We start from the raw sequence: 71,184 nt of genomic DNA, 5'->3' as shown, positions 1-71,184 counted from the left end.
GGGCGCCAAAAAGCAGTGACCCCAATTTTTTTTTTACAGCATTCCTCCCCGAGCATGCAGTTGCTGCTCCACTTCTCCTGTCTCCCAGGCTTGCAGTACCAATCAGCTGTTTGGCGCCACAAGCCTGGGAGGAGAATTAGAGCAGGGGCTGTGTGCTCGGGGAGGAGGCAGAGCAGAGGTGAGCTGGGGTGGGGAGGTGCCACACGGCTCGGGGGGGGGAGAGATGCCGCGGGGGGGGCACCTCAGGGCAGGGGGAGAACTGCCATGGGTGAGCACCTCAGAGCGGAAGGGGGGGCGGGGAGCTGCCCCAGGGCTGGGGGGGGGGCGCAAGGTGGAGATTTCACCTAGGGTGTGAAACTTCTTTACACCAACCCTGTCCATATAGCCCAGTATCTTGTCTTCCAACTGTGGTCAAGGCCAGGTGCTTCAGAGGAAATGAACAGAACAGGTAATCATCAAGTGATCCATCCCCTGTTGCCCATTCCCAGCTTCTGGCAAACAGATTAGGGACACTCAGAGCATGGTGTTGCATCCCTTCTCATCCTGGCTAATAGCCACTGATGGACCTATTCTTCAGGAATTTATCTAGTTCTTTTTAAAATAGCTAAGGGTTAATGTCTCTTTCACCTGGAAAGGAGTAACCTGAAATACCTGACCAGAGGACCAATCAGGAAACAAGACTTTTTCAAATCTGAGTGGAGGGAAGTTTGGGTGTGAGTTCTTTGTCTTGTGTCTGTGCCCTCTCGGCTATGAGAGTGATTTTTCTATCTCCTGGCTTTCTAATCTTCTGTTTCCAAGTTGTAAGTACAAAGATAGTAAGACCATAGGTTTATATTGTTTTCTTTTGTATTTACATGTGTGTAGTTGCTGGAATGTGTTAAATTGTATTCTTTTTGGATAAGGCTGTTTATTCATTTTTTTCTTTTAAGCAAATGACCCTGTATTTCTCACCTTAATACAGAGAGACCATTTTTATGTCCTTTTCTTTCTTTTTTATATAAAGCTTTCTTTTTAAGACTTGTTGGAGTTTTTCTTTAGTGGGAACTCCAGGGAATTGAGTCTGCAGCTCACCAGGGAATTGGTGGGAGGAAGAAGTCAGGGGGAAAATCTCTTTGTGTTAGATTTACTAGCCTGACTTTGCATACCCTGGAGGTGAGGAGGGAAGAGAGATTAGCTCTCTTGGTACTTGTGTTTTCCAAGACTGGAAACAGGGAGGGTGGAGTCCCTCTGTTTAGATTCACGGAGCTTGCTTCTGTATATCTCTCCAGGAACCCAGGGAGGTAACACCTGGAGGGGAGGAGGGGGAAGGGAAATGGTTTATTCCCCTTTGTTGTGAGACTCAAGGAATCTGAGTCTTGGGGTCCCCCAGGGAAGGTTTTGGGGAGACCACAGTGAGCTAGGCACTGTATAAATCCCTGGCTGGTGGCAGCGTTATCAGGTCCAAGCTGGTAACTAAGCTTGGAGGTTTTCATGCTAACACCCATATTTTGGACTCTAAGGTCCAGATCTGGGAAAAAATGTTATGACAATTAGGGACACTCAGAGCATGGTGTTGCATCCCTTCTCATCCTGGCTAATAGCCACTGATGGACCTATTCTTCAGGAATTTATCTAGTTCTTTTTTAAATCCTGTTATAGTTTTGGTCTTCACAGCATCCCCTGGCAAAGAGTTCCATGGGTTGAGTTTATATTGTGTGAAGAATTTGTTTTTTTAAAACCTGCTGCCTATTAATTTCATTGGGTGACTGCTAGTCCTTGTGCTATGTGAAGGAATTGTTGTGGAAAAGACCACCACCTATTCGATTTTGGTCAGACAGGTCGAGGCACCTTTATTGATAAACAAGAGTACAAGTATGCACACAGGGAGAGACAGAAAATCCCATGCAATGGGAAAAACTGCTCTGTCCGTTACAATTTTCACCAAGCTTATAAAGGCTAAAACCGCAAAACGTCATATTGATTACACAAGTTATTTGCTTATTTTTGGTAGTTAATATTGCAGATCAGCAGGTTATTTACTGTAAATTCAGCTTGGAGTATTTCCAGTTAGGGGCTTTTGCAATTATATTGTCTTATGACTTCTTGATTGCGAATATATATTGCACAAGCTATTAGCATATTGCATAGGTCACGCATTTTGGCAGTGATTAAGCTGGTCACTTGACAATGCCACCTGGCAATTTTCTATAAGCAAGCAGTCTTATTATGCTATATTTTGCTTAAAGCCAGACTGGCAGGAAAAGACCCCTGGTCCCTCTCTGCTTAGTTCCTCTTTTGTCAGTGTTCCATACCCATGTTTCTTAATACTTGGTTTCCTCTCCACCCTGTGGGTCAGACATTACTGATAAACAAGTTAGGCCTGGATATATGGGCCTATAAACCAATAAAGCTAAAAGCATTTATAATTATTACAATATTATGTATTAAAATTACAGAGGCTTATATCAATGTCAGGGATCTGCAGCCAGGACTGATTTGCCTTATTATTTCAATCAGGGTCCCGCTGCAGTATCCACGGCAGTGACAGCAAATTCTTAGGCACTGGTTAAACAAGATTTTATGAAAACAAAAGTTTACAAGTATTTAATTATATTTGAACCTGTAGATGCTCATATTACTGTTGGGGACCTACCACTAGGGTACTTGATCGTACATGGTCTTCAATCAGAACCCTAGGGCAGGAGCCACACCAGTGACAGCAAGATTCTAAAGGCAGTGGCTAAACAAGGGCAGAAAGCTACAAGTATTCAGTTATATATCAGGACCACAGATGCCTGTATTACTGTTGATAACCCTCCACAAGAGTACTGTTCGTGCATTATTTTCTGACCAGAACCCTAGGGCGGGGGACACACCAGCAACAGCAAACCTTTAGAGGCAGTGGCCGAAGATGGCCTGAGTTGGCCGGCACTAAAGCTACATATAAAGGGTGGGGGTTATGATTCCTTACATTCCCTCCTTTTAATGCCTTTTAATGGCATTAAATTTTAGACATCGGTATGTAATAAGTTGAGATCCTCCATGTGTAAGTGCTGACTATTAAAGTAAGGGAGATTATTATTTCTCTCTCTATAGAGTGATGAAACCAAGGCAAGCGATTGTGGTGAGGTCGGGGGGGGGGTGGACCTTAGGCATTGACAATATCTTTTATAGACGCAGGAACAAAGACAAAGTGAAAACAGCAGTCCTCCCCCAATTAGGCTCCATACAAGCTTTTTGTCCCCCAGGGATGGTTCGAGGATCTTTGTAAGTTGGCAGAGGACATCTGTATCCACACAGAGAGTGGTGAGTCTATGAGCAGTCTGAAAAGCATTAAGCTTGGCCTGGTACATATTTTCGAGGATATGGACCTGTTTTTGCATTTGGGAGATTTGTTGGATTTCTGGTAAAAGAGACAGTAATGAATGAAAGCAATCGGGTACTATAGATGTCCAATTAAAGGGAATCTGGAATTGTAAGGAAACCTGATATGATTTATCTGTGGGCCAATATATGGCATGAGTGCCTGAGGACGTGACTAGATTAAAGGCCACATCACGCAAATTCGAGGAATTAACAGAGACACAACTATTATTTGCCTGAATGAGGGTATGGTTGGAGGGGGTTGTTATACCCCCAGCACCCTCCCAACACACATGCTGATGCACTGTGACAATTTCGCCGGGCTTACGTTTTTGCATACATTGGAGCTGGGGAGGTTCTAAAGGCCAATACGTCCACAGATTACCTTGTCCTATCCAGAAGTCTGGTGTAATGGCTGGGGCACTGACCAGGAAGTGGTTAGGGCCGCGGGGGGGGGGGAGGGGGGAGGGGGTTATTTCCCAAACCTCTTGGTGGATCACCCAGTCCCACAAACAACCTGCCCAAGGGCCAGGGAGGATGCTGTAAGGGGGGGCCCACACCCCTTTCACAGGACCATAAGCCTGGAAAGAGCACAGAGACCGAATACACTGCCACCCCGAAAATTTCCAAGTGTACCTCCATGGCCACAAATTGGGCGGTATGCCAAAAGCATTTGTAAGGGCAATGAGCTAAGTTTGGTGTTTAAGGTCCTCTTGGATGGGGGCCAACACCACATTAAGGTAGTCCTGCACTTCCAAGCAGGCATGGTCCCACTGCAATGCCTTTCCTGCTCCCACAGTTTGCTGGACCATGTGCTTGAGCACCTCTTGGGTGATAGCACCAAGGGTGGACACCACAGGTAGCTCGCCCGCTCCTGCTTGTACCTCGGTTACTTGTGCCCCTGAAATTAAGCCCGCTGCTTGTTCCAACTGGCTTAATCTACCCTCATGTTGCTGGGTCTTATAAATGTTCCAAGCGGAGGCAGCACTACTGGCCCCCAGCCACAGGGTGTCAGTTATACTTTTAGTTTTCCTGGACTGGCTCCATACCCTTTGCTGCAACAATCTTATGGCTGCCCCTCGGGAACAATTAGGGTAAACGGCAGCAATTTGGAAGTGGGTTAAGGGAAGGGTAAACTTAATGGTTCCCAAAGTGGCATTTAAGATAGTCCATTTAAATCTGGTTAATGCGGATTTTTCTGCAGGTTTACACCACAGCTGCTGGTCGTACACTTGAATGTTTTCTTTTGATATGGAGACATTGGGAGTGTGACTTAGGGGTATATTGAATTAAGGTGCAAGTTATATTTTCGGTAAGGGGAAGTTCCTCCTCACAGCTAAAGGCAATAGTAGAGGAGCAAACTCTTTGTGTCTATACCATAGTCCTGGTTACCCAGGTGACTAAGAAACAGGAAGAACCCTGCATATCATGGGCGGAACAAAGACCTAGGATTAACATAGAGTCTACATTATCACGCCAGTTATCGACAAGGTAGATGGTGTTGCGGGGATACGAATTATTGCGTTTGGGCTGTAAAGTTATGTTAACAAAAGAAATATATACCGTGTCAGATGTTTCCCATTCCACCACTCGTTCATAAAGGAGATTTTGGTAGAAGAAAAATAACTTGAAAGCACAGTAGGAAAACAAATTACCAGAGGGGGATGGTCTGGGCCACTGCAAAATAGTTGAGGTTTCACCCTTTGTAAAATCAAACTGAGGGCGTGGTTTGCTACGGGCATTGTTTGGGGTGGGCGGGGAAAGGGTAGGCCGGGGAGGGGGAGGGGGTGGCATGGGAGGGGTTGGGCTTAACTAGCAATTCAGGGATGGTTTGACATGGCCAGGGGACTTGAACCGGCTTAGAGGCACTGGTTGAAGGAATAAAACCCAATATCCAGTCTATCCCGCATGACCAAGCCTGATTACCACAAGTTCCCCCTTGGTACCACATTATGTACCGCCTTTTATACCATGGCCAATTTTTAACATCCTCAATGATAAGAGGTTTCTTTTTCCCCGATACGGACCGGATGGTTCTTTTGTTGCTTGGGGCCAGGGGAAGGTTTAAGCCCTCCTTTGACCATGTTCTAGATGATTGCCATGTTTTGGTAGCAAAGGCAGTATCAGGTTTGTGATAAAAATGCAAAAGAATCCAAAGAGTCAGATTCGTAGCCAACACAAGGGCTATAATTGCAGCTATAAGCCAAAGGATCCATTTCAGTGTCCGGTGCCTCATGTCTGTTTGCGTGATTATAATTCTTTGTGCAGTCCTTGGAAAAGTCGCGTGGGATGTGTGGGCCAATCTTCTGATTTTAGCCCTCGGAGGGGTCATTGTAATGGCAAAGCGGCAGAGTTTATAACCTGGATTTCCTCAGTTTATTTTTCAAGTCCTCAGGTTATACTTGGATTTTTGTTTAGGTGTGTCTGATAGTACGGTAGGCTGGGGAGGTGTTCCTGTTGGTTGGGTTTGATCTGTTGGAACACTAGAAACACTGGCAGAGTCCAAAGGTGGTGAGACCTTCTTGCAGTGTGAAGCGTGGATCCAATTGGGAAGTCCCTGGCACTTTACCTCAGTATGCGTAGTCAGCAACACCTGGTACGGATCCTTCCACCAGGGTTCCAGGGACGACTTGCGCTGAAAGAGTTTACAGCAGACTCAATCTCCAGGCTGCAATGGATAGCATGCAGTCCCCGCAGGATCCGGCAGGGCACTTTGTACCTGTGAATGAACACACCTGACATGACGAATTAGTGCCCTACAATATGTTAGTACTGTATCATCATTTAACTGTAAGTCGGTTTGGCTGGGGAGCAGAGGTGGGGAAACAGACATTCTCATGGGCCATGCCATGAGAATCTCATGTGGAGACAAGCCGTTTTTTCTCATAGGGGTATTTCACATTTGCATTAAGACCAGGGGCAGGGCGTCTGGCCATTTAAGGCCTGTCTCAGCGCACAGTTTGGCCAGTTTGTTTTTTAGATCCCCATTTTTCCGTTCCACTGCTCCCGCACTCTGAGGATGGTGGGTGCAATGTAGATGTTGCTCAATGTTGAGTGCCTTACAAACCTGCTTCATGACTTGCCCCGTAAAATGGGTGCCTTCATCACTATTTATTGAGGCGGGAAGCCCAAACCGGGGAATGAAGTCCCTTAATAGTTTCTTTGCAACTGTTATTGCATCTGCTTTAGCACAAGGATAGGCTTCCACCCAGCCTAAAAACATACAGACACAAACCAAGACATACTCGTATGAACAGCATTTTGGCAGACTGATAAAATCAATTTGATTATTTACAAAGGGACCCCATGGTGGAGGATGCGCTGCCAGAGTGGTGCGCACCGCTTGCCCACTATTATGGACCATACAGATGGGGCAAGAATGACAGTATTGTTGGGCCACACTTGAAAATTTTGGAGCAAACCAAAATTGGGCCACAGAAGCAATCATTCCCTCCTTGCCGATATGGGCCAATCCATGGGCCACACGGGCCAGGTAGGGAAGTAGGGCCAGGGGCGCAACCATGCGACCATCTGGGGCACACCACAAGGCATCGTCTGGATGCAGATAGCAATTGCACTGTTCCCAGTTCTGTTTCTCCTCCTCAGATGCCGACTCCTGCATTTCCACAAGGTCTGACAGGGAGGCGGCTGCTGAGGGAGGCTGGAGCACACAGAGAGGAACCGCTTCAAAGGGGGCCGGAGACCTGGAAAGGGCCGCCTGTCTGGCAGCAGCATCTGCCAGGGCATTTCCGTGTGTAACATCATCACAGGGAGTTTGGTGAGCCAGACATTTCACAACAGCAATGGCTGAAGGTAGCTGAAGAGCAGATAATAAAGCACTAACATATGAGCCATTACGGATGGGTGTCCCGCTAGAAGTAAGGAAACCCCTATATTTCCATAGCTGCCCATAATCATGCACGACCCCGAAGGCATACCTAGAGTCAGTATAAATAGTAACAGAAGTTCAGGTTGCCAAATGGCAGGCTCTAGTAAGAGCGACTAACTCCACCACCTGGGTGGACTTAGCTGGTGGAAGAGAGAAGGCTTCTAAAACGCCATGCAGATCACACATAGCATATCCTGCTACAAGTTGGCCAGCCGAATTTCGAAGGCAAGAGCCATCAACAAAGAGGATTAATTCAGGGCTCTGTAGGAGAACATCTTGTAAATCAGGTCTAGGGGCAGAAAGTTCAGCAATTACAGAGAGACAATCATGCGGTTCACCATCTTTTGGTGTGGGCAAGAGGGAGGCGGGATTCAGTACCAAACACCTAGTTAAAGTAACATCAGCGGCATTCAAGAGGAGCATTTCATATTTAGTAAGTCGGGAATTTGAGAGATGCTGAGTTTTACCCTTGGTAAGGAGTGCAGTGACAGCATGGGGAACAGCCACAGATAAAGGGCTTCCTAATACCAGAGAGGCGGAAGCTTCCACAAGCATTGCAGCAGCAGCTACAGATCTGAGGCATGGGGGTAGACCCGCAGCCATGGGATCCAGCGTGGAGCTAAAATAAGCTACGGGACTGTGCTTATCTCCAGGTAGCTGCGTAAGGACCCCTTGAGCCATACCCTCCTTTTCATGACAAAAGAGAGTGAAAGGTTTTTTGTAATCAGGGAGGCCCAGAGTGGGAGCCTGGGCCAAGGCACTTTTGACCTGCAGAAATGCTTCTTCTGCACTGCTAGTCCAGGGAATGGGATCAGGGCTTTTATTCTGGGTCAAATTTTGTAAGGGGTGAACAAGGGAAGCATAGCCTGAAATCCACTGCCGGCAATAGCCAGCCATCCCAAGGAATCCTCGCAATTGCTTTTTGGTGATAGGTCTGGGCACTTTGAGGATAGCCTGGATGCGTGAGGATGACGAGCCTCGCTTGCCTGCTGAGATATCATGTCCAAGATAGTGAACTGCAGAAGAACAAAGTTGTAACTTAGCTTTTGATACCTTATGACCCTTTTGGGCTAAGGCTTGGAGCAAAATCAGTGTGTCAGTTTTTGAAGCTTCTAAAGAATTAGATGCTAGTAATAGGTCATCTACATACTGGATTAGGACGGACCCCATTGGGAACCGAATGTTATCCAGATCTTGTTTTAAGATGAGAGAGAAAATAGTAGGAGACTCAGTATAGCCTTGCAGTAGCCGGGTCCAGGTATACTTGAACCCCTGATAAGTAAAGGCAAATAAATATTGACTATTTTCATGGATTGGAATAGAGAAGAAAGCAGAGCACAAATCAATTACAGAAAAGTACTGAGTGGTGGGGGGAATGCAGGAGAGAATTGTAGCAGGATTTGGGACCACAGGGAAGGTGGGAAGTACCGCAGCATTTATAGCTCGGAGGTGTTGGACAAACCGCCAGGTTTGCTTACCAGGTTTACGCACAGGCAGAATCTGGGAGTTACATTTACTAACAGTGGGCACAATGACTCCTTGTTCAAGCAGGGCCGTAATTACAGGACGGATTCCATCCTCGGCTTGCTTAGACAACGGATACTGTTCAATTCTGGGAAGAGGCTTTGCTGGGTTCAAACGAATTTCAACCGGCTGGGCAGAGCCAATACGCCCAACCTGGTTGGCATGCTCAGCCCATAGTGTGGGGGAGACCTTGGCCAACAGTTCCTGTTGCAACAAGGGAGCGCTGGAATCGGTGTCCCCCACAGGTGCTGGCTCCTCTTGTAGGAGAGCCAGGACCTCGTTCTGAGCAGGTTCAGGTACTTCCAAAAAGACCCCATCGGGGGAGCAGAAAATGGTACAGTTTAATTTACACAGCAAATCCTTTCCCAGTAAGTTGACAGGGGAACACGGACTGAGGAGAAAGGCATGCTGAGCCGAAAGGCGGCCAATGGAGACAGAGAGTGGGGTCAAGACAGGGTGGGGTATAGGTGTGTTACCCACCTCTATTGCATTTACAACCTCCTGAGAGAGGGGTACAGATGGGAATTCCTGAGCCCTTAAAGTAGAAAGTGAAGCTCCAGTATCTATTAAGCAGGGGGTAGCAATACCATTTATTTGGCATGAGACCGTAGGACCGGTTTGATCAACGGACAGGAGTGGGGCGATGACGTTAGCAGTCTCCTGACCTAGTCAGTAGTCAGGTGGAGGCAGGGTTAGGTCGGGGTCTGACTGACAACTAAAGATAGGGGCTTGGGTTGGGACGCCTCCAGGACGCGGGAAGCGCTTAGGAGGGCGTGTAGGACAGTTTCTTATGAGGTGGCCTTCCTGTTTACAGTAGGCGCAGCTCTTTTTCTGAGGGCAGTCGATTTTCCAGTGCCCTTCTTGGCCACATGAAAAACAGGCACCGGGTTTTGGGGGGGCACCCATCCCAGGCAGGGGTCCTCCTTCTGCCGTCCCTGGTGCCGGGTTACGTTTGGGAAGCCTTTTACCAGTGTCCTGCATGGTTTGAAGTTGCAGGGCCATAAGCCTGGATTCTGTTTCATCCTTTTTTCTTTCTAATTGTCTGTAAAAGTGTTGTGCCACAGCTAGAATACTTTCTAAGTCCTTTCCTTCCCAATCAACAAGGGTAACTTTTAATTGCTCGCTAATTTTAGGCAGAAGGCCCTGCACAAAAGCGGCCACCACTGCTTGTCTGGCAGTGTTTTCAGCATTGTCTATCCCCGAGTACCGTTCAAATACTTGTTTTAGACGTTCTATATAATCTGCTGGGTTTTCTCCCTTAGCTTGTTTACAGGCATGTATTTTTATCCAATCAGTTTTCTTGGGGCAGATCGAGAGGACTTCCCTGACCAAATTTTCCCTGTGCTGTGGTAGTCCGAGAGGGGCAATACCTGCCTCATTGTCTGGCCAGGCGGCTTTTTGGAAAAGTCGATTAAGCGTCTCCTTGGGCAGCACCGCTCTTAGGAGCTGGTCCATATCAGCCCAGTTAGGGTTATAACACAGAATTACCATGCTTAGTTGTTCTTGAAATTTAACTGGGTCTTCCCTAATTTTTGGGAATTTATCAACCAAATTATATAGGTCCCCTGGCGACCAGGGGGCATGTACAGTTACCAGTCCTGTAGGTCCTGGTAACTCTCGCAAGGGCAATACAAATTTTTTGGTTGGGGGGCTGTATTTTTCCTGTAACTCTCGTGCTCGTTTTGCAAGGTCCTGGTAACAGGCCCAGGTATGGTGGGCAGGAGGCGAAATCAGGGAGGGTTGCCCTGTAGATTGTAAAGGTGTTGATGTTACGATGCCTTCTATAAGAGATAACTTTTGGGATAGGCGCTGTAAGTCCAATTCTTCCCCTAGGCTTTGACCTATAACACTTCCCGCTATCATTTTGTCCACCTCCAGGGATAGCTCAGAGATGTCTCTTAGTTGTTGGGATGTTGAGGCCGAGCTTTTGGATGACTCAGGGGTTGGGGATGAGTCCCGGAGGTTTCTTGTGAGGAGGAATGGGGCTGTTCCCTCTGAGACTGGGACGCAGCTGAAGATCCCCCCCGCCCGGTCTGGGGGGCTGTCTTGGGATCCCGACTGGTTATACGGGAGAGGGGTGGGCCATTGTCTACTCTCTATGAACAGGTCAATTAAGTCGCTAGATGGAGCTGGAGGCACAGGTTTCGTGGCCGGAGCCTTTGGGCACGGTCTCGAAGGATAAAGGGGGGTTGAGTCAGCTTTAGGTTGGCTCAACATGTCTTGGGCTAGGACCAATTTTTCCTGTGTCTCTTTCAGTTTACCCTTTAGTTTTTCCTGGGTATCCTTAAGACCCCTGACTTGGGATTCATGGTGTCGCTTTTTCATCTCACCATACCATTCAAAAAATTCATTATATTGATCCCCCTGTGCGCTGGTGGTAGCAAGAAGTGCTCCCCGCAGGTACGCGACCCTAGCAGGGTCAAAACTCCCTTCTAAGGGAAATTGCAATTTTGGATCATGCCTAGTATACCAATTCCAGTTGTTTAAGTATTTACATGTTAACGGACTATAATGTACATACATATATGCTGCAGGCGTGCCTTTAGGCGGGACTGGGATGTCTTTGGATCCAACAGTTCCCATATTTACTTCAGCCAGCTTTTACTCAAGCCACACACACAAAGGAATGCTTACTAGGGTTGCCACGGTTCTATCACCAATGGCCTCTTTCCTGCCCTTGGCAGGGGCAAAGGGGTAGGTTCCTGTGGGCTGGAACCACAGCTGGAGACCTACAAGGGAAAAGGCAAGGGGGATAGGCCTCCTTAGGGACTTTTACCCTAATGGAAAGCCCGTGGTCCCCGCACGCCTCTCGTCAGCCCAGAGCACCAGCCTTCAAGCCAATGGTGCCTCTGCAGCTATCGGATCAGCGGTGCGGTTTCCCGGGGCTCCCCTTCTCTCTGAGAAGGGAAGGGAGCTTATGGCTCCGGAGGGCAAAGAAAGGGACCCTGCGGTCCTTTAAAAAGACAGTACTCGAAGAGCGGTCACAGGGTCATAGGTCATGGAAAGGGAAGGGAAAAAGGACAGGAAACATGCACGCACCTCAGCTGGATAGCCACTTACCAAGGCCTGCCAACTGGGAAGCTTCACAGTCTCTCCAAGCTCAGCTGTGGGGATTGCTTTTGAGACACTCCCGGTCACGAGCTTTCGCTTCGCAGGAGGCTCGGGGCGTCTTCCCACAGCTGTCACTCACACTGGCCGCTTGGCCCTCACACACACAGGCACGTTCTTGACACAGCTGTCAAGGCAAGAACCTCAAAACCCGGGTCCCCACCAATCCTGGTAGGAAGGGGATCCCCGATCAACTCCCAGGGCGTACGAGCCCAAGAGCGGATCAGGACTCACCGGACCAAAAGAAGCGCGGTCCATGGGCTGCCAGCGATACCTTTAAGACTTAAGACCTCAAGAACCTTGGAACGACCCCTAAGAACCTTGACATATACCTTAAGACTTTAAGAACCTTGAAAACCCTTAAGAACCTCCGAGAAAGGGCATCAGGCCTGTCTGAAATAAAAAGTTCGATTCCAGCTTGTGACTTACCCCTAGCCGGAGCCTACAGGCTGGTCCCTCTCCAGACCCCAATAGAGATTTCAAAAGGTCTCTTACCTATTAGGTGGGCCCGGGGTGTGGGAGGAAGCCGTCCGCGGTCCTTCGGTCCAGGGGAGTCACCTGTGGAATCCCGGACGAGCCCCCAAATTGTTGTGGAAAAGACCACCACCTATTCGATTTTGGTCAGACAGGTCGAGGCACCTTTATTGATAAAACAAGAGTACAAGTATGCACACAGGGAGAGACAGAAAATCCCATGCAATGGGAAAAACTGCTCTGTCCCTTACAATTTTCACCAAGCTTATAAAGGCTAAAACCGCAAAACGTCATATTGATTACACAGAATCTGGGTAAAAGCATCCATGCTTTGGTGCTCTGTCTGGCTACAGGCGCAGGTGGAGGAGACAGAAGCAGTGCTGCCACAGGTGTTGCGGGTCCTCCTCACCATCATAAGCCTCCCTCTGTCAAACTCTCTCAAATTCCTGTCTGCAGCTCCCTGTCCGCTCTGCTCTGCTTTAAACAGAAAGGTTTTGGATGTGGCTTGGTTTATATGTTCAGGGGACCAATGGGTCACAGAAGAGACCGACAAGGGACCACCACTCCCTTCCTACTCCCCTTCCGAAACTCCCTGTTAGCAGCTCCTGGTCGCTAAGCTCCCTGGTCGCTTGTGCCAAAGATGGCACGTGAGCCAATTTTTAATGGCATGCTGCTACCTGCTGCCCACTGGGGTCCGGCCCCACTCAGCCCCTCTGCCCACTGCTCTCTCCTGGTGGGGGGCAGGAGGCAGAAGCTTTGTCCTTCCAGCAGCCAAGCTCCCTCTCTACTGCTTCTTCCCCCAGGGTGGTGCTTTCCTGACTCTCCTCCTCACCTTACCTGTGCTGATCAGCTGATCTTCCTTGTGAGGGGGAGGGGGAGCAGAGCCACAGAGTACTCGCTGCTCCAGAGAGGAGGCAGGGAAGAGGTGGGGACAGATGGGGCCTTGGGGAAAGGGATAGAATCAGGGCATATCCCCTCCAGCCCCCTGCCGTGAGCCGCTCATGGCAGGGTGCTGGGAGCATCTCCATGAGCTGAGCACCCCAGCCCTCTGCCCTGACCCCTGCACCCCCCACAACCCCAGCCCTGACTTCGGCACCCCCACACATACCTAGCAATCCAACACCCTGACTCCGGCACCCCCTCACACACCTCCAGCCCCTGTTTTGACTCCTGCAACCCACACACATACCCAGCCCCCCACACCCCATGCCCTGACTCTTGCACTCCCCCACAGCCCCACCCCCACCCTGAGCACCAAATGGGAGCTCCTGCACCCCCTCCATTCCTATGTGCACCCCAGGTCTGGGGTTCTGGCCGCTGGCCTCGCTCAGCCCACTGCCGGTCTGGGGTCCCAGCTGCCGGTCTCTTACTAGCCGGGGTCCTGCAGGCCTCGCTCAGCCCACTGCCAAACTAGGTGAGCAGACTCCCAGGCCAGCAGTGGGCTGAGTGGCCGGCGGCATAAAATCAGCATTTTAATTTAATTTTAAATTAAGCTTCTTAAACATTTTGAAAACTTTGTTTACTTTACATACAACAATAGTTTAGTTATATAATATAGACTTATAGAGAGAGACCGTCTAAAAAATGTTAAAATGTATTACCGGCACCTGAAACCTTAAGTTAAAGCGAATAAGTGGAGACTCAGCAAACCACTTCTGAAAGGTTGCCGACCCCTGCTCTAGGGTTTCAGTGCCTGACCTCAACCTTATGCACAGGCTGCCCTGCTCTAGCCTAACTATTTTGTTGCCATGAAGCTAGAAAAGAAAAAAATAAACTGCTCGTTGGACTCATTGGCTTTGCAGGCTAATCCTTTGTATGCCTGTTCCCCCTCAGGCAGCAAAGAAAAAAACAAAACCCAAACCTCCCTGACTTTCAAACAGCCAAAAGGAAAAAAGTGTCCTTTTAAAAACCTGAGGTCTGTGCTTCTGGTTCAAAATGATCCCACCATTGCCACCATGTCAAGGCTGAATCCCCACTCTGTCACTCCGAGTGCAGAAGGTGGGGCCCTGCAAGGATTCTAAAAATTAATACTTGCCACTCCAGGCTTGTATTAAACTCCAAGGTTACAGCTTTTCTCTGACCTTGGCTTGGTAAATGCTGCCACCACCCAAATGCAACAAACAAACAAACAAACAAACAAAACCCTTCATGCCATGAATGAGCACTTGGGAATTCCTTTCTGTGGGGTACCCTCAAGCCCTTTCACCCCCACATCCCCCGGGGAAAGAAAACAAAGGAAATTAGTATTAGAGGGCTGGCCGTGTTAGTCTGGATCTGTAAAAGCAGCAAAGAATCCTGTGGCACCTTATAGACAAACAGACGTTTTGGAGCATGAGCTTTCGTGGGTGAATACCCACGGAAGCTCATGCTCCAAAACGTCTGTTAGTCTATAAGGTGCCACAGGATTCTTTGCTGCTTTTAAAGGAAATTAGCTGTTGCTACCAGCTAATCAAACAGCATGCACAAACCTCCTAGGACACCAAAAATCCAATCCTGTTCCTAAAAAAGGTAAATTTTATTAAAAAACAAAAAGGAAGAAAATACATCTGTAACTTAGGCTTTTGCTAGATTTTAAAAAAAGCAGTTCCAAAAATTAAGCACCCAAAATAGCTTCTTGGGGTTCAGCTTAAAGGTTACAAGCAAACAAAAGCATCTGGAGTTAGCACAGAGGAGATCCACAAGCCAAAATAAAGAAATAACTTGATTGTGTCTACCTAAACATTCGCTATCCCAATGAGTTCTGCTAGGTATGGAAAATGATTTTTCATACCGGGTTCAAACCTTACACAGTATTCTGGCTTATAACATTGCTGCTCGGTGTTCCTGCAGCCAGAGAGAGCAACAGGCAAAGGGAAAGTTTCTTTCCCCATTTTAAAAAGTTCTAGACTCCCCAATGGCTCTTTTGGTCTGGTGTCCACTTTTTTGCTTTACCGGGGGGACTTTTGAAGCTTTTACAGGTAAAACAAGTAAAGAACAGCTAACAAGAGGGATTTTACAGCTAACTGGTTGGCTGGGTGTCCATTAAAGGGAGCTAGCCCCTCACTTTATTTATCACACCATCTATTGATAAAATGGCTTCCGGGCTTTTTCTAGGCTAGTGCAGATCATTTGAAAATGGGAAGTTTGGGGTTTTTTTTGTCTTTCTTGCTCTTTCTTTTAGTACAATGGTGCTAAAACTTTTGTAACTAATACACTGAAATAATGAGGCAAGAAGTAAAGCAGGTTTAGCCACTTCAGAAGAAATTGTGCAAATTTATTTCCCTGCTTTTGAGTCTTAAAAGATTCTCTGAGATTTCAGTTTATGAAAGTGAACATGTTTAATAGTCCATCCTATATTGTGGTTTTTTTGGTCTTTGCGAAGGCCGTTTGGTCACATCTTTCGATAATAGTTTAGTTAGATTTGTTGAGGACTTCACAACACAAATGATCATTTGCCAGAATAGTCTTCTTTTAATTTTATTTTAACCTTGTTCTACCCTTTGTCATGAGATATTTGTGTGATTTGTACAATGATAATGATCAATATCTCTCAGCACAGACACTGTGAGTGAGAGCTAGATTTACGTTCTGACAGACTTAGCCTGAAAAGTTGAATGCCATTCCTGCCAGATCCCTGCAGTGATTTAAGATAGTCGGAAGGGGGAGAAGGTGGGGGAATGGGGTACAGATATGGGAGACTGCAAGGTTTGCTCTGGAGAACTAGCCAGCTGAGGCTGAGAACCATGAACTAACTGCACAAGTGCCCGAGAGTGACAGGAAATGTCGGGTGAAACCATCCCTGAAATCTAAAGAGCTACAAATGATGCCCCAAGAGAAATGATGAGGGGAGGGGGCAGTATCTCCTGATTGCTGAGAGGATGATGTTGGGCAGAGGTAAGAAGGAAACTGGTGAGGACAATAGGCCTGGGCCAGTCTTGAAGCCAGGCTGACCTCCATCACTGAGGCCAGAGGAGACAAGGAGCCCTAAAACCCAGCTAGTCACTCCCTCACCATTTACCAGTGTCTTGTGGGGGGATAACAGAGACTGTCTTTGCCCCACTCATCCCACCCTGCAAACCTCTAACCTAAGCTCCTTGGATTTGCTTGGGTCAGAGGGTACATCTGCCCTGTGATTAAAAAACACTGCAGCAGCGAGTCTCAGAGTCAGCTTCAGCTGGCTCGGGCTTGCTGGGCTTGGGCTGTGAGGCTAAAAATTGCAGTGTAGAAATTCAGGCATGGGCTGGTGCCTGGGCTCTGACACCCTCCCCCCTCATGGGGGTCTTAGGACCCAGGCTCCAGCTTCTGATTGAAATTCTACGCTGCAGTTTTATAGTCTCACAACCCAAGCTCTGCAAGCCTGATAAGAGCTGACATGGGCCAGCTGCAGCCTTGCCACAGGTCCTTTATTACTGTGTAGGAGTACCCAGAAGGCTTACTATTGTGTCCAGGTCTCAGCGTTTCTCATGGATTCTCTCCACTTTTCAACCACCAATGTTTAAATACTGCTTTGTTGTTGGTGCCTGGGGGATTTGGATGCAGCAATGCTCTGTGCTGCGGATGAAAAGTAGTATGCTGAGCTGGGCTGGGAGTTGGGGAAGGAGTCTGTCTTTGTCTTTTGAAATAATGAAGTAGAATTTAGTTTCTCCCATTCCTGGTGTCCTTTTTTTTTTCATTAAATGGCTACCAGCATCAAATTGCTACCGCTTAGGATCCATAGCTGGAAACCCCTCTCCTGGAGGAGGTGCTTAGGCCATTCTTTGCAAGAAACACCATCAGAGGAGGAAGCAGTGGTGTTGCTGTAGTCTCCCTTGTAACATTTAGCCCACTTGTGTACTCATACAGTATGCCAACACAACGTTCAATTTCCTCTTCTCTTGGATGGGGACAAAAGATCTGAACAAAGGTCTTCCATCTTTTAGGGGAGCACTGTAACCAGTTAGCTGTAACAAGCTTGGCAGAATTCAATCATATATATATATAATTTCGACAGAGAATGTTTATTGTGGAGCATTTTTTAAATTTTGATGGATTTAAAATTTTCACAATTGCCTGAAATTATAGGTTTTAAGCATTCTTTTAAAAATTTTCTCTATTCAGATTTTCACAGTTGTAAGAAATTAGTTGGGGGAAGGCTGTCAAATAATGGGGAGCAAAGAATAATTATTTAGAATAATGGAATATCAAGATTGGAAGGGACCTCAGGAGGTCGTCTAGTGCAACCCCCTCCTCCAAGCAGGACCAATCCCCACCTATATCATCCCAGCCAGGGCTTTGTCAAGCTTGACCTTAAAAACCTCTAAGGAAGGTGATTCTACCACCTTCTTAGGTAACCCATCCCAGTGCTTCATCACCCTCCTAGTGAAAAAGTTTTTCCTAAGATCCAATATTAACTTCCCCCATTGCAACTTGAGACCATTATTGCTTGTTCTGTCATCTGTTACCACTGAGGACAGTCTAGATCCATCCTCTTTGGAACCCCCTTTCAGATAGTTGAAAGCAGCTATCAAATTCCCCCTCATTCTTCTCTTCTGCGGACTAAACAATCCCAGTTCCCTCAGCCTCTCTTCATAAGTCATGTGCTCTAGCCCCCTAATCATTTTTGTTGCCCTCTGCTGGACTCTTTCCAATTTTTCCACATCCTTCTTGCAGTATGGGGCCCAAAACTGGACACAGTACTCCCAGATGAGGCCTCACCAGTGTTGAATAGAGGGGAATGATCGCGTCCCTCTATTTATACAGCCCAAAATGCCCAAAGCTGCCTTGGCAACAAGGGCACATTGTTGACTCATATCCAGCTTCTCATCCACCGTAACCCCTATGTCCTTTTCTTCAGAACTGCTGCCTATTCATTCAGTCCCTGGTCTGTAGCGGTGCATGGGATTCTTCTGTACTAAGTGCAGGACTCTGCGCTTGTACTTGTTGAACCTCATCAGATTTATTTTGGCCCAATCCTCCAATTTGTCTAGGTCCCTCTGTATCCTATCCCTACCCTCCAGTGTAGTGTCATCTGCAAACTTGCTGAGGGTGTAGTCCATGCCATCCTCCAGATTATTAATGAAGATATTGAACAAAACCGGCCCAGGACCGACCCCTGAGGCATTCCGCTTGATATCGGCTGCCAATTAGACATGGAGCCATTGAAAACTACCCATTGAGACCAATGATCTAGCCAGCTTTCTATCCACCTTATAGTCCATTCATCCAATCATACGTGTTCGTGAAGACAGACAAAAAAAGCATTGAGTACATTAGTTTTTTCCACATCCTCTGTCACTAGGTTGCCTCCCTCATTCAGTAAGGGGTCTACACTTCCCTTGACTTTCTTCTTGTTGCTAACATAATTTAATATAACATTTAATGATGGTAGATACTGTCATTCAAAAAGCTTTATACAAACACAAATGGTCAACATCCCGTGCCAAAATCTACAAAGTAAATAGCCTTATATCAAACTTTAATAAATTCTCAAGAAGCATTTTTCTAACTTTTTTTCTATCTGTAAATTTTGATTATTCTTGATGGAAATATTTCATTTTTCATTGGTTTGTGTGTGTACAGTGAAATCAACCTTTACTGATATTTATCAGTATACTCTAACCTTTCCAAGTCTAGCTATGGGATCCTCTGACATGAGTCTCTCTCTAGCTCTCCCATTCAAGTAGTCTCACTTTGGTTAAATAATTACTTTTTAGACCCAGAGTAGGGCACTGATCTCTGGTCTCCTTAACCACCAGGCTACAGCATCATTCTCTCTTGCTTTCTGGTTTAATGACTAAGTAGTCCCCATTGTCCTGAGTCTGGGGAAGACGTGCATCAGGCTGGCAGGAAACACATCCAGGGGGGCATTCATGATATAGAAGTTTCCATCACAGCAACTCAATAATAAATAAAAATCAATAAGTTATACAGACAGATCCTCTCCCCCAAATGAAACATAGACTATTTGCAATGAGCTTTGGGGGGCAAAGGCATGAGGGGAATGCAGTAGCATTGTTATAAGAGATAAACTTCTCTCCACCCTGGATTCTGCTTGGGAAAAGAAGGCACCAGTCATGTGACAGAAACCCATTATGAGGAGTAACCCTGCAGCTCCCCCTCTCTCTGCCTTGCCTTGGGCAAAAAACAATTAAGGGCTGGATGATTTTCTCATTAAATTTGAGAGACACTGTCTACCAGGGCTGGCTCCAGGCACCAGCTAAAGAAGCAAGTGCTTGGGGCGGCCAATACCAAGGGGCAGCATTCCAGCCACTATTGGGGCGGCACGTCCGGGTCTTCGGTGGCAATTCAGTGGCGGGTCTCTCAGTCCCTCTTGGAGCAAAGGACCCGCCGCTGAATTGCCTCTGAAGAGTGGAGTGGCGCAATCGCGCTGCCACAGTTTTTTGTTTGTTTGTTTGTTTGTTTTGCCGCTTGGGGCAGCAGAAAACCTGGAGCCGGCCTTGCTGTCTACTGCCCCTCCCCCGTTGGGTAAGAGCCTGTTGTGCAGAAGCCTATACTTTAAATTGTGCAGAATAGCAAAGACCCAAACTAGTCTTACATAAAATTGTTTCTGTGTGTTTGCACCTTTCTGACTTCCACAGAGAGTGTTACAAACTGGCTCCATGTTTGACACCATGTTGGTCCCAGGATTAGACCCAAGGTGAGGAGGCAATGCCTTTTATTTTAACAGAAGCTGCTCCAGCAAAAGATCTGACCTCACCCACTTTTCTTTCTCCAAACATGATTGTGTTCGTTAAAATAACAGAGAAAAGGAGTCACCAGGCAGGGGTGAAAGTAAGGTGGTACGGACCGGTACGGGCTACAAGTAAAAAGTGGCTGCTGGTACCAACCCTTACTGCCTTACTTTAAAGTGCTGCCGAGGCACCGCTTTAACGTCGCTGCCGCTTTTGCTCCCCAGCCGGGTCCCTAGTAGCAGGGCTGCCGATGGAGAAGCGCAAAAGGGGCAGTAACGTTAAAGCACTGTCACGGCAGTGCTTTAAGCAGGGTCCTTAAAGCGCTGTTGTGGCAAAAGCACTTTATCGTCACTGCCCCTTTTGCCTCCCCCAGGCTGCCAGCGGGGGTGGGGTAGGGTGGGGGCAAAAGGAGCAGCCCCAGGACTCCAGCTGCTGCTGCGGTAGCAGCAGTGCTGGCAGGGGCCCTGCGCCCTTTAAATCACCGCTGGAGCCCCAGGCGACACAGGCCACGCAGCCTCCAAGGGCTGGCTGGGGGACGCTGACCCCCAGCCCTGCCCCTTCTGCCCAAGGCCCCTCCCCTTCCTGGCGGGCCGGAGTCTGCCCCTGTACCGTTAAGTTTTCAATTTTACTTTCACCCGTCTCCAGGGCTCTTGGGAAAGTCATGGGTGGCATGAACTCAAAAAATCTGCTCTAAAGGATTCTCTCTCACTGGATGAATTAAGTCATTTAAAAATTAATTAATTAATTAATTCACATGTATCTATATCCTGTCATCATGTGGTTGGTTCAACCTTGCCTTATAGATCCCCTCTATCTACTTCTACCTAGGGTCTTTGTGGACCTGCAACTAGAGGGGGGGACTTAACAAACATTTTCCCTCTCATTTGGTTACATGACCATTTGCCAGACAGCAATAGAAGATGGGAAATCAGGGCTCCTGTTTCCTGGTACCAGGTGGACAATGTGGCTTAGTGGTTGGGGCTGGGTGGGCAGCCAACTATGTAGTTGTGGAACACTCATTCCGAAAGGCAGCATGGCTAAGATTTAGGATTACCATATTAGAGACCCATCTTCTGTTTTCAACTGTCTGTATAGTAGCTGTCTGTTAACAAGTTGTAAGGGGGCTACAGCAGCTCATTTCTAACTGTTTGTATGCTGGGGATCATGGCCTTTCTCTCTAGTAAGGGAAGAGAATTGCAGGGGATATAAATCACAGCCTGTATGAACTCATAATGACAAATTCCCAGCTCAGGGAACTTTCCCCTGCACTGTAAGAAAACTGGGTTGCACAGCCTGTTTGTCACCACTGTCCTCTGTGATCTAGGCTGACTCTAAGCAAATTAAATGGTCTGACTCAGAAGGGGGAGTGAAAACAAAGGGCAGTGGAAAAGAAAGAGACAAGCCAAGGTGGCAGAAAGACTGGCAAATGCTACTGGAAGTGACAGTGTCATTCACTGCCTAGTCCATCCACTTCAGGCATTAGTTTAGGAAAAGTGGAGTTATTTCAATGCCTTAAAAAAAAGTTTTATAGCAATGTTAGCACTTGTTTCTGTTCTGGTTACTAAATGGTCACACCCAGTGCTGCTGAAGGCCTCACAGTGGTAGTAAATAAAACATTTCCAGTTTGGAGGTTTTTTCCATTTTAATATATTTTCTTGATCCGGTTTTTGTGGAAGGAACAAGCAGAGATTTGATTGCCCCGGACCAAAACACCAATAGGGTGAGAGGCTGCAAGTTAATATGATGAGAGATTTAAGGAAACAGGCCTTGTGCACACTCTGTAAATAGACAGGTACAAATCATACTAGAAATTATCTGATTTTGTGTCACCTGCACTGGAAAATGGAAAAATGACCTGCTATGAATGATGCACCATCTGCTAATGGTTGGCAAAGAGGCAACAGCAATAGTTGTAGTAGACTAAAAACCAATGTTAGAAAATGGGAAAGTGCCCTTATGCATGTGAAAGTTTCACAGCCACTGGGAATTGTCCCACACCTGCAACACTATGTGGTCCCACCAGTCTGTGCTTGTTTCCCGGGCCCAGAATCGGCATTCCACAGCATGAACCTGCCCCATTAACACCATGATGTGCACACTGCCGGGGCCCGTACTTTGTGAGAAGTCTGTGTCCATGTTTATGTCCTCATCACTCTCATCACCACACTGCCATCGCTTCCTTGCTTGGTTTTGCTTTGACAGGTTCTGGTTCTGCCTATACTGCAGGATAATGCGTGTGGTGTTTACAGAGCTCATAATTGCCACGGTGACCTGAGCAGGCTCCATGATCCTAGTGCTATGGCATCTGGGCTGAAAAAAGGCGCAAAACAATTGTCTGCTCTGATGGAGGGAGGGGTGACTGATGACATGACTTACCGAGAATTAAAATCCACAAAGGGAGGTGGCTTGGCATCAAGGAGAAACACAAACTGTCATGCAGAATGGCCCCCTCAGGGATTGAACTGAAAACCCTGGGTTTATCAGGCCGTTGATTTCACAGAGAGAGGAAGCAAATGAATAGGGTCTATTTCTTGTTTTGACCTACTCCATCTATCTTTTACATATTTAGGCTGGCAGAAGATGCTGCATTATGACTGCTAGCCATCATCATCTCCTGGCTGCTTGGCAGAAGATGGGAATGACCTGGCTGAGTCACTCCTATGTCTGCCTAAGCACCCCTGACTGAGCTCACTGAGGTTGATTAAAAGAGCACCCAGGAGAACAATCACAATAGCTACCAGTCTGCTGCCAAAAGGCAATGAGCTGCTGCTGTGTAGCAATGCAGTCCCACGTCTGCCAGCACCCAGGAGACTTACAGTGACAGTCAGCTGCGCGGGCTCCATGCTTGCTGTTGTATGGCATCTGCACAGGTAACCCAGGAAAAAAGGCGCGAAACAATTGCCTGCCATTGCTTTCATGGGAGTGGGGGGAGCTGATGAGTTGTACCCAGAATCACCTGCAACACTGTTTTTGCCCCATCAGGCACTGGGATCTCAACCCAGAATTCCAATAGGTGGCGGAGACTGCAGGAACTGTGGGATAGCTACCCATAGTGCAACACTCAGGAAGTTGACGCTAGCCTTGCTGCTGTGGATGCAGTCCTCCGACTTAATGCACTTAGAGCATTTTTTGTGGGGACACGCACAATCGACTGTATAAAAACAATTTCTGAAAAACCAACTTCTGTAAGTTTGACCTAATTTCTTAGTGTAGACGTACTCTTAATTATCAAATACTGCATTAAATTCTCCTCAAAGTTCACAGATTTGTTCTATCTTTAATTACTGAATAATAAAAGATTCCCTTGATTTGGGAGAACTACCTTTCTATTGGGGTATAGTAGACAGAGAGCACCTGGAACATTGAGCCTGGTGCGAGAACTCAGGCCTGAACCAGGGGCTGTGAACCCAAGTCAGGCCATGTATTAAAGCAGATGCTCACAAGTACATGAACTTGGCAAAGTTGCTGCTACTGTACGAGGCACTAGAGATTTACATAAATATATCCCAGCTAGTAAAGATACATCCCAATCTAGTACAAGATAGGATGGTTTGACAAATAATGGAGAGGGATGTTTTGTCCAAGATATCAGGAAAAAGAGGAGATAGCAAACAGCTCTCATAACACATGTAAGGTGGGGTGTAAGTTGTGTATTCTAGTAGTTTGTTGGGGTACTTTGCCTTAATTCTTTGTTCAGCTGAGGGAGCAGTGAAAAGTCCCACCACTGACTGAGCTGTTCCTGGCTATTATGCACTCATGTGTCAGTGTACCTCTAACCATGGAGCCAAGGTGCTGGGGGAGGTAGGGCTTCAAGTGGCCCTCCTTGAACGTTTGTTTAAATCACTTGGTGGTGGGAACAATACTAAGGGCAAAAATGAAATTTGTGCCTTGGGAAAGTTTTTAACCTAAGCTGGTAAAAATAAGCTTAGTGGGTCTTTCATGCAGGTCCCCACATCTGTAGCCTAAAGTTTAAAGTGGGAAGGAAACCCTAAAAATGTCCAAGCCTTGAGAAGGCAAAGCAGAGGAGGCAGCTCTTGATAGCACCAAGAGGAGGGGCCCTAGGCACAAAAAGTTTAAGAAATTACAGTAAAACCTGCCAAGAGTGACCACTTATGGAAGTTGGCAAAAGTGGTCACTTGTCAGATGGTCTCTCTTCAAAGGTATGTTAGTGCCACCCTTACTTCTGTGCTGATGTTGTTGGCAAGCACTGCCTTACGAGCTGGGCAGAACAGAGAGCAGCAGCTGCTGGCTGGGCACCCAGCTCTGAAGGGCATAAGAAAATGTGGTTGCTGGTTGCAGATAACAGGTGGTCACCCTTCAGAGTTAAATTATAGAGGGAAAAGTTCTGTGGCCCCTACAAGTAGTCGCTTGTGACAGGTGGTCTCTCTTCAGAGGCAGTTGCTAAGGCAGCATTTACTGTATTCAATCTTGATTTTTGCTGCCTGTCAAATGCTGGTTTTGTGCTTTTACAGTGCTTTATTAACTTTGTGCTTTTTTGTGATTTTGTATTAATTGGCAGTTTGTTAAAAGAACAAAAGCAATTTTGCTCTTAACTAAACAGACTGTGGTTCAAGTAGGTGTACAATAGTCACAGGAAGAGTGACCTCCCCTCCCCCCCAAAAAACCAACAAAAAAACAGCTTTAAAAATGTTTTGAATTTTTTAAATGGTATGTATTTGATTGGGTTTTGACTGGACAGGACAGGAAATACAGGCTTGATGGGCTAGGGAAAGTAGTGTACTTAGTATTGGTCAGTTTATTTTGCTTTAAATAGGAGTGCGTATGTGCTGTTTCATTTTGTTTGCGTGTACAAACGGCTAATTTTATAATGTAATGTAGTACATGCTACAAATTAAAGTAATTAGCTTATAGTATTATTTAACCAGTATTTTTTCTAGGTGTTTTTGTTTGTTATTTATTAACTTAGTCTTTTTTCCTATTGTGTTTCTGTGAATAAATGTTGCACCAGCATGCTGCCATGGATAAAGTTTAAAATCGCTCTGTCTGCATATATTTTTATTCTCCTTTTGAGGATAACAGAGATGAAACACACACTTAAGTGTGTATTGTTAAAACAATAAATATGTGTACCCTCAAGATGTATTGTGCAACCTCCCACAAATTTCTGTCTAGCTCACCTCAGTGCCCCTCCTCTCCCCGGGAAGAGCCTGGAGCTTCTCTGGAGGCTGAGGGGGCACCTAGTAACAGTCTTTCAATATAAAAAGGATAGTGATCTATTGTTGTTCATGCCCACCAAAAGGTAGGTGAAGAGGTAATCAGATTAGCAAGGAAGATTTAGGTTAGATATTTTAAAAACAACAACAAAAATGTTTTAATGCTATGGTTCATTAAGCACTGGAACAGGTTACCTAGGGAGACTGTGGAGTCCCTGTCATTAGAGGTTTTTAAGAACACTTAAATCAAATACCTGACAGAGATGGTCTAGGTTATACTTGGTCCTGTCTCAGAACAGGGGGATAGACTACATGACCTCTTGAGGTCTCTTCCAGGCCTATATTTCTAGGATTCTATGTAAATCAGGAACTCCTTAGCTGTGCTCTGTAGAGAAGTGACTGGCCACCTGGTTCCAACTCTCCTCTATTTCTAGATCCATTGATTTGTACTAAGAGGTGGTAGAAAATATGTTATTTACATTTCTTCTACAGTCCAGCAATTGCTGTGGTCACCACAGAGGTGTTACTGGGAAGAAATCTGCTCGAAGAGACAGTCTCCAGGGGGGTTGTCGACACGAGGAGGTAGCTTCTCTCTTCCTGTAAGATTCACATGTAGACAAGGCACTTGGTCATTTCAGCTCAGTGTAACTGGTTCAGAGGAATTCTATGGGATGAGGTTTGGGCAGGGAGGGATTGTGGTCATCTTGATCATAAAAATCATATAAGATTAGGATTGGAAGATGTTGAATAAAGATGTTGAACAAAATGGGCCCCAGGACCAACTCCTGGGGCACTCTGGACACCATCTGTCAACTAGACATCAAGCCATTGATCACGACTCATTGAGCCCCATGATCTAGTCAGCTTTCTATCCACCTTATAGTCCATTCATCCAATCCATACTTCTTTAACTTGCTGGCAAGAGTACTGTAGGAGACTGTATCAAAAGCTTTGCTAGAGTCAAGATACATCACGTCCACTCCTTTTCCCGTATTCACAGAGCCAGCTATCAGGTAGGTCAGGCATGACTTGCCCTTGGTGAATCCACGTTGACTGTTCCTGATCACCCCCCTCTCCTCCAAGTGCTTCAGAATGGATTCTTTGAGGACCTGCTCCATGATTTTGCCAGGGACTGAGGTGAGGTTGACCAGTCTGTAGTTCCCTGGGTTCTCTTTTTTAAAGATGGGCACAATATTTGCCTTTTTCCAATCGTCCGGGACCTCCCTCGATCGTCACAAATTTTCAAAGATAATGGCCAGTGGATCTGCAATCATATCAGCTAACTCCCTCAGCAACCTTGGATGCATTAGATCTGGACCCATGGACTTGTGCACCTCCAGCTTTTCTAAATAGTCCTGAACCACTTCTTTCTCCACAGAGGGCTGCTCACCTCCTCCTCAAACCGTGTTGCCCAGTGCTGCAGTCTGGGAGCTGACCTTGTCTGTGATGACAGAGGCAAAAAAAGGCATTGAGTACTTCCATTTTTTTCACATCATCTGTTACTAGGTTGACTCCCCCATTCAGTACGGGTCCCACACTTCCCCTGACCTCCTTCTTGTTGCTAACATATCTGTAGAAACCCTTCTTGTTACTCTCCAAATCCCTTGCTAGCTGCAACTCCAATTGTGCCTTGGACTTACTGATTGCACCCCTGCATGCTCTAGCAATATTTTTATATTCCTCCCTAGTCATCTGTCCAAATTTCCACTTCATATAAGCTTCCTTTTTGAGTTTAAGCTCATTGAAGATTTCTCTGTTAAGCCAAGCTGGTCTCCTGCCATATTTGCTATTCTTTCTGCACATTGGGATGGTTTGTTCCTGCACCCTCAATAAGGCTTCGTTAGAATACAACCAGCTCTCCTGGACTCCTTTCCCTCTCATATTAGCCTCCCACGGGATCTTGCCCATCAATTCCCTAAGGGAGTCTAAGTCGGGTTTTCTGAAATCCAGGGTCCGTATTTTGCTACTCTCCTTTCTTCCTTTTGTGAGGATCCTGAACTCAACTATCTCATGATCACTGCTGCCTAGGTAGCCACTCACTTCTACTTCCCCTACCATTCTTCCCTGTTTGTAAGCAGCAGGTTTGTAAGCAGCACATTCCTAATTGGTTCCTCCAGCACTTGCACCAGGACGTTGTCCCCACAATGCTCCAAAACTTCCTGGATCAGGGGTTTTCAGACTTTTGTACTGGTGACCCCTTTCACACAGCAAGCCTCTGAGTGTGACCCCTCCTTATAAATATGTAAAAAAGTGTTTTTAATGTAACACCATTATAAATGCTGGAGGCAAAGAGGGGTTTGGGGTGGAGGCTGACAGCTCGTGACCTCCCATATAATAACCTTGCGACCCCCTGAGGGGTCCCAACCCCCAGTTTGCACAGACAATACAGGAGAAGGGTTCTCACTGCTGTATTGCTCTCCCAGCAGATGTCAGCATGGTTGAAGTCCCCATGCAAACCAGGGCCTGTGATCAGGAAACTTCTGTTATTTATCTGAAGAAAGCCTCGTCTACCTCATCCTCCTGGTCTGGTGGTCCATAGCAGAGGCCTACCATGACATCACTCTTGTTGCTCTCCCCTCTAAACTTAACTCAAAGACACTCAACAGGCTTTTCTCCAGTTTCATATTGAAGCTCTGAGCAATCACACTGCACTCTTACATACAATGCAACTCCATCTTTCCTCCGGAACCTGTCCTTCCTGAACAGTTTATACCCATCCATGACTGTGCTCCAGTCATGTGAGCTGCCCCACCAAATTTCTGTTATTTCAATCACATCATAGTTCCTTGATTGTGCCAGGATTTCTAATTCTTCCTGCTTGTTTCCCAGGCTTCTTGCATTCGTGTACATGCACCTAAGATAACTAGCCGATTGCCCTACTTTCTTAATATGAATCAGGAGGATTCCCATCTTGTACCCGCCTCCTTGTGTTTCCTCCCAGTATCCCTTTTCCCCAGTTACCTCTGGGCTTAGGTGACCATCCCCTGGCGATCCTAGTTTAAAGCCCTCCTCACTGGGCTAGCAAGCCTGCCTGCGAAGATACTCTTCCCTCTCTTTGTTAGGTGGATCCCATCTCTTCCTAGCAATCCTTCTTCCTGGAAGAACATCCCATGGTTGAAGAATCCAAAGCAACACCAGCTGCGTAACCATATATTCACCTCCACAATTCGATGGTCCCTACCTGGGCTTTTTCCTTTGACAGGGATGATGGATGAGAACACAACCTGTGCCTCAAACTCCTTTATCCTTCTTCCCAGAGAAACATAGTCTGCAGTGATCTGCTCAAGGTTATTCTTGGCAGAATCATAGGTGCCCACCTGGAGAAGTAGGAAGGGGTAGAGGTCTGAGGTCTTGATCAGTCTCGGCAGACACTCCGTTACATTCTAGATTCTGGCTCTAGGCAAGCAGCACACTTCGAGTCTCCCTGTCTGGTTGGCAGATGGATGACTCCATCATGGTCTTTCATCTCCTTAGTTCTTTGTGGCCGCTTTCTAATTCTGCACAGCCATTCTGCCACCGATAAGGGAGGCTGGCCTCCCACGGTCATCTCTGTGAAGTTTAAATGCAACATTTTACAGAAGCAGTATTGTTTGCAACACAGACAACAGTCATTCAGTGCTTTAAAACACAGCCAGTACTCACACACCTGTCACTAACTGGCTGACCCCAGGCAAGCACACATGAGCTACAAGACCCCCTAAATGGTGAGTAGCCACAGGGCCAGGGTGAATCTCTCTTCCAGGATCCTGCTATACACTGGGCACATGGCTCTTGGGCAGAGCCAGCACTGTATGGGACGAGCTTAATAATCATTCCTGTCCCCACACTTCCTACTGGATGTGATCATTATGGAAGATATCTCGCTGCTGAGGGTGAACAGGGAATCAAGGGAGGTTGTTCTCCAAGCCTGTGGCTTCTGTCCTGGCCCCTATGTAGCTTGCCTATGTGCAATAATGGTCGTTCCACCCCTGCCCCATGATGGTACAGTGGCATGGGAAAGTTACCATTAATGGGGCAAGAAACAAAGCAGCTCTGCCAAGAAACCTGCAGTGGCAGATTGCCCAGTATCTCCACGAGAGTTTCTTGGAGATCTCTGAGGGAGATTCCCGTGAAGTGAGGGAGTATATTAACAGCTTGTTCTGCCACTCAGAATAGGTATGTGGTGGGAGACAAGCCTGCTTTCTGCCCCCAACAAATTGCTTCAGCAATTCCCAAAATCGGATCCACTTACCAGGGACCTCCTCTCCTATTTGCACTTTGTCAAGATCTGACTGCTGTGACTGGCTAGGGTCCTCCGGGGTAGAAAAGAGCTCCTGACTGCATGCATCTCTGGCCTCTGAGCCATCCTCTGCCTCTAGGTTCCCCTCTCCCTCTTCTTCCAAAATTTCCTTCTCCTGGCTCAGTCCACTCTCAACTGGCACGTGAGTCAACAAAGTATCCACAGGGGCCTTCGCAGTGGAGGTGAGGTCACCACTGAGTATCACGTCCAGCTCTTTGTAAAACCGGCAGCTCATGAGTGCAGCACCGGAGAAGTGGTTTGCCTCCCATGCCTTGTGGTAAGTGTCCGCAGCTCCTTCACTTTTACCCTACACTGCAATGTGTCCCAGTCATGACCCCTTTCTATTATGCATCATGAAATCTGTCCATAGGTATCATAATTCTTATGGCTGGAACGCAGCTGGGACTGCACAGCTTCCTCTCCCCAAATGCCAATGAGGTCCAGCAGCTTGGCATTGTTCCCAGTGGGGGAATCGCCTGGTGCATGAAGCAGGCATGGCCACCTGGAAAGATGCGCTGAGACCACTGCACGCATCACTGAGCAAACAGAAAGGGGACTTTCAAATTTCCAAAGGAATATATGGGGTGGGGACGATGGTTGGTCACCTGAGGGCAGGGCAGTAGAGTTCAAACTGATGACCAGAGATATGAGAACAGGCATTGTGGGACACCTCCCAGAGGCAAATCGCAGCATTGTAATTGCCATGATATCTGCACTGGCACTGCAGCACTGTAGCCCCAGTGCAGAAAGCTGTACTCCTCTCGTCAGGGTGGTTTTTTTTTTTTAAGAGTGCTACAATTGCGCAGTTTATGTGCACTAAGTGGCTTGGCAGTGTGTACACCTCGGGAATTACAGCGCAGAGAGCTGCTTTACTGCGCAAAAACTTGCCAGTGTAGATGGGGCATTAGTTTCTGCTTCAGAGTGTAACCCTTCTGCCTCTCTGAGTTGGCAGCAACAAGGGCCGGGTTCAGTATCCAGGGGTTCCATTTCAATAACACAATGCAAAACCAGCTTGAGCCCCCACCCAGTGACCTGGGACACTTACATACCACCCCCCTGGGCGCCTCTAGGAGGCAATACTTCCCCTCTCGCAAGCACGGAGTCTGAGTGTAGCAAAATCCTTTTAATAAAGGAGGGAAACAATGCGGCATCCCATTGGAGAAACACCACAAACAGGATTATAACACAAACCATAAGCAAAAAACCCACCTCCAAGTATGTTTGGCAATGTCCTTTCCCCCTTAGGGCTTAAGTCCAATCACCCCAAAGTCCAACAACCCAAAAGTCTCTGGTCAGTGCCACCCCAGAGTTCAAAAGTTTATCTGTAGAGTTTTACCCCCCTCAGCCTGGGTGGAAATGGGGGGGGGCACACAGGGTAGTGGGGCCCACACAGAGTGGTAAGGGGCACCTTACGTGGGCCAAGGCCAACTGCTCCACCTCTCCATGGAGTTCTGCTGCAGCCTTCACTACAACCAGCTCCACTCCACCAGTTGTGCCGCTCCTCCAGCCAAGCCGCGAGCCACTCCAGCCATCCCCACAAACCGCTCCACTCCACTCACTGTTCCATGGGCTGCTCCAACATGCTGCAAACTGCTCTGCTCTGCCAGCCACTTAGTGATAGGTCTTCAGGCTCCCCCACTAGTTAGCACAGCACTCAGTGCTCTCAGCTCAGTAATTCCAGCTCTTTAGGTGCTGGTGCACCATTGGCCCAACATGAATTCAGCTCAGCAGCCTTTAGATGGACTCCTAATGGAATCAAAATTAGCTCTACTCTTTAACAGTGGCAAGAGGAGGATGTGCAATTGGTGTTCCAGGCCCTCAAAAAGGCCCATACCATCAGGTACACACACCTGTCCCCAACCTCTCTCAATTCACTGGGTTTTGGAACCCATGTCCCTTGTCTAGCAAGTGTTACTAATTGAGGTTGAGTCATTTCTGTCATAAAGCAGTCTCATAGTTCCTCATTCACATAATCAAGGTAACACTACTTTATTCTTCCTGCCCCAATAACAAAGAAATTGGGGATCCCAGGCTGCCGTGGGCTATGGTAGGTGACGTGGGTGTGCCAATGCAAATACCTGAAATTCCTTTCCACACTCCCTGAAATTCTTTCCACACTCCCCATAATTCACCACCAGATGTCAGGGTACAGCTCATCCTGACTCTGCTTACAAGAGCATGTTCTTTGTTGCTATATTCTAGGCTGCTGGATGCCTGTCTCCTGCCTAAGCCCCAGAACAACTCACAAACTAGAGATAATGGGCGGGCGAATGATGATCTTTCTTGTGTGGCTCAGAGCCTGCCTATTTGATCAGATCTCATTCAGAATCTCGTCAGGAGGAGAGGACATGGTGTCATCCCACCCTTTGTAACTTCTGGCCTAGTGGTCAGTGCACTCACAAAGGAAGTGGGAGACCCTAACTCAATTACCCCATCAAAGAAGGAGAAAGGCCTTGAACAGGGATCTCCCACATCGCAGGGGCTAACCAGTGGCCTAAACATTCTAAGATGGGCACCATCCTCCTCCTCTGACCATTGTGTGTGGAATCAGGCTTCGGAGGTGCCTGAGCCACCTTACTCCAAGAGATGGGTTCCTATTCGTAGATCGCTAGGCAGAACTTGCATCTACCTGCAGTTGGGAATTCAGTACCATGTGTTGCTTAGGCCACATGCTCTATTGGCATCTCCCATTGGCTAGCTTAGGCATCTCTCTGTCTAACATGCCAGCTTTTGTGGGTCACACTCTAAGGTGCGTATCTCTTCCCATTCATTGTACGAGGAGCCTAAGTGCCTAACTCAGGCTTTGTGGATCACAGAGTTAATCCTGTGACTTTCTAGGTACTTAAAAGTTAGGCTTTGTGACAATCAAAATCACAGCACCTAAATGCCTTGATGAATATAGCCACTAGGCCTTTTCCTCACTGCTGAAAAAGGTATTTTTTCTTTTTTTTTTCTTTTTTTTTAAACCTTGGGGTAACTAAGGTGCAGGAGCTATTCTGAGGCAAGAAAACAGTGAGGACAAGGCAATTCTGTTTTAACAGTGAGGAAAATGCCAGAGAAAATGTTTCTAATGCAAGACCAGAGGGCAATGGCCTTTGATGTGTGTGCCAAAGTACAGAAACTTTGTGCTGAAAAGGTGTTTAATATGTGTAACAGTGACAATGAGGCAAAGTCTGAATAAGGAGCAATGGGAGATTTTCTACCTAATAGCTTATGTTTAAAAGGCATTCATAAGTATTTCCAATGCTGTTTACAATGCTTCACAATTCTGTCAGTGTCCTGTGTCCATTAAATGTTTATTTACTACAGAAACTGTGTGGCCTGTGTGATGCTGGCAGACCAGGTGCCAGCTCATGCCAAGGCCCCTAGGTCTCACTGAACACTAATAAATGCATGGCTGGAAACCAGTCTGGCTCACCTGTGTGTTAGTGTTGTTAAAATAGGCATTAGATTTATAGAGATGTGTTCAGTATTTTGACTTTATGAAATGCTTGTCAGTTGCTGCCTGCATTAATCTCACTTAGAATACCTGCATCCTATCTTATAGGGCAGGGATCGGCAACGTTTGGCATGTGGCCCACCAGGGTAAGCCACCTGGCAGGCCAGGCCAGCTTGTTTACTTGCTGCATCTGCAGGTTTGGCCGATCACGGCTCCCACTAGCCGCAGTTCGCAGCTCCAGGCCAATAGGGGCTGCAGGAAATGGTGCAGGTTGAGGGATGTGCTGGCTGCATCAGCCCACACCCCCAGCCCTCTGCCCTGACTCCTGCATCCCCCATATATACCCACCCTCACCCTGAGCACCAAATGGGAGCTCCTGCACCCCCTCCACATTCCCACCTGCACCCCTCGCACCAAATGGGACCTGCCCCAGGTAAGTGCTTCACATCCTAACCTCCTGCTCCAACCCTGAGCCCCCTCCCTCACCCTAACTCCCTCCCAGACCCTGCATCTCCAGTCCTGAGCCCCCTTCCACACCCTAAGTCCTGGCCAGACCCCACACCCCAACTTCTTTTTTTTTTTAATAAAGCAGTCTTATCCAAAGCGCTTTACAATAGTTAGCTAACAGTACAAACAATATTTGGAAAGATCATTAAGTGGTACTGTAGGGAGGATTCCTTGGGGTTCATCCCTCTCCGGGGCAGCAGGGAACCACACTGCCTACTTAGTCCTTGCACTGGCCCCCGGGGAATCAGTTAGGCTACAGCAGTCCTGGCTCAAGCCATTCAGCAGGGGCTGAGCGCACACAGGTAGCAGTTAACAAGCCCAGATCCTTAGTCAGGGCGGGGCAGTGAGGAGTCACAGCTCAGGTCCACAGGCAGGGGCTGAGCAAACACTGGTAAATAGCACACCCAGTCGTCAGGCTTCAAACCGCTAGGGAGGGGGGAAACTGCCACCCATAGGGAGGGGGGGAACACAGGCTCTCCCACTCCACTGCGGCCCAGCTCAGGGCCCTAGCAGCCGCCAAAGGTCTGCTGCTATGTCAGTGGGGATCCTGGCTGCAACACACTGATATGGGTTCTGGCAGTATTGCAGCCAGACTTGAGTCGGCTGCCCCGGGCTACTTTCCAACTCCCCCTCTGGAGGTACCTGGGTCAAGGTGGGGTCTTCAGGGGGGTCAATCATCATTGAATCCTCAGGGTAGCTGGTGAGGGGTAAACTCAGCAACTCTCCCACAGGCTGATCCATGTCAAGTATCGGCCAGTCTTCAAGTCCACCGCTGGAGCTGGGCTGAAGATATCTAGTCTTTCCAGCAGCTACCTCCAGAATGGGCTCTGGGGTCGGACTCTTACACTTCCTGTCCAGCATGTGACCCTCTGTGGGGGCAGGCTTGGAGTGCTCTGGTTGCTGCTGCTGGCTGAAGCTCTCCCTCTCTCCCTCCCTGGGCTGCTGCTGGCTAGCTGGTGCTCCTTCTCCCAGGAATGCTGCTGCTGAGAGGGGGCGCATTTCTGGCCTGCTCCCCCTCCGATGGGAGAAGCAAGGACCCACCATCACCTATGGGTTCCTCCTGCCTGGTCGGCTGACTGCTGCTTGCTGCTGCTTCTGGTCAGAACTGCTGATGCTGCTGTGGAGGAGGAAGAAGACAAGGATTCCTACTAAGGGACATTGTGGAGAGGGTTTGTTCACAGCCCGAGTGACTTTTACAATCTCCGCTCCTGGGGTGGTGGTGACTCCTATTCCTGGTGAGGGGAGCAAGGAGGAGAGGTGCGGAGCCCTCTCCCTTGCCCATCTGCTCCCCCCAACACCACCCCCAACCCCACTCCACATACTACCTGGACCTACTCTTTGCCCCTCAACGTGGCTCTTTGTTCTCCTCTTTTTACCACCTGGGACTGTATGCAGCAGTGAGCAGCATGGACTGAGTTGCACAAGCACACATGAATGCATGTGCCTCCCCACCTTGGACTTACCCTACCCCACAGCTGCATTTGGCTGGTGGGGCCCCCTCCCAGCTGTGCCCCCCAGTACCCCTGTGTTAGTTTACCCCTCCGGCCCTGAAGCCTGCCCCACCCTCCACTTGCTTTGACCCTTTGGGAGTTTCCCTTTCTGGTAGTTTAACTGCCCTGACTCAGTGTTTGTTAGTTTGTTAGTCTGCCTGCTCCACCCCAGCCCTTGTTACCTGCCCTGTCCCAAACCTTGGGCTTTGGTTTGGTTGCCTGCCCTATCCTTGCATTTGTAGTTGCCTCCTGTGATTTGCCTGGCCCCTTTTTTCCCCTGTCCTCCCTCTCTCCCCCCTGTTCAGTCCCTTTTACCTGTGCGCCCATGCCCCCTCCATAAGTGCTTGTGCTCCCTTTCAGTTGCCCCCCCCAACACTATTCACAGCCCTCCCAATGATATTGTAGTAGATATTGCAGCCTAGTGGGGAGGAGTGGTTGCTTCTTCCCTTTCCCCCAGTCCCCCCTGTAGTCTCCTGCCCACCTATACCCTCTTTCCCTGAACACAGCCTAGCAGGGAGGAGTGGTTAGTGGCTGCTGCCCCTCCACGTGCCACCACAACATCCGCCCCAACCGCCACCTCTGGTACCATCCCTGGTGGCTGGGGCCCCTTCCCCTCACTGACTAGGAGGCACGGTGTCCGCTGCCTCCTGGTGCCCGCCTTGCCCCATGTTAAAACATATGTGCGGGCACTGGCGAGGGTGGTGGGCCCACAGCCATTGTGGGGGCCTCTGAAATGTATGGTAAAGTTGTGTTCTTGCTGGCATCAGAGCCACCGCTCAGGAGGTGGTGGAAAGGGGCCTGGTGGTGGGAGGTGTGTTTATCTCCCTAGAACTCCTGGAGGACCTGGGCATAGGGGTGGTGTTAACCTCCGTCCCACCCTTCCTTCCCAACACTGCCCTCCATCACATCTTGTCCTTCTGCCGGCAGGTCCAGATCCAACTACCGCCGATGGTGTGTGATGGAGTGGCACTCGAAGGGTCCTTCCTGGTGCCCTACCAGGGGGCCCACTACCAGGTCCATTATATGACGGGAAAGGCCCAGTGCCTCCTCTGCCAGGTGATGGGGCACGTCCAGAGAGACTGCCCCTTGGCCTGGCATGGAGGGGCATCCGGGACCGCCAAGACGCAGGAGGGCGCCACCTCTGTCATCGCCGGCGACTCTGGTAGCCTGGCAACTGCTGCTGCCAACCCTCCTCCTTCTGCCATAGCCCCTGCTTGGACCACGGGGACAGCAGTGTGGGTGGGTCTTGCCTCCATCGGTTGCAGTTCAGCGGGACCCATGGAGGAGAAGGCGATGAGACTCCTGCTGGCCAAAGGAGAGGGCCTTCCCCAGGGGGAGGTTTCCCTTCCTCCCGCTGTCCCACCCTTGCCACCCTGAGCCCCGGAACCATCGCCCTTCCCCCTGTCCCTGTCCCTGCTGACCGGCCCTCCACTTCCACTTCCACCTTGGAGGGCTGAGTGCTCATCCGGGGGAGGCGCGGTGCCCGCAAATTGCGATCTTGATCCCTTCCCTCTGATGAGGAGAGAGAGAAGGCCCCCCCAAAAGATGCTGCGGGGAGCTGAGGCTGCTAATCCTTCTGCTGTGCCCCTGAACAGAGCCCAAGAGGAAGTGCCAGCTGTGGGAAGCCATGGCAGCGGATGCAGGCTATCCTACCCCCTTGTCGAGTTCCCCCCTGAAGAGGCCTTTGCAGGAGTTCCCCTGGCCCCTGCAACATCTGTGCCCCCGCCGCCGCTGATGCTGGGGCACCTGTTTCCCGAGTTGCTTGCGGGGAGGACTCTGGGGCCACGGGGACTGATTTTTACATCCATATTTGAGGAGATCAAGGTCCTTGGTGGGTCTGATCCCAGTTACCCAGGGGGAGGATGACCCACCCCCAGCGGGCCTCAATCTGGGCTTAGCCCCACTGCCCACTCCTTATCCCTGCCCTCACCCCAAGCTATTGCCCCCGCTTTTGTCCTTAGGTAGGGCCAGGGGCGCCCCATCAGCCTGGCCACAGATGTGAGGCCACCAAGCCCCTCGGGGCGTTGGTTGATGCTGAGCGTCTGGGCCCCGAGCCTGTGGGCACACCCTTTACCACCCGGATGGAGTAGTTAGCCTCCCCTCTGGAGCAGGGCCCTGCTGACAACTCCACCATGCCTGACGCCATGGCTGCAGGTGATGTGCTTCTTGCAACTCCCATGCCCAGCATTGGCAAAGGCCCTGCTCCTGCCCCTGTCCCCTTGACCCTAAATCCTAGTCGAGAGGAGCCGCATCCCAGCAGCTTGGCTCCTAGGGACTCTGGATCTATCTCTGTCCCTGTTCCCATTCCAATCCCTGCCCCTGATCCTGTTCCTGTCTCCTCCCCCGCCCCAGTCCTGACTCCTGTTTCAGTCCCTGTCCCTGATCCCGCCTCTGCCCCCATTCCTGCACTCAAAGCATGGCCTGTCCCTCTCCCCTACACCTCCCATTCTATTGCCACGCCCAAGGTTGTCTCGTTCCTGCTACCCACAGACAACCTTCAGGGAGTGGTTTTCGTGTCTCCCCTTCCAAATACTGAAGGGGCTGCACTATTCCCTCTGCTGCCCCCTTCCTTGCCGGGGATGAGGATGGGCTGCCCAGCACAGCAGTGCTGGGGCTTGGCCCCTTTTTTGCCCATCTCTGCAGGCAGCGAGGATCTCTCAGGGGCCCCACCAGAGGACGGCAGTGGATTGGCTGAGGGATGAGCTGCATTGCTTCCTAACGGGCACTCATGGCTCGAACGGCAAGGTGCAGCTCACCCTCTAGCACTGGGGGGGACTTCCATCGTGTCCTCTGAGCTATGAAGGCCTTTTTGGGAGAGGGAAGAGGGACCGGGGGGCAGGACATTGCGGCCTACCGGTGGGCCTGTAAGTTCCATGACTCCCTCTTGACCTTTGGGATCGAGACTGGGCTGTTGCAAGGCCCACTGGAGCCTGTCAATCGCCCTGCCTGTGAGGATCCACTCCAGCCCTCACTATGACAGTTACCACCTTTGCATCATTAAACACCCAGGACTGTAGGGTGGGTCTCTGCAGAAGCCAGGTGCTCTCCTTCCTTTGGAAGGGACGGTTACTCTGTGATCTTCCTGCAGGATACCCACACAGCTCCAGCCATCGAGACTAGCTGGCGGCTGGAGTTGGAGGACGGGGTTTATTTCAGCCACCTCAGCGTCCATTTGGCTGAGGTAGCCACCCTGTTCTCCTCCGAGCTATGGCCTCAGGTGCTGGAGGTTGCCCAGGTCGTGCCAGGCTGCCTGCTACACGTCCAGGCCTGTGTGGAGGGGCTAATCTTAAACATAGTCAAAGTTTATGCCCCAAACACAGGCCCGGAACAGGTGTGTTTTTTTCTGGCAGGCGTCGGCCTTCCTCGGCACCCTGGATCCTCACAAGTGCCTGGTCTTGGGCAGGAATTTCAACACCACTCCTGAGGACTGGGACCGCTCAGGAACCGAGAGGTCCCAGGCCACCGCGGGTATCCTCAGGGAGATCATGGACCATCGCGCCCTGGTGGACGTCTGGCGTGACCATCACCTGGACGACGATACCACCTTCACCTATGTCCGGGTGGAGGACAATCGGTCGTGCCACTCCCGGTTGATCCGAATTTATTTATCACGTTTCCATCTGGCACAGGCCCATGCCTCTGGCATCTGGCTGGCCCCGTTCACAGATCACCATTTGGTGACCGTGATGGTCTCTGTCAGTTCAGAGAGGCGGGGCTGGCCTATTGGCATTTTAATAACAGCTTGCTGGAGGACGTGGGCTTTGTGGTGTTCTTCTGGGAATTCTGGTTGGCCTGGGGAGAACAGCAGCATGTCTTTCCCATGGTGGCGGTGGGATGTGGGGAAGGTACGCACGCAGCTCTTCTGCCAAGATTACACCCCTGGTGCCAGCCGGTAGAGGGACATGCGGTGATAGGGCAGTTGGAGTGGGAGGTCTTAGAGCTAGAGAAGAGTGTGGCCAGGGGGTAGGGTGTGAGGGAGTGAGTCTCTGGAGGTGTGTCAGGGGGTTGCTGGCTAGTGGGGGGGAGTTTCTTGGGGGGCAATGGGGGAGGTCTGTGTGTTGGGATGCTGAGCATGATGGGGGGGGTCTGAATGGGCTGCTGTGTAGTTGTGGTGGTGGACTGTGGGGAAGTGCATTGGACAGTAGTGGTGCGGCAGTGTGTGGAGGGGTGCTGGGCAGGGGTGATGGTGTGCAGGCCACTGTGCATTTGTGGTGGGGGGGGGTCTGTGTGTGGGGCTCCTGGGCATAGGGAGTTGGGGCTTTGTGGCACAGCATGGGCCCACCCCTGAGGGTAAGGGACACATTGGCAGCACAGGGCTGGGCAGGCCTGTGTGTGTTCATCATCTGCCAGTGCAGTGCCCTTGTACTGGGTTGGGTGAAGCGGAGCCAGCCCCACCATGCTATGCCCCACTGCCCCTGGCTGGCCTCTTGCTCTGGGGACCATCCTTCCCATGCCATGCTCCTTTGCCTGCATGGGAGCCCACAAATATGTTTGGGGCCGGGCCCACAAAAGGTTAAACTGGCCCTGGACATCAGACAAGCTATTGTGGAACATTGTGGACAAAAGACTCAGTTGATGGCATAAGCAATCAGTTTGAACTGTGGGGGAAGGGAATAACAATGCCTGGCCACAAGGAACTTTATCTCTATGCTGCTTGGAGGGGTGAGGGCTGAGTGGGGAGATGTTTTAGGCACAAAGTGAGGGAGTTGCAGCTGCTCAGATTGGACTAGTCCTGAAGGATGTACTGAGCTTGCTTATCATAGAAGCTTCTATTACCTTTTGAAACTTATGATTGTAACTTGTTTGTGTATGTGTACATTTGCCTGCTTCAATTTTTTAAGTAACTCTCTCATTTCCTTCTCTTAACCAATAAATCAGTTAATTTATTGTAGGATTGGTTACTTACAAGTGTTGTCTTTGGTTTGAGCTCTGCGCAGTTGACCTGGGGTAAATGACTGGTCCTTTGGGATTGGGAGAAACCAGAATATTATTGTGATTTGGACCATCTATCACAAAGGTAGGCTTGCGTGGGTGGCAAGATTTATAATCCATTAGGGGATTGTCTATAACTCCATGGTAAAGCTGTCACACAGTGCTTGAGGAGTTCACACTTGGTTGGTGAAATCTAATTGTAGAACACACAGCCAGTTTGTGGTTTGTGCCCTGGTTTGTGACAGTCAGTCCTCAGGTCAGTATTCATGTTCCTGAGCTACTCCTGACAGCCTAGTCTACAGTGGAAAGAGACTAATAAAGAAACAACACCTTCATTCAGCAGGTTACATACTATAGTCCTGCAGTTTAACTCTGTAGAATGCTTTTCCAAATAATAATAAAAATACCTTTCTTTGTGTCCAAATTTCAAACAAAGATTACACAACGGTAGCAATTTGCGACAGAGATGAATTCTTGTGTCATAATTTGCTACATTGGGACCAAAGGATGAGGAAAGATGGTGGCAAGAAGAAAATTGTGACAGGTGCCCCCCTATTAATCACAATTTGTTACCCCTGGACCAGAGGATGGGGAAAGGTGGGGTAGCAAACTGTGACAGGCATACCTCTCTCTGTCATAACTGGTGACCTCTGCAGGGGTGAAAGTAACTGAGGACACTTACCCGTATTGGGGGGAGGCTCTGGCCCTCAGAAGGGGCAGGGCCTTGGGCAGAAGGGGCATGGCTGGGGGTCAGCATCCCCCAGCCAGCCTTTGGCCCTCGCCACCTGGGGCTCCCATGTTGATTTAAAGGGCCCGGAGCAGGGCCAGCTCCAGCGTTTTTGCTGCCCCAAGCGGCGGGGGGGGAGAAGAAGTCGCCATCAGTGGCAATTAGGCGGCAGGTCCTTCCCTCCGAGAGGGACCAAGCAACCTGCCACCAAAGAGCCGGATGTGCTGCTCCTTTCTGTTGGCCACCCCAAGCACTTGCTTGCTGCGCTGGTGCCTGGAGCCGGCCCTGGCCCGGAGCCCCGGACACTGCTGCTACAGTAGCGGCAGCATCTGGAGCCCTGGGCCCTTCTAAATTGCCAGCCCCAAGGCAGCTGCTCCCTTTGCCCCACCCCCACCTGTCAGTGGCCAGGGGCGGGGAAGGGGCAGAGATGTTAAAGCACTGCAGGGTCCTTTGCCGTAGCAGCGCTTTAACGTTGCTGTGCCTCCCTCCCCGATCGGCGGCCCTGCCAACGGGGGAGGCAGGGGAGAGCACACCAACATTAAAGTGCTGCCATGGCAAAGAACCATCCTTGAAGCGCTGCCACAGCTTTAATGTAGCTGTCCCTTCCCCTCCCCCACCATCGGTGGCCCTGCCAGTACAGACCCTACTGGCAGGGGCCCTGACAGGGGAGGAGAAAGGGGCAGGGACATTAAAGTGCTGCCATAGCAGTGCTTTAATGTGGGCTGGGTATGGGCTGGTGTGGGTTCTTACTGGTATGGAGTATCAGCCTATACCAGCTCACTTTCACCCCTGGACCTCTGGACCAGGAAGTGGGAAAGATAAAGGATAGGGAAAGGTTGTGGTAGCAAATTGTGACGAAACAGGTCGGTCTATCAGAATTTACTATCATCACCTGAATATGAGGAGGAAAACAGTGACAGGTGTGCCCCTATCCATCACAATTTGTTACCCCTGCACCAGGAATTGAGAAAAGTAAAAGAATCAAACTGTGATCATCATATGCCAATTCATCACAACTAGCTACATCTGAATCAGGATAAAGAAAGGTCTGGACAATAAGCAGGGGTGAGGGATTCTTCCTTAAGTGGTGAGACCAGGAGGTCCTGCTCCTTCTGTGGCCCCTCACCTGCCCCTCCTCTTCACCCTGAGGCCCTGCGCCCTGATAAAGATGGAAGCCAGAGTTGGGCCAGGCAGCCTGGGCCCCTCCACCTTCCAGGTGGGGGGCCCAAGAGCAGCCCACAGCCCATGTCCCATATCCAGGGCAGGTGCAAGGCAATGGCAAGAGCCACCTGGGCAGCTGTTGGGAGCCATGGACCCTCCATCTGCCCTGGCCAGGAGGCCCGAGGGGTAGGAACATTGGCCGGGGCTGCTCTCAGGGGCCCCTCTACCCTGGGGAGGTGGAGGATCTGTGGCTCTCCACAGCTGCCTGGGATCCCTGGGCCTCTCTTACCCAGGCAGGGCTCCAGCTTTTGACCTGGCCATGGCGCAGGGCCTCAGGGGAGAGATATGGGGTAGGAGAAAGAGATGGGTGTGTGGAGGAAAGTGGACAGGACAGGCCCATTCACTTTCAAAAGTGGGAGGGCCATGGCCCTCTGTTCTGGTGCCCCAAAATTGGCAAAAATAGAGGTAGCAAATTGTGACAGACATATCCCATATCCATGAAAAATTTCTACCCCTGAACGAGGAGATAGGGAAAGGTAGAGGATGGGGAAAGGTGAGAGGTAGATGTCCCCATCCATCAGAATCTGCCAGCCCTGGACCAAAGGATGGAGAAAGGCACAGGTGGGAAAACTATGACAGATCAACCCCATCCATCACACTTTGTTACCCCTGGACCAGAAAGTGGGGAAAGATGAGAGGTACCAAATTGTGGTGGGAATGCCTCCATCCATCACAACTTACTGCCCTGGGACTGTAGGATGGTGAAAGGCAGAAGCAGCACATTTTGACAGGGCAGCAAAAAGGAGAATACACAAATGTTAATAACTGTTACCAGCAGCAAACCCTGCAGGCAATGTTACACTGGCAGGGTGAGGGGCAGCAGGTAGCCCTGAGGGAAAAGGGAGGAGAACTGGAGGGTTTTTTTCCTACAGCCCAGTGATGGGTTAATTTGACTGCAATTAACCAGAGGTCGGACATAGCACTGACAACTCCAGGATCTGAACTACAGAAGCAGACCTTGCAGCTCAGCCCAGGAGTGCACCCGGTCTCGCTAGGACCCAGGAGGCGCCGGGCGGAGCGATTCCCGGGGTCACTCAGCCTGGCAGCAGGAAGTGAATTGCGGTCGCTGCAGTGACTCTCTGGCGGCGCAATCCACGTTCCTTTGCAAGACCCCGGGGCCTCGGCTGCTGCTGGGGACCCAGAGCCCTGGCTGCAGACGCGGGAGGTTTCCTATCGAGGGACTCTCCCAGTGCAGAGACCCCAGCCTGACCCGCCCCCCCTTACTGGGACCCAGGGCCCTGTTCCCAGGCAGAGCCCCACGTGGAGAGAAGGTGAGACCTGCCCCGCTCCCCAGGGAGAGACGCTCCCGGTGCAGCCTGTCTGCAGGGGCAGGGGATGCCCCAGGCTGCTCCCAGCTGGGCTGGCCGCGATTCCCTGTGTTGGGCAGAAGAAAGATGGCTGCCAGCCCCCATGGTTTGCAGGGAGTGGGAGGGATTGGACAGTAACATGTGAGGAGCCAGAAGGGGGTTGAAGAGGGGCAGGGGGCCCTGAGAGCCAGAGGGCATTGAGGGGGAACAGGGATGTGTGAGGGGACAGAAATGGGTGAATAGGGATGCAGGGGGTGGGATGGGGATGTGGGGCTGCAGAAGGGAGGCTGAGGGAATAAACAGGAATCGGGGCAGAGGGAGAATTCTGGGGCTCAGGGGTACAGAGATAGAATAGAGGGAAACACTGAGTAGGGTGATAAAGGGAAGGAAATGGGGGATTGTGGGGAGGATGAGAACAAGCAGAGACTGGCCGGGGAAGGAAGAACCAGAGGGTAGGGGAAGGAAAAGGGATGGTGACAGGTACAATGGCAGCTCCTCCAGCCCATGAGGTGGGAGAGGGGGCTGCCCCACCCAGCAGCCAGTGCGGAATCTTTTTTCCTAGATATGATCAAACAAGCGTTGGGGAACAGGGGATTTCCCCCTAACGGCTCAGAATTTACAAGGCAAATATCGTGCCCCCTTCCCCCCCCCCCACACTCTCTGCCCCCAATTTAGTCGTTAATTTTTTAAGACAGTGTCGCTATTTGGGAGTCTGACTCCTGAATGTTAAATATTTGGGTCTAACAGGACTGAACAGGGCCATGCTCTGATTTCTGTGCAGGATTCTGGGCCAGACAAGAGTCCCTGCTAGCAACAGCAGGCAAGGAGTCCAACTGTTTTTATTTTGGTTTGGTTCAGGTTCAGTTGCATTCAGTATGTTCAGTTTCATTTCTAGTTCAAGCCACCCAAAGAAACAAAAATAAAACTTCAGTTACTGTTTTAAATCATATTTCAATCTTTGTGGAGGTAAATTCAGAAAAGAGAGCTGCAGCTTAAAATGGAAACGTCTCATTTTTGGCTATTTATTTATCTTTTAACTTTAACTTTACATGAGTTTTCCTACTGTTTTTGTGTTGTCAAAAGAACACAATTTTTTATGCACAATTTGTTTGAGCAACTTAAAATAACATCTTTGCTTTGTAATATTGGACCTCTGCAGTAAAAGGATACATTTGAGGTCTGGAAATTTTCTTTCAGAACTCACTTGTGTTGCTGGAACTGCCAGTACAATTTTTGCTAGTTGATTTAGCTTGGGCATGACATTTTTCTGACGTTCCTAGTAGTTTGCTCTGTTTTCTTTCTTTTTGAGATGTGGCTCATCTGCAAATGAGTCAAGAATTGGCCCAATCATTTTTTGGGCTTTGCTTCATCTTCCTTTTTGGAAATTTCACAAACTCTCAGAAGACGTTCCAATTCATCTTTCAATTTCAGATGTGCCTGACATTGATTCTATGACATCATTATTTCTTACTTCTGACTGAAGTATTTCCATCTTCTTCCATGTTTTGATGTAATGAATTTTTGCCTTGACTTTGTCCTCTGCTGAGAATGGAGATTGATATCTAAGATCAAGATATATGTATGAAAGAAACATATCTATCTGGAGGTAGGTATAGGGGGGTTGGAGGAGGGTATCAAATAGTATCCAGGGTCGGGGGGGGCAGGGTTTGGGAGTGGGCCCTGCAGCTGGCTTCAGTGGGGAAGGGAGTTTGGAGCATGAACCCTGCCTCAAGTGAGGCAACTGGAAGGAGGAGCTGCCCCAGGGGTTGGAGAGGGTGGGAGGAGGCCTTTCTAAGGGGAGAAGGTTGGGGAGCCATTATTTTTGCCCCTGGACTTGAAGAGTTATGAACTTCATGGCCCAGGGAGCATCCCCCCTCTTCTCTCTTCAGGGGAGTATCTCAGAGATGGTTCCTCTACCTCTGGGCCCTCTTTCTGCCTCCCATGGTGTGCAAGCAGCTCCCAAGCTTCTCCTCTCCCTCCCTGTGCTTGTGGGCTGGCCCTCTTCTATTTCATTTTCTTTTCACTATGGGGTAGGCCAGGGGTTGGCAACCTCTGGCACGCGGCTCGCCAGGGTAAGCACCCTGGCGGGCCGGGCCAGTTTGTTTATCTGCTGCGTCGGCAGGTTCGGCGGACCATGGCTCCCACTGGCCAGGCCAATGAGGGCGGTGGGAAGCGACGCTGGCAAGGGATGTGCTGGCTGTGGCTTCCCGTCACCCCCATTGGCCTGGTACGGCGAACCGTTGCCAGTGGGAGCCGCGATCTGCTGAACCTACCAACGCGGCAGGTAAACAAACTGGCCCAGCCCGCCAGGGTGCTTACCATGGTGAGCCGCATGCCAGAGGTTGCCAACCCCTGGGGTAGGCCGTTCCGAGAGCCATCACCAACCCATTGGCTAGCTAGTTTCTTCTCTTAAAATTAAAATAAGATCATTGAATAATTTTTGTATTGAGTTTAAAAAAGTGAGGAATTCCCCCTCCTTTTTTTTTTCCCCAGTTCAGTCCGTAAGTCAAAATTATGAACATAAAAATGACCATACTGGGTCCTTCCAGCCCAGTATCCTGTTTTCTGACAGTGGACAATGCCAAGTGCCCCAGAGGGAATGAACAGAATAGGTAATCATCAAGTGATCCATCCCCTGTCACCCATTCCCAGCTTCTGGCAAACAGAGGCTAAGAACACCATCCCTGTCCATCCTGGCTAATAGCCATTGATGGACCTACTCTCCAACCTTTTGAGCAGGGGTGGACTAGATGACCTCCTGAGGTCTCTTGCAACCCTAATCTATGGTTCCATGAACTTAACTGTTTTTTTAAATGCTGTTATAGTCTTGGCCTTCACAACATCCTCTGGCAAGGAGTTCCACAAGTTGACTGTACGTTATGTGAAAAAAATACTTCCTTTTGCTTGTTTTAAATCTGCTGCCTATTAATTTCATTTGATGACCTCTATTGTTATGAGAAGGAGTAAATAATATTCCTTATCTACTTTCTCCACAATAGTCATGATTTTATAGACCGCAATCATATCCCCTTTTATTCCTCTCTTTTCCAAGCTGAAAAATCCCAATCTTATTAATCTCTCCTCATATGGCAGCTGTTCCATACCCCTAATAATTTTTGTCGCCCTTTTCTGAACCTTTTCCAATTCCAATATATCTTTTTTGAGTGGAGGTGACCACATCTGCATGCAGTATTCAAGATGTGGGCATATCATGTATTTATATAGAGGCAATATGATATTTTCTGTCTTCTTATCTCTCCCTTTCTTAATGATTCCCAACATTCTGTTCGCTTTTTTGACTGCTGCTGCACATTGAGTGAATGTTTTCAGAGAACTATCTGCAATGACTCCAAGATCTCTTTCTTCAGTGGTAACAGCTAATTTTATATATATAGTTGGGTTTATGTTTTTCAGTGTGTATTATTTTGAAATTCAATGTTGATAAATGCATCTGCCATTTTGTTGCCCAGTCACCCAGTTTCAAGAGATCCTTTTGTTGCTCTTCACAGTCTGCCTGGGACTTAATTATCTTGAGTAGTTTTGTATCATCTGCACATTTTGCCACCTCACTGTTTAGCCCTTTTTCCAGACCAGTTATGAATATGTTGAATAGGACTGGTCCCAGTACAGACTTTTGGGGGACACTGCTGTTTACCTCTCTCCATTCTGAAAACTGACTGTTTATTCCTACCCTTTGTTTCCTAACTTTTAACCAGTTACTAGTTCATGAGAGGACCTTCCCTCTTATCCCATGACAGCTTACTTTGCTTCAGAGCCTTTGGTGAGAGACCCTTGTCAAAGGCTTTTTGAGAAGCTTAGTACACTTTATCCACTGGATCCCCCTTATCCACATGCTTGTTGACCCTCTGAAATAATTCTAGTAGATTGGTGAGGTATGATTTCCATTTACAAAAACCATGTTGACTCTTCCCCAACAAATTATGTTCATCTATGTGTCTGACAGTTTTGTTCTTTACTATAGTTTCACCCAGTTTGCCCGGTACTGAAGTCAGGTTTACCGGCCTGTAATTGCTGGGATCACTTCTAGAGCCTTTTTTAAAAATTGGCATCACATTAGCTATTATCCAGTCATTTGGTACAGCTGATTTAAATGATAGGTTGCAGACTACAGTTAGTAGCTGTGCAATTTCACATTTGAGTTCCTTCAGAACACTTGGGTGACTGCCATATAGTCCTGGTTTAGTTTATCAATTTGTTCCAAAATCTCCTCTACTGACATCTCAATCTGGGACAGTTCCTCAGATTTGTCACCTAAAAAGAATGGCTCAGGTTTGTGAATCTCCCTTGCATCCTCAGCTATGAAGACTGATTCAAAGAATTCATTTAGCTTCTCCACAATGGCCTTATTGTCCTTTAGTGCTCCTTTAGCATCTTGTTCATGCAGTGGCCCCACTGGTTTAGCAGGCTTCCTGCTGCTGATGTACTTAGAACTTTTTGCTATCACTTTTTGCGTCTTTGGCCAGTTCTTCAAATTCTCTTTTGGCCTTCCTAATTATATGTTTACACTTCATTTGCCAGAGCAAAAGTTTATGCTCCTTTCTATGTTCCTTACTAGGATTTAACTTCCACATTTTAAAGGGTGCCTTTTTGCCTTTCAGTGCTTCTTTTACTTTGTTGTTTAGCCTTGGTGGCACTTTTTTGGTTCTCTTACTATGTTTTTTAATTTGAGGTATACATTTAAGTTGAGCCTCTATTATGGTGTCTTTAAAAAGTTTCCATGCAGCTTGCAGGGATTTCACTTTTGGCACTGTACCTTTTTAATTTCTGTTTAACTAATTTCCTCATTTGTGTGTAGTCCCCCTTTCTGAAATTAAATGCTACATTGATGGGCTGTTGTGGTGTTTTCCCCGCCCCAGGGGTGTTAAATTTAATTATATTATGGTCACTATTACCAAGAGGTCCAGCTATATTCACCTCTTGGATCAGATCCTGTGCTCCACTTAGGACTAAACCAAGAATTGTCTCTTTCTTGTGGGTTCCAGGACTAGCTGCTCCAAGAAGTAGTCGTATTTAAGGTGTCAAGAAACTTTATTTCTGCATCCTGTCCTGAGGTGACATGTACCCAGTCAATACGAGGATAGTTGAAATCCCCCATTATTATTGAATTTTTTATTTTAATAGCCTCTGTAATCTCCCTGAGTATTTCACAATCACTTTCACCATCGTGGTCAGGTGGTCTGTAATATATCCCTACTGCTATATTCTTATAAGAGCATGGAACTACTATCTATAGCAATTATATGGTACAGTTTGGTTCATTTAAGATTTTTACTTCATTTGATTCTTTGCTTTCTTTCATATATAGTGCCACTCTCCCATTTCGGTTCAAGTATGAAATACTGGTTTTGAACTGGTTTTTCAGTTCCAGTGTGAGTCCAGATGGGCTAATGAGATCAGCATCGGCCTGATTGTCCCTGGGGCTGCAGGAGCAGCATGGGGAGGCTCAGTCTTTAGCTGCCTCCAGCAGAGGTCTCTGGTGATTGCTAAGGAAGAGAAGGCCAGTGTCAATCTCTCTGCTCAGGATTGTAGAGCCCTAGTGCTAGCTGAGTTTTCTGGGGCACATGATGCTGCCTCCATTGTGCTCTGGGAGCAGCTGCTGGTCCCCAGCGGGGTCTGTGCTGGGACAGACCATCATTAAGCCCCTTTATGCCATCTGATGGGGGACTTTTTCATGTGGCTGGAACCAGCCCTTAGGGCAGACCTGGGCTCTGTTGAAGACTCCCCCAGGTCTCTCTCCTCACCTGGAAAGTGCTGGTGATGGGCAGGAAAGTGACTGTGCACAAATGGCCCATCCTCACCCCATCTGTGCTTCTGGGGATCTGCAGATCTGAGCTGCTTCCCTCAATACGTTCTGTCTCACACTCCTGTTAGCAGTGGCAGTAGCTATTAGAGAGGAAAGCCCACAGGAATGGCAGGACAGTAACGAGTTCCTCCATGCGGAAGTGAGAGTGAAAAGACTGGAAGGAGCAGCAGGAGCAATAAATGGGGAGGGAAGGTCCAGGCTCCCTGCCCTGCCCAGCTCCATTTCCTGCAGCATCTCAGGGCAGATTGACTTTGCTGAGAAGAAGGTGAGGAGCAGGGAGAGGAAAAGCCAGTTCCTGCCTCTGCCTGGTCCCCATGCTGCTGGGGGAATGTGCTGCCCTGGGGACAGTGTCAGGGGGATCCCCCAAAATTGCTCATTTGATCCTGCTTATTTCTGGGATTTGTCTTAGAGGCTCAGTTATTGGGAGGGTGTAAAAAGTGTCTTGTGGGTTTAATCCTGGTGGGAGGGGTCAGGTCTGTGTTGTAATAATGTAACTGAGGGTTTTCCCACCATGGCGGAGTCTAAAGTGTCTGTCTGTAGGAAAAGAGCCTGGGGGGAATCGGGGTGTGAAATGGACTAATGCTAATTCAGAAGCCTCCCCAGTTGTCCTCCTTACCCTGACAGGCTGCAGAATAATGACCATGTTTTGCTCTAGATCATCCCATCTTTGTGGGGGACAGGGAAGCGAAATCGATGTGATGGATCCAGCTCAGGTAGGGGATATTTTGGGGGAGAGCTGGTGGGGAGGCTTGTTGTAGCGGGGGAGGGTCAGGATATACACAGGGTGAAGCAGGGAGGGGGACAAGGTGTGATAAACTTGCTGGAACATGCTCAGTCTAGGGCCTGTTTTACGACCAGGCCCATTGGTGGGGTGAACATTTCCCCCATTTCTGAAACAGGAAACAACCCCCCTGGACAGGGCAGGGAAAACAGACCAGAGTACTGGAGCCTGAACCTACTACCCAGAGACTGCAGAGCAATGCAAGGGGAAAGTACTGGGATTCCTGTCCCTGTCCCTGTTCCCTGTGCGGAGCTCTGCTTCCCACATCAGCCTGTGCCTAGTAGGTGTGTGGTAAATGAGAAGACTCTGCCCTCCTCCATCTGCTGGGAGGGACAAAGAACTCTCACCTTCCCTCTGTTCCCTGAGGTTTCCTGGCCACTCTGAGCAGAGTGGGGTGGGATTTTGCTCCTCTGGCCCTCCCAGAGCTGTCCAAATTTATGCTTCTTCCCCCATGAATAGTGGGATTGTGACTGGGGCAGCAGGTACTGAGTGGGGCGCACCTTTTGTTTCAGATGCTAGTGACATTTGAGGAGGTGGCTGTGTATTTCACTGAGGGGCAGGGGGCTCTGCTGGACCCCAGTCAGAGAGCCCTCTACAGGGATGTCATGCAGGAGAATTATGAGACTGTGACCTCACTGGGTAAGGATTTGTGTTTGTTGTTTGAAGCTATGGGGTCTGCATTTCTGAATCTGGTCTGGGTCCTCTTGGGCAGGACTTTGGAGCGGAGCCTGGAGCTGGAGTGTGAGGCAGCACCGGAGCTGTGGAGCTTCAGGTTTTTTCCTGGAGCTGGAGCAGAGCTGGAGTACAGTTCCAGAGCCCTGCTCTCGGGTCAGCTAGATTAGAGAGGAATGGGACCCATAGTCCACAACTCCAGTGTGAGAGAGCCAATGACCTCCATACCCTCTCCGATGGGATAGGGGGGTCATGAACTTAATGGACATGCTAATTCACACCCATCCTTCCAACTCTCATGGGTGCAGAAGCAGTGTATTATCCTATCTCAGCAGTTCTCAAACTTCATTGCACTGTGACCCTTCTGACAACAAACATTACTGCATGACCCCAGGAGGGGAAACCAAAGCCTCAGACCAAGAACAAAGCCCACCTTCAGCCCTGGACTGGAGGGACTCAGGCTTTGGCTTCAGCCCCAGGCCCTAGCAACTCTAACGCCAGCCCTGGAGACCCCATTAAAATAGGGTCACAGCTCACTTTGGGATCCTGACCCATAATTTGAGAACCACTGTCCAATCTGCATTAATTCTCACTCACAAACAGAATCTCTGCACCTCCTTCCTGGGACTAGCTCCATCTGTGGGAAGGGCTCTGGGTTCTGGAGGTTTAAACATAGGCAGGGGTTTAACACCAGAGATGTGTGTGCCTCAGCAAGTCCCCCCAGAGCGCACAGATCCTGAAAACTCCTAGTGAGGGTGTGACTACTCCCCCCTCTCCAGACATCAGCCTCTCCAGAGGGGGCTCAGTGACCAAGTTCCCATCTGTTCAGATCCCACTACCCCCTAGGAAATTATGGAGTCAGGTTAAACTCAAGAATGTGCCTTTGTGACAAATACTCCACCGATCCTCAGTGCACTCTGATCATGCCTGATTTCACATCCTGAGCAGGACTCCCCATTCCCAAACCTGACCTAGTCGCCCGGCTAGAAGCAGGGGAAGAGCCATGGCTCCCGGATTTCCAGGCCTCCGAGGAAAGGAAGCTCCCAAGCACAGGTGAGAAGTCAGTGACACTGACACAGAAAGTATCCGGCAAATGAAGAAAAATGCTGAAAATCAACAAAATGTGGTCTGAGCCCCCTCAGTTCTGTTCTCACCCAGTTCAGGCTGTGGTCAGCAGTTGTCATGTCATCGTGGTAGATACTGCTTATTCCCACCCACCTTGTTAGCTGTCAGGAATTTTCTCCCTGACTTCACTTCCCTGTGAGTGTTTGGATGGGATGTGGAGGCAGAATCCAATTTCTCAGTCTCCCCAACAGTTACTGTGTTGTGTTTTCCCTCTTTTCTGATCCCCTGTCTGTCCTTTCTACCAGTCCAAGCAATGATTCCTGCCTGGATTCTCTCTCTGTCCCACAGCAGGTGACAAGACAAAGAGTGAGAACGAGGAGGGAAATCCACAGCAGAAATGTCCTGAGCAAGTGGAGCTGCAGGGGACATTTTTTAGAAGAGCTGAAGAGAATTTTTCCCAGTGCTTGGAACAGAGAAAAGCCTGGAGTAATTGGCACAAGTCTGAGAGGAAGTTGGGAAACTGCCAAAGGAAGAATGTGGATGAATCAATTGAATGTGGGGGGGCAGGCAGGGATCCCAAGGAAATCACAGCCCAGCAGACAAATCGCAAGGAAAATAAACCCTATAAATGCTTGGACTGTGGGAAAAGTTTCAGTCGGCGCTCCGTACTTATTAACCATAAGAGAATCCACACAGGAGAGAGACTGTATAAATGCTTGGACTGTGGGAAAAGCTTCAGTCAGTGCTCAGGCCTTATTAACCATAGGAGAATCCACACAGGAGAGAGACCCTATAAATGCCTGGACTGTGGGAAAAGCTTCAGTCAGCGCTCAGGCCTTATTAACCATGGTAAAATCCACACTGGAGCGAGACCCTATAAATGCTTGGACTGTGGGAAAAGCTTCGATCGGAGCTCAAATCTTACTACCCATCGGAGAGTGCACACAGGAGAGAGACCGTATAAATGCCTTGAGTGTGGGAAAAGTTTTAGTCAGCTCTCGGGCCTTATTAGCCATGGGAGAAACCACACGGGGGAGAGACCATATAAATGCCTTGAGTGTGGGAAAAGTTTTGGTGTACCATCTTCCCTTATTATACATCAGAGGACCCACACAGGAGAGAAACCCTATAAATGTTTGGACTGTGGGAAAAGCTTCAGTCAGCGCTCACGCCTTATTAGCCATGAGATAATCCACACGGGAGAAGGACCATATAAATGCCTTGAGTGTGGGAAAAGTTTCAGTGCACCATCCGTCCTTATTATACATCAGAGGACCCACACAGGAGAGAAACCCTATAAATGCTTGGACTGTGGGAAAAGCTTCAGTCAGCGCTCAGTCCTCATTACTCATAGGAGAATCCATACAGGAGAGGGACCATATAAATGTCTCGAGTGTGGGAAAAGTTTCAGTGTACCATCAGCCCTTCTCATACATCAGAGGACCCACACGGGAGAGAAACCCTATAAATGCTTGGTCTGTGGGAAAAGCTTCCGTCGGAACTCACATCTCATTAGCCATGGGAGAATCCACACTGGAGAGGAACCATATAAATGCTTGGACTGTGGGAAAAGCTTCAGTCAGCGCTCAGTCCTTATTAACCATGGGAGAATACACACAGGAGACGGACCATATAAATGCCTTGAGTGTGGGAAAAGTTTCAGTGTACCATCAGTCCTTCTTATACACCAGAGAACCCACACAGGAGAGAGACCCTATAAGTGTTTGGAGTGTGGGAAGAGCTTCAGTCAGCGCTCAGGCCTTATTAGTCATGGGAGAATCCACACAGAAGAGAGACCTTATAAATGCTTGGACTGTGGAAAAAGCTTCAAACGGAGCTCAAATCTTATTATTCATCGGAGATTGCACACAGGAGAGAGACCCTATAAATGCTTAGACTGTGGGAAAAGCTTCAGTCAACGCTCGGGCCTTATTAGCCATGGGAGAATCCATACGGGAGAAAGACCCTATAAATGTTCGGACTGTGGGAAAAGCTTCAGTCAGCGCTCAGTCCTTATTAACCATTTGAGAACCCACACAGGAGAGAGACCCTATAAATGCTCGGACTGTGGGAAAAGCTTCAATCGGAGCTCAAATCTTATTACCCATCGGAGATTGCACACAGGATAGAGACTGTAAAAATACCTTGAATGTGGGAAAAACTTCGGTGAGAGCTCAAAACATCAGGACAGAAATCATATAAGTGCCTCCACTGTGGGGTAAGTTTCATTCAAAGATCAAGCCTTGCTTCATATCAGATACTCTACACAAGAGAGAAACCCCATAGGTGCTTGGATGATGGGAAAAGCTTCAATAACTGCAGGAAAAAATTCAGTCTGAGCTCACACATTATTCCATATTCGATAATTCACAGAAGAAAGACCTTGAATGTGATGGAAGCTTCATTTGGTGCTCACATCAGAGACGTCTCCACATAGGAGATAAATTCTCTCACTGCCTTGACTAGGGCTAGTCATAGTAAAAACTCCATTTCCCAATTCCCACGCACCTCAGTGGCATGTGGCTCCCAGGTATCCAGCTGCCCATGCTTGGGGGCAGGTTCCAGCAGCAGCTGACCTTGAGTTGTTCGGGGACCCCCTGGCTTTGCCTTGTTTAAGCAAACTGCAGGCTGAGGAGGAGAAGTACCGATCAGCCCCTGCTGCAGCCCTGGCTGCTGAACTGATGGGCCTTCCTGCCTCCTGCTAACCTGCTGGGGGAAGGGAGAGAGAAACTCCTACAGAAGTTCCCTCTGCCTGGATGAAATTCTCCCATCTCTCTTCCCTTCCCAGATGTGATGCCCCTTCCATGGAGATGAGGGAAGGGATACTTGAGCCAGGCCCCACATTCACTCTGGACCCCTGTCCCCACTCCCCATTTTCCAGCAGTCCCTGAGCTGGACTTCCCCACTTATCTGGAATTGGTCCCTGTGGGGTGAGTGTCCCTGGAGATTGGCAACTCTTCCCCTCCCTAAATCCACTAAGGTGCTAGGTTCTGGGAGATCAAATGTGAAGGGACCAGGAGGTATGGGTTTTGGGGAGGAAACTGGGGATTGTATGGTTGGGGCTGGTGGATGTGAGATGCAGAGGGTGCTGGGGAAATCCAATGTTAGGGATCATGGGATAAGAGAGAGTAAAGAGAAGAGAGCTGCTGCCTCTTACCACTCACTCCCTCTTTCCCTTTCCCTTCTCTCTCTGCATTTGGAAAGCACCACTGAGAGGACTGATTTCACAGGGTCCTTTGTGGAATGCCTAAAGGCCTAAGGATCCTGTTACCCCAAAATTTGGACCCAAGGTGCCCTAATAATGGCCTCCCTATAACTGCAAACCAGTTGTGAATTTGGCCCATCTCAATGGGTGGCCTGCTGTAGAGGAATTGCCTGTGTTTTATCATGGAGTGAGTCTCCAACCCTCAGCCGACTCCTCAGAACAGATTAGTTCTGTTTACTCTGGGAGGATATGTATACAGCCCTCCGCTCAAAGGATTGACACTCAAGCAGTAATCATTTGAAAACAAAATAACATTTATTTAAACAAATGAGTTAGTGTACTTGATAATTGCAAAAATACAATGCAACACAAGCTACAGTAGAGCGACACAATAAACTACATGACTCATATAGCAGATACAATGTTGCACAATTCAGTACACAGACCAATATGTATAAAGCTTTAATACAATGTTGCAATATTTTATCAACCTATTACAATGTAACATACAGATCCCTTATACATATGTATAGAACAGCATTACAATATTACATGTTAAATTACATTATTAAGTAATAACATTCTATGAGTGGTAATCAGTGAATCATAGAATAGGTGGGGTAAAATCCATTCAGACGCAGGCATCTAGCTTTATTTACAATCATACCCCTGCATTCCTTATAATCAAGAGAGGTTTCAGAGAGTTATGCATACTTTCCTTTTTCTTAAATCCTTCTGTCTGGTCTCAGTCAGGGCCGGCTTTATTAACTGCGGGGCCTGATTCAAATACCCAGCAGCAGTCCGGGGCTTCGGTAGCACTTCAGCGGCAGGGGGTGCGCTCTGGGTCTTCCGTGGCACCACCGCTGAAATGCCGCCGAAGACCACCAGAGCAGACCCCCTGCCGCCAGAATGCCACCGAAAACCCCTGGAGCTGACCGCGGCTGGGTGAGTTAAAAAAAAAAAAAAAAAAAAAGCTAAAGGAGCCTAAGGTGCTGGGCTCTGGTGGGGGCCCAATGCCAGGGAATTGGGCGAATCGGCCTAAAACTGGCCCTGGTTTCAGTCCTTCTGCTCTGTCAAAAGCAATTCCAGTTCTTGATGGATTCTTTCTTCTCTCCGCTCTCTCGATCTGCTTATCTCCGCTCTTTGACCTGTTCTTCTCCGCTCTCCTCTCATCTTCTCCATTCACTTCACACCCACACTGATGCCTGTCAGCTCTCTGCCTTATATACAGTTTTTGAGCCTTTCTGATTGGTTGTTCTCTCAGTGCCAGTGATAAGCATAGTCCTCTCCTGGTGGGGTGATACCTGTTCAGCCAATCAGCTTTGCCTGTCATTTGAGCTGGACCCAGCTGAGAACCTCCTTCTCACCTGACTGACCCCTCACTTCAGATAATTCGCCCTGCTGAATTTTACTTAACTCCAGTTGCCTGCATGCTATTGGTCAATTCCAACCTAAGTCCTCCATTTTGATTTTCTGAGGTAAAATCATTGTGGATTTCTAGCTAACCTTACCTTAAACTATCTCTATTTAATACTTGTAAAAAGCCTTAAATCTACAACTAACTACATTTTTATGCATGTCTAAACATTGTGATACCATCACAACTTTTGTTATGCTAATTGGAGCAGGTGAAATATTTACAATGTTTTTTTTCTCTGCCTGCTTACAGTTGTGTGGCTGAATGCTCTCCTGAGAGACTGCTTTCCACAGGGTCTTTTGTGGGAGGCCTAAAGGCCTTGGGATCCCACCTTTGCCTCCACAGCATCAGCTTCCGAGGAAAATGGTTGGGATTAGCTAGTGAATCTCATCTGACGCTCACCCACTTTTTCTAATCTAGACTGATCATCTTATATATTCTAGACCCCCCCATTAGCAAAGCAATTATTGGAATCACTGAGTTCCCCATTGCTCCTGGTTATGCCAAAAACATTTATATTTTGTCCCTTAGAGACCAGAACTAAATAGATTTTAAAAGTGCTTTAGCAGGGATAGCAAAATGTGGTGTTTTGGGGTTTGGGTTATATGAAAGGGATGGGGTGAGTAGGAGGGATTCCCTCTTCTTCACTTTACTGTCACACTCCACCCCAACACAGCAGCATCTGTCCGCTCTTTGAGAGTTTATCCTCTCCCCCTTTGACCTGATTTCTTTGATCCTGAATCAGATTCCCAAGGGCTAGAGCTGAAAGTGTCCCAGACCTAGAGGGGGAATTCAAATGAACCCCAAAACTCTGTTTTACCTTTCTCAGTTTAAATCCCTGTTTATATTTATTGGTAAAGTAGCTTCTGGGCTTTTTCCAGCCACGTCCAGAACATTTGGAGATGGGAGGATTTGGGCTTTGGTTTGTTTGTTTCTTTTTTTCTTTCTTGCATTAGGATGATGCTAAAAGTTTTGTAAATGACAACCAAATAATGAGTAGGTGCTGAGTACAGGAGGTTTAGCCATTTAAGATAATAGATACATTTGTTTTCCACATTTTGGGAGTTATAATTCTGTGGGATTTCACTTTATGAAGCTGATAGTGTTTTGTAGCCCACCTTGTAGTGTTGGTTTCTCTCTCTTCCTGAAGGCCATTTGGTCACATACTTTGATATTAGTTTAGTTTGACAGGATGTAGTATAGTTTATTGAGGACTTCACGAGACAAATGATCATTTGCCAGAAGAGTCCTTTCTTATTTTATTCTAGCCTTTCTTAATCCTTTGTCATGAGACCTTTGTGGTGTTTGAACTAGTGGGTGAGTGCTAGATTCACACTGAGAGGCCGAGACTGAAAGGGGCATGGATTTCCTGGCTGATCCCTGCAGAGATGTGATATCCAGTCTGAGGGGGCAGGATGGGAGGTGAGGGGAACAGAGCTGGAAAACTGTAGACTTTTCTCTTGAGAGCTAGATACCTGAGGCTGAGAACTGTGAATTGCTGCATCAGTGCCAGAGAGATACTGGAATTGCCCTGTGAGTGTTGGGTGAAGCCCTCCCTCAAATCTAAATGGCTACAAATGATGCCCTGAGAGGAATGAAGAGGGAAGGGGCCGTATCTCCTGACTGGTGAGAGGACAAGCCTGGGAAGAAAGAAGCTGGGGAAGTCAGCAGGCCTGGTCCAGCCTTGAAGCTAGGCTGACCCCCATCATACAGGCCACAGAGAGATGAGGAGCCTGACAACCCAGTTGGTCACCCCCTTCCCCCTATACCAGTGTCCTGTGTTGGGAAGACAGCAATTCTCTCTGCCCTGCTCACGCCACACTGCATCCCTCTAATCTCAATGCCTTGGATTCCCTGCCCTCAGAGTGTTTGCTTTGTGACTGGGTCCCAGCATCTCTCCTGGATTCTCTGCACTTTTCTACGAGTTTGTAAATATCACTATGTTGCTGGTGCATGGGGGATTTGGGTGCAGCAGTGTACTGGGCTGAGGATGAAAAGTACCATGCTGAGCGGGGCTGGGAAGTGGGGAAAGGAGTCTGTCTTTGTTTGTCCTTTGAAATAATAAAGTAGAATTTAGTTTCTCCTGCTCTCGGTGTTCTTTGTTTTGCATTAAATATTCACCAGATTCAGAGTGGCCGTTACAAGTAAAAGCAATATAATCATGGTCTGGTACAGAAATGCACAGTGAGGTCACCCATACAACTTTACCTCTGACCTGTCATAGGCTCAACTGCAGGCAGTATACTCTCAAATGTATGTAGAAAAAATATTGGTAAAGCGATTCTGCTCTCTGAATTGAATTTCAGCTCGAGACCACCACTCTCTCAGCCTTACCACCTGCCTAATTCTAGCTCAGACCCATTTAAATCAAGGGGGCTATTGGCAGTAGTAAAATTAGACATATGAATAAGGTTTTTGCAAGACTGGGACTTTAGAGTGCTAGCTTTAGGAGTCTCTCTCTGTTGATACTCAACGTGTTTCTCATACCACGGCTTTCCCCAAATTCATTCTTGTCTAGCTACAAAATAATTGTGTCTCAGTTAATATTGTGATTATTTGTAATACAGCAGCAGCCAAGGCTCCACAGCAATCTTAACTCCTATCCTCTGTTGTTCCTTTCTCCATTACTGTGTCCTATATTACTTTATTTTCCTACTGCTTAATATTAGAGTAAAGCTTAGAGATTTCATGAGCATTTCCCAACCATATCCCCTGAATTTCTATTTTAAAGTTCTTTTGATCAATTGTGCCAACCTTCATTCCAGAAGTATATTTTCCTCCCTACTCAGGTGGCATCCATCCCATGAGGACAGTCCTCTGTCCATGAATGTCTCCCAGTGGTTGAACATCCCAAAGCCCTTCTTATAGCACCATTGCCTGTGTCATTTATTGATCATCATAATCTTGTCTTGCCTTTGCTTTCCTCATCTAGGGACAGGTAGAATCCTACTGAAGATCACCTGAATCTCCATTTCTTTAAGTGTCTTCCCCTGCCTGGTGTAGTCTCCCTTAATGTGTTCCAGTGAGAATCCAGCAATATTGTTTGTTCACATGTGAAGGACCATCAGTGGATTATTTCCTATTTCTATTAGGATCCTCTTCCTCAGTCCATATCCCATACCTTAGCTCCCAACAGACAGCACACCCTTCTATTCTCCAGATCAGCTCTGGTGGAAGGCCTCTCTATTCTTAGTAGGGAGTCCCCAGTCATGTGGACCTGCCTCTTCCTGGTGGTGGCTTGATTCTCTGGCCTTCCTCTTGTTCTTTGTCTGCAAGTCTTCCGGGGGCTCCGAACTCTGGATATCTCCATTGATTCTTCCCTTTTTCTAATAGGACTAGCTGTTCTTCTCTTCTTCCTTGCTCTCCCATCCCACCTTCTGTTGCTGTCTGCTGCACCCATCCTTCATTTTCCAACTCAGCAAACCTGTTCCTGAACTCTAGTTCTCTTTCACTAGGCATTCTTTTCCTGTACCTGGTTCTTGTAGTCACATGCTTCCACTGGCCACTTTCCTCATCCAGCAGTCTCCCCTTACAGTTCTCCAGTCCAGCTGGCATCTGCCAGTCTTGAGCTTTCCCTGCAGCCTTCTCCTGCCTTCCCTCCATCATCTGCTCAAATTCCCTTTGAAACCCCACTGTAGTTTCTGTCTGCATCGCGAAACCTTGGATCTTCTCTTCCATCCGCTCTGTAAGGCGGTGCTTCATAGAAACAAAGCGCTTCTCAGTTACCCACGCTGGGATAATGTACATCTCGTAACTTCCACATGTATTGTCTCTTCTGCTTGTTGGGTCACTTCCACTGCTGCCTCTGTTTTTTCACGCCTACACTCCTGACAAGAAAAGAAAACAAAACAGCGCACACAAAATAAACCCAGAACATCCCCCACACTCTCCCCTAAACTTACAAACCTCCACTCAAATTCAATGTTTTCAGCTCTGTTGGCTGACGCCTCTGCTGCTGCTCACACTACAGTTCCCATGGAGGAGGCTGCCCAGAGTACTGTGGTAGGGAAGCATTGTCCAGTGCAACATTTCTGAGCCGTTGTTGAATTCTCTGTGTAATGTTACAAGCTGAGGCCTGACTGAATTTGCTGCTTGGTTGTTACTGAGGAGGTTCAGGTGAATTGAGGATGCTGAGTAACATCAGCTAAAGCTGCTGCCCGATTTTGCCCTGCATTGGGATGTAGAGGGGGGCAAATCAGGGGTGGGATGGTCAGAATCTGTGCAGGGTGAAATGGCTGAGGAGAGACAAACAGCTGGAGGCAGGAGGAATAGAGGGGCTGAGGGGCAAAATCAGGGATGGGGTAGCAACCAGGTTAGGAATGGGATAGAGGTGCTGGTAGACATAGGCAGAGATGAAAAACCCTGGAGTAGAGAGGGGCAGATGAGATAAAAATTACCCCAGATGGGCTGAGCCATAACAAAAATAGAATGTTTGAGGCAGAGGGGTGTCCCTCCCACCTTTCAGGGCCATGCTGCTCAACAGCCACTTCCCAGAGATGTTTTCTTAATGGCTCAGTGCATCCCAATGCCTAGACATGGCAGTTCTTCTCTGTCTGATATGATGTATTGAGCTGCTAAAGGAGACTTGACTCCATGAAATAATCTATCCCTTCCCCTCCAAAAAAATCGGATGTGTTTTTAGTGTTTAAATGAATTCCATATTAGTTTATATGACAGCATATAGCCTCATAGCAGTTCACAAATCCATCTTAGCTGCTGTTCTGGTTGTCATCCTCTATAAGTATAGTTTTTGGCCTTTAAATTATCTACTTTTAAAGATGTTTTTATTACTCATAGCTCTTCATCATTTACCTTCAGTAACATTGTGAGATAGTTGACACCAGGCATCATTGTGCATATTTGTAATAGCAAATATAGTAGAGTGGGCCTGGTGCAAGATCTGAGGCCTGAACCAGAGGCAGTGAACGAAAATTAGGCTATGCATTAAAGCAGATGCTCACAGGTTCACTGCCCACTACATGAACTTGACAAAGTTGTTGCTAGTGTACTAGGCACTAGAGATTTACGTAAATATATTCCAGCTAGTACAGATAGATTAATTTGACAAACAATGGATAGGGATGTGTTGTCCAAGATATCAGGAAAAAGGGGAGATAACAAACGTCTCATGAACCACGTAAGGTGGTACATAAGTTGTTTATCTCAAATCGTGTGTTTCAGTCTATAAATGTTGGGGTACTTCACTGTAAGCCTTTGTCTGGCCTAGGGAGCAGCAGAAAGTCTTGTTGCTGACTGGCCTGGTCCAGTGTAATGGGCATACATGTGATAGTGTACCTGTAGAATCTGTGGGGTGCTAGTGTGACACTAAGTGAGAAAGGGTTAGTCATGTAGCCTGCTAGTTGACCCAAATCCAACTTTTAGAGACATATTAAAAAGTATGTCAGTGGTCATTAGGGCCATTCTGTGTTAGATAAACTAGAACTTTGAAATGTAGCCTTCTAGTGTTAGAGAATTAGAAGAAGATAGTGATTGTAACGGTCTGTGTTTGTTAACCTCTAACAAGATATAGGTAACGTAACCTGTCTGTCACTATGTTCTATTTCAGGGGTTGGCAACCTATGGCACATGTGCTGATTTTCAGTGGCACTCTGCTGCCGGCCTGGGGTTCCGTCCACCAACCCCCTGCCAGCCGGGATCCCAGCTGCTAGCCCTGCCCAGCCCGCTGCTGGCTGGGACCCTGGCCAGCAGGGGGCCAGCGGCCGGGACCCTGGCCGGCAGCCCCGCTCAGCCTACTGCCAGTCTGAGGTTCTGGCCACCGGCCCCTGTAAATGTAAAATGTATTACTGGCTCGCAAGACCTTAAATTACAGTGACTAAATGAAGACTTGGAACACCACTTCTGGAAGGTTGTGACCTCTGTTCTGTTGATTCAGAAATTAAAAGGGAATTTTAACATTTTGATGAAGCTTGGGTGTAACAATATCATTGTCTATATTTCTCTTTGAAATCTGTAGGAATCTGTCTATGAACTGCTTAATGGATAATTACTTTAGGCTGATGAATGCAACTAGTTACCTGTGTATACATAGAAAATAGGAAGTTTTACTCCAAAGCCACAATGCTTCACCCAAGGAACACCTGCTGTCAAGAGGCTGCCAGAGAACTATAAAAGGAACTCTTGGGCCCTGATCCTCTTATCTCAGATCTGCTTAAACTTTGTCAGGGGAAGTTTGAGTCTCAAGACTGAGATCTCCAGCTCCAGTGTGGATCATCCTGACATTGGACTATAACCTGTGGAACTAATTCTAAAAAGAACTTTTTGCAGCTCTGAAGCTCACCATCTCTACTATGAAACTGACCTTAGAACTCTATTCATATCTGTATATATAGTGATTTTTTAACCTATATACTCTTTTTTTTAAAAAAAATAAATTTTAGTTTAGATAATAAGAATTGGGTGTAAGCGTGTATTTGGGTAAGATCTGAAATACTGGTTATCCTTGTGGGTGATGTGTCGAATCCTTTGGGATTGGTAGAACTTTTTATATGATGAAAAAGATATTCAGTAATCCTCATCGTATTTGACTTGGGTGTCTGGGTAGGAACTGGGTTGCTTTAAGGAAACTGTATTTCTGGCTTCTGGGTAACCAGGAAGGTATTGTAGATGTTGTTGGCTTCGTGAATCTTAAGTATTAGAATAACCACCTGTTTGGGGGATTGTCTACTCCAATCTTTGCAGTTTGCCCTGATTAAGCAATCTCAGTGTTGCCCCCCTGAGACTCTGGTGACAGCTTTGTTGACAATAAACCTAGCTGAGCGCCTTCGCCACTGAACCAAGTCTGATCTTTCTGGGCAGTACTATCGAGGTCTGCTGGGTCAGTTACCTGTGCAAAGCTGGAGAGAGCACACCCACAAGCCAAATGACAACAGTAAATAATCACTGAAAATATGTTGCTAGTAATTTCAGCAATCACATCTCAGTTTACAGCACTTCCTGGTTTGCACTGTAACATTCATTTTCATTTCTAATATTTTTATATTTACACAAGTTCATTCTTTGAGTTTATATGACATCAAGGATGACAGATCACCTGTATTGGTGTCAAAACTTCGCATGTTTCCTTTAAACCACCAATGAGGATTGCCTTGTTATTTTGCCTCTTGATCCAGCACACTAGTGCTTTTTCACACGTTGCCACTTGTGAATAGAACTTGATTCCCAAATATTCACCATAGGCCAGATTTTTAAAGGTTGAATGCACTTAGATGCTTTTGAAAATCCCACTAGTCACCTAAATATCTTTAAAAATCTTGCCCTATGGGTACTGGACTATATTGTAGGAAATCTCTCAAAGGCAAATATCTACCGAAAGTTTTGATTAACCTCAGTTATGAAATTTAAAAAACAACTCCCCCTCCCCCAACTACTAAATACATTGTGGGTTCTTGTTATTTGCCTTTTTTGTTCCTGGGCCTTCAGAGGGCACTACTTTCATACTTCTGTTGTTATCTTGCCAAAGAATCCATCTGTATAAAATGGTTGTACATTTCAATACCATTTTGGACTCCAGTAACATGTGCCAACCCTTTCTAACTGAAAATGTATTAAAAATCCTTAATCCCCAATCCTGCAAACACTGAAATACACACTTAACTCTTCTATTCATCTATGTATGCAACAAATGAAGTAAGTTTGTTTTTTCTACTGGAATGTTTATACTTCTAATTGCATATTTTAATTCCATAGCCTTTTATGTGTGCTATTTATTTTATTATGACACACTTCAGTGATATTCATCATTCTGACAGGTTTACAATCAAAACCAAACATTTTTAAAACTGAATTATCCTGTTCCTCTTTTGCACTTTGGGAGCAGGGAGGCAGCGGGAACGTATTGACCTTACTTAAGTGCCTTGTCTCCACTATGGCCATGGCTACACTCACACTTTACAGCGCTGCAACTTTCGCGCTCAGGGGTGTGAAAAAACACCCCCCTGAGCGCTGCAAGATACTGTAAAGTGTCAGTGTAATCAGAGCGGCAGCGCTGGGAGCGCGGCTTCCAGCGCTGCACGCTACACCCGTAAAGGATGTGGTTTACATGCAGCACTGGGAGAGCTCTCTCCCAGCGCTGCCGCTCCGACTACACTCACACTTCAAAGCGCTGCCGCGGCAGCGCTCCCGCAGCGCTGCCGGGGCAGCGCTTTGAAATTCCAAATGTAGCCATACCCTATGTTTTTTAAGCTGGGATAGCTAATACATGTTACTTAAAATGTGTTTTTACTATATGATATCATTGAGGACCCAGACTATAAAGTTGACACATGTTAAATGCACCATTGTTCATATCTTGACAACTCTGATACTCCCTGTGTGGCTAACCCTACACCTTTGCTATCAGTTATTTGCAGCTGTCTGCAGCCCCCACATTTGTATGCATGTTGTGTAAAGCCACTTAAAGTATTTTAAACTAAAGGAATTAACAGACTCCCCCATTTCCCTTATAACTTTCCCTTTATTTATTAAGGGCTTCTCTACAGGGTGTGACACTAAAGGTGTTGCCCTGGGTAGAAAAGCCTTTACAATATTTCACAGGTATCAATTTTGGCCTGGTAAAATATCAATAAATGGTTCAAGGTTAAAATTTAAGGTGACCTTGCTCCTTTCTGCCCTGTGCTGATCAGAACATTTTTCATGAGCAGGAGAATGAAGGCCTGGTAGTGTCATGGTAGATCCTATTGTGCACACTGTGGGTGTTGGCCTAGTGGTACAGTGATTCACCTTATAAACAATGTCTGGAAAGTGATGGCACTCATGTCCCATTAGAATTAACCAGATGATCCATATTTTTGGTGCTTTAAACTGTAAAGATTCCAATTTGATCTCAGCCTCTACCTGCTCACTAACCACTTGAGATATAAACCTTCTGTTACTGTGTGCTCACAGGAAAATTTAACTCTCAGACACGGCACCAGGCCCCATCACTGTGAACTGGGCTGTGAAATGTACCAGGACTGACAGAAGGAAAAACAAACAAACACAGACTCCCCTGGTACTATCATTATAGTTCAGACTTTTTTGCCAGACAGACATTGCTGCTCCAGCTCCCTCTGTGTTCCTAGTTTGTAGCAACTTAAATCATCTCAGCACTATGGAAACACCAATCAGTTCCTGAGAGATTGTGAAAGTCAATGGGAGTCAGGCACCTTCCTGCCAGATTCATATCTTTCTGAGGTTGCCCCTTCATCCTCCCAATCACCCTGTGCAGTGTGGGGATATTAATAACCCTTTTCTGAGGGGCAGAAGTGGAGGTTAATTCCAGGGGATAGAGACTGAAAATCTCACTGTGGATCTCAAATCACTGACCTCTGTGTTGGTGCAGCACAGAGGGGTGGGGGAGGCAGGGCTGTCCCTTAGGGGGTGTGGGGCCCCGAGACATAGGTGCCCAGTTTCTATCTGCCAAGGTATGCTCCCCCTGGCTCTGCCCAGGCCCCACCCCATGTCTTCTCTGTCCAGTTTGGCCCCTCCCCAGAGTGCCCTCAGCTCCTCTGCCTTCCCGCCCAGTGCCCCTAGACATAGTGAAACACATGATCAGCAGCAAGTGCTGCGAGGAAGGTGGCTCGGAGGGCTTCTCGCACCCTCCCACTTCACCAACCTCACAAAGCACAGGGTCCAGGGCAGTCACCCCAATTAGCTGTACTTTAGGCATGTCTCTGGGGGGGAGGTGAAATCCACTCCACCTCCCAGGACAAGGGCATGGGCTTCCAGCACTGCTAGCATGGCCCCTGGGTGGGAGTGCTGGATGCAGCCCCTCTGCAGCACTTGGTCACTGGTGTGGAAAAATTACCACACGTGTTTGGATCAGAACAGCCTGAGGCTCCTTTGTTACAAGCAATGCAGGGAGGGACCACCAATTTGGCAGCTCTCCCGAATAAAGAAACACAAAAGCTTATATAGTTTAAAGCCACAATTAGTCAAATGCATTTCATTAGTAATTTTCCTTAACAGAAAAACAGCCCCTTATGAGGAATACAGAAGCACAAGCTTTCCTGTTGATTAACAGGTTGTTCTTTAGCAGTTAAGACAGAAGCTTATATTTCTCAAGATTTGCTGTTGCAATTGTGTCTTGTTAGTAATTTTCCTTACCCCCTCCTGCCCTATGACCAGGTACACAGTTATCTTGACCAAAGTTTTAGGCCCACTCAATTTTCCTCTACACTGGAGGCTCCTGCCGTGGTGTCCAGGGGAACGGCTGCATTGCATGGTCATGCTGTACATCCCTCCTCCATGCTCTCACATGGGTATTTTATTTGCTGTGGGTGGGTTTCACCCAGAGAGGCAGTCTTAAACAAAAAGTTTCTAGCCCATGTGGCTGTGGACAAAGCTTCAAAATGTGACCCCAGTGCACCCTGAAGCTCCAAAAGGGGAAGGCAAATAAAGAGACCCCCAAAGCTGTTATTTTTACATAATTTCAATATTTTTAAAGCCAATCTCATGATTTTTGGTGAACCTGATCCAGGATTTTTGAATTTTGGGGGTTGGTAATATCAGAGAAACTTCTCAGCAGTTCCAGAAGCCTTGCTTCTTCCTACTTTAGTTACAGTCACTGAGCTATATTGTCTGGGCTTGTGTTGTTCTGTCCCCTTGCCCCACCACAGCCATCCCTAGGGGGTGAGGGGGACACATAGGCTCTAGCCACAGGCTGGGAAGTAGCACTGGTCCAGGCACAACCGGGGAGATGCTGAAGAAGTTTACTCCAGGTTGATGCTTTTCCCGAGTGGCTGCTGTTGTGTCCAGGCTGGCAGTGATCTGGATGCCTGCCCCTTCCTTGAACCCCCTGCCCCACCAGGCTCTGGCTATCCCATTGCTCATGCTGCTACCCCAGGCTGGGTGGATGCTCCCTCTCAGGGATGGTTGCAGGGTCGGTGTGATCCCTGCCCTACTGGGCACTGGGAAGGGCCATGTCCCAGGCTATGAGTTCTAGGCATGGGGGAAGGAAGCAGAGGAGCTGCCCCTGGGTGCCACAGACAGTGGCACTGGCCTGGATCCCCCCTTTCCTTCACCTGCCCCTCTCCTTGAACTGCCCCCTTTGTTCTGCCCAGCTGTTAGAGGGGAGCCTGCCCCATTCATCTCTGTGGATCCTCCACTCCCTGGATCTCAGTGCTAGTGACCAGATCTCAGAAGACATTTAGGCACCTAGCACCACGGAAGCAAGGAGCCTAAATACCTTTGAGGATCTGGGCCTATGTACCTGTTCACTTATTCTCACCTCCCACCGTCTCAGTGTTATGCCCCTGTAGCATGCACCAAGCATGGCTGTTCTAAACTCTTCACCTCAATATGAGCTTAACATGCCCTGAGCATGCTATTCCCTTCCCAGTCCTTGGCACAGCATATCGGTCTGTCATGCTTTAGTGCAAAGAGCCTAGCCCAGCAGAGAGCTTCCTGCTCTCCACTGATTTCTTTAGCTAAGGCTTAGGCCAGGTCTACACTAGAGCTATATCAATATAATGACATCACTCACAAGTGTGAAAAATCCACACCCCAGAAGTGATGTAGTTATACCAATTTAATCACCCGTGTAGACAGCGCTATGTGGACGAGAGAGCTTCTTGCCTTTTCGGTAGGTGGATTAACTACGCTGATGGGAAAAGCTTTCCCAACAACATAGTCTTCACTAAGGAGCTAGAGTAGCACAGCTTTAGTGTTGTACCTGAAGACAACTCAAACCCTTAGTGCCTTCCTTGGTTGGCTTTTTCCAGTACTGAGGTGAGGGAAGTCTCGGGAGTGGCCCTTTGGAGCCCAAAGAAGCAGGAGAAGAGCCCTGACAGGAGATGCTGCTGTGGTTACAGCTAGTTACAGGGGCGGCTTCTTTGAACTGGACTCAGGGGGGTTGCAGCCACTGAATCACACTGTGCATAGAAACATTCTGGTAGTGGTGTGGTCTGAATTAGACACCTTGCTGCAAATTAGCTTCCTCTATCCCTCACTTTCCCTGGCAGCTGAAGAGTGTTTGCAGAGGGGATTTGCTCTCTCTCTCTGTTCTCCCCTTGACACCATGGGTTCTATGCATGATGCTCCCCTTTAATGCTGGGAGAGGCAAGTCCTATGTTCAACCCTCCCCCTCCTCACCACACCACAACCAGCACAGGTGAAAGTTCACCAGTCCAGTCTGGTCCGGCATACTGGCAAGAGCCGGTACACAGCTGACCATACCAGCAGGGGGCAGCTTCTTCAGGCTGTCAATGTAAAAGGCCCTGGCCCTTTAAATTGCCACCAGAGCCCCGGGGTAGTGGCAGTGGCCAGGAGCCTCGGGGCTCTGGCAGTGATTTAAAGGGCCCGGGGCCCTGGCTGCTGCCGCAGCTATGACTACCATGGGGCTCCAGTGGTGATTTAAATAGCCTGGAGCTCCTGGCTGTTGCCACTGCAGCCGGAGCCCCAACCCTTTAAATCATCATCAGAGCCCCAGGGCTCCCACCGTCACCGCTACCTTGGGGCTCTGGCGGTGATTTAAAGGGCCTGTGTTTCCTGGCTGCTGCTACCGCAGCCAGAGCCCCGGACCTTTAAATAGCTGCCGGAGCCCTGGGGTAATGGTGGTGATTTAAAGGTCCTGTCCCTTCCTCCTGAGGCTCGCCTTCCGGTTGAGGGCCCCCCTTGCTCAGGACCCCGGCCCTGTGTATTGGTAAGTCCCTTAAGTTACTTTCACCCTTGACAACCAGTCTTAGAACCTGGGTGCATGGGTGTTTGCAGGACTTGGGCTGCGGGGCTGGAAATAGCTTTGTAGACATAGGCCTGGTCTACCCTACGCATTTATACAGAATTTAGCTGCGTTAAACCGAATTAACCCTGCACCCATCCACACAATGAAGCCCTTTATTTCAATATAAAGGGTTCTTAATATTGATATCTGTACTCCTCCCTGACGAGGGAGTAGTGCTCAAATCGGTATTGCCATTTCGGATTAAGGTTAGTGTGGCCGCAATTCAACGGTATTGGCCTCTGGGAGCTATCCCACAGTGCACCATTGTGACCGCTCTGGACAGCAATCTGAAGTTGGATGCACTGGCCAGGTAGACAGGAAAAGCCCCACGAACTTTTGAATTTCATTTCCTGTTTGCCTAGCGTGGAGAGCTGATCAGCACGGGTGACCATGCAGAGCTCATCAGCACAGGTACCTATGCAGTCTGAGAATCGAAAAAGAGCTCCAGCATGGACTGCACGGGAGGTACTGGATCTGATCGCTGTATGGGGAGAGGATTCCGTGCTAACAGAACTCCGTTCCAAAAGTCGAAATGAAAAAACATTTGAAAAAATCTCCAAGGCCATGATGCAGAGAGGCCACACTAGGGACTCAGTACAGTGCCGTGTGAAAGTTAAGGAGCTCAGACAAGCCTACCAGAAAACCAAAGAAGCAAACAGAAGGTCCAGGGCAGGGCTGCAAACATGCTGCTTCTACGCTGAGCTGCATGCAATTCTAGGGGGTCAACCACCAGTACCCCACCCCTATCCGTGGATTCCGAGGTGGGGGTAATCTTAGCCATGCCTGAGGATTCTGCGGACGGGGAAGATGAGGAGGAGGACGAGCTTGCAGAGAGCACACAGAACTCCATTCTCCCCAACAGCCAGGAGCTTCTTCTCAGCCTGATAGAAGTACCCTTCCAGCCCTCCCAAGCCACTATCTCAGACAATGAAGCCATGGAAGAGACCTCTGGTGAGTGTACCTTTGTAAATATAAAACATGGTTTAAAAGCAAGCATTTTTTAATTATTAATTTGCCCTGAGGACTTGGGATGCATTCACGGCCAGTACAGTTACTGGAAAAGTCTGTTAACATGTCTGTGGATGGAGCAGAAATCCTCCAGGGATATCTCCGTGAAGCTCTCCTGGAGGTACTCCAAAAGCCTTTGCAGAAGGTTTCTGGGCAGCGCAGCCTTATTCCGTCCTCCATGGTAGGACACTTGACCACGCCATGCATGTAGCAAGTAATCTGGTATCATTGCATGACAAAGCCTAGCTGCGTATGGTCCCAGAGTTTGCTGGCATTCAAGCAACATCCGTTCTTTATCTCGCTGTGTTATCCTCAGAAGAGTGATATCATTCATGGTAACCTGGTTGAAATACGGGAATTTAATTAAGGGGACAGAGATGGCCATTCCTACTGGGCTGTTTGCCTGTGGCTGAAAAGAAATCCTTCCCTGCAGTTAGCCAAGCAGGGGGAAGAGGGAGGGTTGTGATTGGCGCTGAGCTTTTTCGCGTTTGGCTAGCTGGAATATTCCCTGCTACCAGCCATGCAGTGGGGGGAGGGTGGCTAGCAGCGATCTTCCATGATACCAGCCACGTGATGGGGGGAGGGGTAAAGCGATCATCCCAGAGAATTGGATGGGGGGTGGTTCTGGTGCTGCACGTTAACAGGAAAGAAGCAGCACTCAATGGGCTTTGCTTGCTATTTGGGAAAGGAGGGCGCTGGATAGATGAAGGCTGCAGAAGCCGATAGACAGTGGTTTACCATGGCAGCATGCAAGCCAAATTCTGATGCCCGGACCAGCGTCTGTGATCTCGAACACCAAAGCCACAGGCACTCAATATTAAGATGCAAAATGCGACCTTGTACTGAGATCACATATGGTATGTAATGTGAATAGTGTTGTTCACCGTGAAAGAGTATAACCATTGTTCTGTAAAATGTATCTTTTAAAATACTCCTCTCCCTTTTTTCCCTCCCTCCTGCAGCTGCAAATTTTTCAAGTCTCCCTCCTCCGTCCCGAAGACTATCTCAGATAAGGTGGCGGAAAAAAAAGACGCGAGATGAAATGTTCTCGGAAATCATGGAAGTGACCTGCAATGAAAGAGCTCATCTGAATTAGTGGAAGGATGTGGTATCAAAGTACAGGAAAGATGCCAGTGACCATGAGGACATGAGGGACGAACGTGAGCACAGGAGGGACGCTCAAGATAAGAGGTGGCGGCAGGAAGATCTGAGGTGTTGGGATGCAACTCTGGGGCTGCTGCGTGATCAAACTGACATGCTCCGGCGTCTGGTGGAGCTTCAGGAAGGGCAGCAGGATCACAGAGTGCCGCTGCAGCCCCTGTATAACCACCCTCCCCCCCTCACCATGTTCCTTAGCCTCCTCACCCACCAGATGACTAAGAACGTGTGGGGGGAGGCTCCATGCACCCACCCATTCCACCCCAGTGGACAG

At 48.3% G+C, this 71,184-nt stretch overlaps 1 protein-coding gene across 6 annotated transcripts; it reads left to right on the top strand.

The window, feature by feature from the left end:
* Positions 1-42,935: 42,935 nt before the first annotated feature.
* LOC127032441 (zinc finger protein 850-like) lies at positions 42,936-62,439 on the top strand. Of its 6 annotated transcripts, none has more exons than XM_050919704.1 (6): positions 42,936-43,026; positions 49,542-49,599; positions 50,180-50,306; positions 51,288-51,392; positions 51,753-53,622; positions 61,593-62,439. In XM_050919704.1, the coding sequence occupies exons 2-5, from the start codon at positions 49,585-49,587 to the stop codon at positions 53,531-53,533; spliced, it is 2,028 nt and encodes a 675-aa protein (XP_050775661.1). In that variant the 5' UTR covers positions 42,936-43,026; positions 49,542-49,584; the 3' UTR covers positions 53,534-53,622; positions 61,593-62,439. The 6 variants fall into 6 exon arrangements, with proteins under 6 accessions (XP_050775661.1, XP_050775662.1, XP_050775660.1 ...); XM_050919705.1 differs by lacking the exon at positions 42,936-43,026 and adding an exon at positions 45,410-46,432; XM_050919703.1 differs by lacking the exon at positions 42,936-43,026 and having other exon boundaries at positions 46,439-49,599; positions 51,756-53,622.
* The last annotated feature ends 8,745 nt before the right edge of the window (positions 62,440-71,184 follow it).

Source organism: Gopherus flavomarginatus, chromosome 12, assembly GCF_025201925.1.
Source record: "Gopherus flavomarginatus isolate rGopFla2 chromosome 12, rGopFla2.mat.asm, whole genome shotgun sequence".
Taxonomy (NCBI): Eukaryota; Metazoa; Chordata; order Testudines; family Testudinidae; genus Gopherus; species Gopherus flavomarginatus.
The sequence above is the reverse complement of the archived record's forward strand: the minus strand, read 5'-3'. Positions and strand labels throughout refer to the sequence as shown.

Excerpts from the sequence above, each read along its gene's own strand:
- LOC127032441 (XM_050919702.1), top strand. The coding sequence starts at position 49,522 with ATGACCATGTTTTGCTCTAGATCATCCCATCTTTGTGGGGGACAGGGA. Across the intron at positions 50,307-51,287 it reads TGAGACTGTGACCTCACTGG|GACTCCCCATTCCCAAACCT; the intron begins GTAAGGATTTGT and ends CATCCTGAGCAG. Across the intron at positions 51,393-51,752 it reads AAGGAAGCTCCCAAGCACAG|CAGGTGACAAGACAAAGAGT; the intron begins GTGAGAAGTCAG and ends TCTGTCCCACAG.